This window comes from Quercus robur, chromosome 2, assembly GCF_932294415.1.
Source record: "Quercus robur chromosome 2, dhQueRobu3.1, whole genome shotgun sequence".
NCBI classification, from domain to species: Eukaryota; Viridiplantae; Streptophyta; class Magnoliopsida; order Fagales; family Fagaceae; genus Quercus; species Quercus robur.
The window spans coordinates 38,700,312-38,772,400 of record NC_065535.1 but is presented as its reverse complement, the minus strand read 5'-3'; the positions used below and the strand labels follow the sequence as shown (position 1 = coordinate 38,772,400).

At 35.9% G+C, this 72,089-nt stretch overlaps 1 protein-coding gene and 1 long non-coding RNA gene across 5 annotated transcripts; both read right to left on the bottom strand.

Moving 5' to 3' along the window:
• Positions 1-24,951: 24,951 nt before the first annotated feature.
• LOC126713621 (sterol 3-beta-glucosyltransferase UGT80B1) lies at positions 24,952-47,442 on the bottom strand. 4 transcript variants are annotated; one of them, XM_050413421.1, is made up of 15 exons: positions 47,148-47,441; positions 46,388-46,745; positions 44,053-44,201; positions 43,298-43,540; positions 42,559-42,670; positions 35,874-36,044; positions 34,715-34,778; positions 33,726-33,783; positions 33,447-33,624; positions 30,762-30,892; positions 29,131-29,233; positions 27,758-27,834; positions 26,698-26,745; positions 26,223-26,372; positions 24,952-25,577 (listed from the first exon to the last, which is right to left on the bottom strand). In XM_050413421.1, exons 2-15 carry the CDS (start codon positions 46,644-46,646, stop codon positions 25,377-25,379), a joined length of 1,944 nt encoding a protein of 647 aa, XP_050269378.1. In that variant the 5' UTR covers positions 46,647-46,745; positions 47,148-47,441; the 3' UTR covers positions 24,952-25,376. The 4 variants fall into 4 exon arrangements, with proteins under 4 accessions (XP_050269378.1, XP_050269381.1, XP_050269377.1 ...); XM_050413424.1 differs by lacking the exon at positions 46,388-46,745 and having other exon boundaries at positions 47,148-47,442; XM_050413420.1 differs by lacking the exon at positions 47,148-47,441 and having other exon boundaries at positions 46,388-47,125.
• A 16,165-nt stretch (positions 47,443-63,607) lies between these two features.
• LOC126706472 (uncharacterized) lies at positions 63,608-64,275 on the bottom strand. Its single transcript, XR_007648604.1, has 3 exons — positions 64,132-64,275; positions 63,804-64,031; positions 63,608-63,732 (listed from the first exon to the last, which is right to left on the bottom strand). It is a non-coding gene; the product is annotated as an uncharacterized LOC126706472 (long non-coding RNA).
• Between the last annotated feature and the right edge of the window lie 7,814 nt (positions 64,276-72,089).

Genomic DNA, 72,089 nt, shown 5'->3' with positions numbered 1-72,089 from the left:
CCTCTCACTCTTTATCGGTCTCTAGATTTAGTCTCGAACTACTCAATCTCGGAGAGTGAAGCTATCCTAGGTACGAATTCTTTTCTTAGTGATGGGCCAATTATTAGTTGGGCAAATGAGTGTGATGGTGTGGTGGATTTGGCTTCTACTGGTATGGATTTGGAGTGTGCGCCATTGGTTGTGGCTTCGTTGGCAATGGAAATTCCGACGGGATCTGAGAGTAACTAGATGGAGGTGGTTGAGGGGAACCCAATGGACGGTGGGGGTCCGGAAAAAGTTAATTGTAATCAGTTATCGTTATGGGTAATCAACAAGATTAAAGCTTTCAGGAAATCAGTGGGGACTTCGTTGGAAGGTTTTGAAGAACAAGTTATAGGTTTGTTTTTGGCTTTAGAAGGCTCACAGAAGAAAATGGTGAAGGTGGGGCAAAAAGGCCACTGAGAATTGAAAATTTTGGTGAGTTTTTGGAGTGGTGAAAATGAGTCAGATAAGGGAAGAAGCGTCAGTAGGGATCGGGCTGTTGTATTTCATCAATGAATTTAAAAACTATTTCTTGGAATTTTAGAGGATTGAATGACTAGGAAAAAAAGCTTCGGGTTAGAAACTTGATTAGAAATTGGAAATCAGATATTGTCTGTCTTCAAGAAACTAAATTGGAGCTTATAACTAGATGAATTATTCATAGTCTGTGGGGTGGTCCACATGTGGACTGAGTTTATTTAGGTTCTATGGATGCTTCTAGAGGGGTGCTTATGATGTGGGATAGAAAGGTTGTGGAGATGGAGGAAGCAGTGGGGCATTTCTTGGTTTCTTGTAGGTTTAAAAATGTGGTTAATTAATTTGAATGGGCATTTACTAGAGTGAATGGGCCTAATTTTGACGGGGATAGAAGGTTATTATGGGATGAGCTATCTAGTTGTGTGCAGTTGGTGGAATATTCCTTAGTGCGTTGGAGGAGACTTTAATGTTAGGCGGTTTCCCTCTGAATGTTTGGGCTCTGTCTTTTTTTACCCAGGCTATGTATCAGTTCTCAGATTTTATCTCCAAACATGGTTTGATTGATCTACCATTAAAAGGGGGAAATTTCACTTGGTCAAACTCTTGTGAGGTTGTTTCAAGGTCAAGGTTGGATAGATTTCTCGTGACAACAAATTGGGAGATTAAGTTTCCTTCTGTTTGTTAAAAGTAGTTGTCTAGATTGCTATCAGAGAATTTTTTGATTCTTCTAGAGGGAGGTAATTTTCATAGAGGAAGGAAGCCTTTTCGGTTTGAGAATATGTGGCTAAAGGATGAAGGTTTTGTAGAAAGGATACGCTCTTGGTAGGAGTCCTATCATTATCATGGAACCCTTAGTTCTATTTTAGCAATTAAATTGAAGGCTTTGAAGGTTGATCTCAAGAGATGGAATGTAGAGGAGTTTGGTAATGTAGAAGAAAAGGGGTAGAAGTTATGGAGTGATCTTAGGGTATTGGAGAATGTTGAGGAAAGTCACATTCTTATAGTAGAGGAAAAGCTGGATAAGGAAAGAATAAACCAAGAGTTGGAAAAAATGACGTTGTTGGAAGAAATTTGTTGGAGGCAAAAATCAAGAGTGGTTTGCATTAAAGAAAGAGATAAGAACAAAATATTCTTTCATCATAGGGCCAACTCTCACAAAGGTTTAATTCTATTGATAAGCTTACGGTAGATGGGGTGTTGTCTTCTAAGTAGGGATCCATTGCAAATTGTATTACTCACTATTATAGACAACTTTACTATGAAAATGAGGTTCATCGCCCTATTCTGAATGATGTGGAGTTTGGAAGATTTTCTGAGGAAGATGCTAGCTGGTTGGATAGACCTTTTGAGGAGGATGAGGTTTTTGGGGTGGTTAGTGGTTTTAATGGCGATAAGTCACTAGGTCCAAATGGTTTCTCCATGGCTTTTTTTCAATCTTGCTGGAGCATTTTGAAAAAAGATGTTATGACAGTTCTTCATAATTTCCATGAGCAAGTTGTGTTTGAAAGGAGTCTTAATGTCTCTTTCCTTATCCTCATTCCTAAGAAACCTGATGCTATGGAAGTGAATGATTTTCGCACTATTAGTTTGGTGGGAGAGATGTATAAGATTATTTCTAAGGTTTAGCTAATTGTTTGCGTATGGTGGCACATAGTCTTATTTCAGACTCACAAAACGCCTTTGTTAAAGGTAGGTAGATTTTGGATTCTGTTTTAATTGCTTCTGAATGTATAGACAATAGGTTGAAGTTAGGGGTGCCAGGGGTTATTTACAAGTTGGATATTAAGAAAGCCTATGATCATGTGAATTGAAATTTTCTTATGTACCTACTTAGGCGGTGTGGCTTCTTAGAAAAATGGAGAAGGTGGATTATATGGTGTATATCAACTGTCAAATTTTCTATTCTGCTAAATGGTACCTCAGTTGATTTCTTTGGAAGCACTAGGGTTGTTTGTCAAGTGGATCCACTATCTCCACTCCTTTTTGATATCGTCATTGAGGCTTTGAGTCATATTTTAGATGTAGCTGCAATTCTGGGACAATTTTCGGGCTTCTTAGTAGGTAATGCGGCTGGTACATTGCTTGTAGTGTCCCATCTATTATTTCCAGATGACACACTTATTTTTTGTGATGTTGATTCTCACCATTCAGCTGCTTTGCGTGGGATTCTTGCTAGATTCGAAGTGGTGTCAAGGCTAAAAATTTATTTGTTGAAGTTAGAATTGGTACCAAATGGTATTGTGCCTAATATGGAGGAATTAGTGGAGATTTTGGGTTATAGGTAGTCTTCGCTTCCCTTGAATACTTGGGCCTTCCGTTGGGTGCTACACATAAAGCAGAGACAATTTGGAACCCTGTTTTGGAGAAGATGGAAAGGCATCTAGCTGGATGGAAGAGGATGTATTTATCTAAGGGGGGCATAGAAACTCTTATTAAGAGTACTCTATCTAGCTTACTTACTAATTTCCTTTCTCTCTTTCCTGTTCCAGTAAAGGTGGCTAATCATATGGAGAAACTTCATAGAGACTTTCTTTGGAGTGGTATTAATGCTCCTAAGATTCTTTTGGTGGAATGGCCTAAGGTTTGTATGTCGATGTAGAATGGAGGTTTAAGGATTCAACGGCTAAGACGATTTTATTCTTCTTTGTTAAGCAAATGGTTATGGAGATATGGAACAGAGAGAGATGCCCATTAGAGGAAGGTTATTTAGGCAAAATATGGGAATGGAGGGGGTGGATGGTGCACCAAACTGATGTCAAGGACTTATGGCGTTAGTGTGTGGAAATCCATTAGAAGTGATTGGCCAGACTTTTCTAAATTACTTTGGTTTGATGTGGGTGATGGTACTAGAGTAAAGTTTTGGGAGGATGAATGGTGTAGGGATTTTTCTCTTAAAGTAGCTTTTCTAGAATTGTATAGTACTAGTCGGAATAAGGAGTCTTTAATGTCGAAGGTTATGCAATTCTCTGATGGGTAGCTACATTGTGACATTCGATTTCATCGTCCTCTGCAAGATTGGGAGGAAGAATCGGTCAGTTTGTTTTGGGATGTGATTTATTCCATGAATGTTCGAGGTGTTGGTGTTGACAGACTTTGCTAGAAGCCAGCATTGAGTAGAGGTTTGGAGGTTTAAGGTTTCTATCACTTTTTATCTCCTTCTTTTGTCATTGATTTCCCTTGAATAATGGTGTGGAAATCAAAGGTTCCTCCTAGAGTAGCGTTCTTTTCTTGGACTGCTGCCTTAGGTAAGATCTTAACTACATATAATCTTTGGAAGAGGCATATTGCAATGATAGAGTGGTGCTTTATGTGAAAAAGGTGTGGGGAATTGGTGGATCGCCTTGTCCTATAGCTTATGAGTTGTGGTCCATAGTTTTTTGTTTGTTTGTTATTCACTGGGTTATGCCATATAAAGTTAGCGAGTTGCTAGCTTCTTGGCAGGGCAAGTTTGGTAGGCATCGAAATATAGATTTATGGAGATTTGTGTTGCATTGTTTGTTTTGGTGCTTATGGTAGGAGTGGAATGCTAGATACTTTGAGGATTGTGAACGGTCTATTCTTGACATTAAATCTTTCTTTTTCCATACTCTCCTTGATTGGAGTGTAATTTTGCCTTTTTATACTTGTTTTTCTCTCTTTGATCTTATTGATCGTTGTAATCTGGGTTCTTTATTTGTGCCGATCTAGTACACTTCCAGTGTACTCAGTTTGTTTTTTCTAATTAAATATCTTACATTACTTATAAAAAGAAATTGATAAAAAAAACTTTAACTGAAATGATCTTTAACACTTAGAGCCGTTTCCAAGGTACAATTATAAAGTGGTTTATAATTCTTGATCATTTGGAGAAACATGGTTGATAGAAGACCAAGAAAGCCAATAAATAAGTCAGAAAATAGTCCAAGTCTTCACTTGATTTTGATGGTTTCCAAAGAATTTGACTATTTTCTTATATTTCCCGTATCCAAGATTTTACTGTTAATGTGATGTAGTAGCCTCCATGAGAGAGTTTTAACAATCATTTTCAATGTCATTATAATTTTCTAGGAGAGTCTCTCCTTTTCCTCTTGGACTTGGGGATTCCTAGTAGATTCTAGGGCCCTTAGTGGATTCTAGGGTTATTTGATCACTTAGAAGCTAGCTACAACCAAATACATGCTTCCATCCAACGTTAGGGGTTTAAATTGCCCTGGGTGGGTGGGTGAATTTACAAAGCAAAATGAAAAAAAGGCTCTGAAAAATAAATTAATTTGTCCCTTCTCAGAATATTCAAAAAAACTAATGAAATATTACTTGCCAACAGATTGTTAGTGCACAGTGTTATATGGGTTCCTAAAGGCCATAGAGAAATAGAAAAAGAAATGTTAAGGTCATATTTTCTATGTAATTGGGTAGATCTAAGTTGGGTTTAATGTATCAGGTAGTATGTTGTTCAAACATATCAAGTGGTATCATTACAAACATTGATCTAAGAAACAAGTTAAGAAAAGTTGTTTCATTAAATCTCGATACTAGCTCGACAGATGCTGCTATCAAAGATTAATGGAGAAGCTCAACACAAACTCGATCTATCGAGATCTACGATTTCAGAAATCTCAGATCTAAAATTCGGCCCATGATGACTTGAATGATTAAGGTTTCTCTTCTTACAACCCTAGTCATATATAAGGCTTATTTTTAAAGTTATTATACATGAAAATAGAGACTTAGAACATATACACTTTATGAGAAGCTACTGCATTTGTGCACCTTAGGGTTTTGTAACCAAGTGCTTTCTAGTCTTCATTGTTTATATAGTGAAAAAATTTGCTACCAACAACAATTAATCAAGTTGTTAGAGTTAGTCACGTACTGGGATCCATGTAAAGGAGTTAGTCACAGATTGGAGATTTGTACAACAAAGGAAAGAAGTCTACTACAAGATCAAGTTCAATTGGGTATTGAAGCAAAGGTTCAACTATAGGTTGGTATATTGGGATAGGCCAAGGTAGTGGTAAGATTCCTCATACTTGTAACCACTTGATTATTGATTAGTGGATTCTTGGTAGTAGTGACCTTAAATTCAATTGGTGGGGTTTTTGCCTTGCAAGAGGTTTTCCCCATTTGTCAACAAATCACTGTGTCTATTTAATTTCTGCTGCACTTATTTTATTTGGTGATTTGTTGATGCCCCCATGATTTGAATGTAATTTGACCTAATTAATCAACTTGGGTTATTGAATTAATTAATCGAGATCAATCTTTCTTAACCCAACAAGTGGTATCAGAGCGGGTATACTCTGATTAGGTTTTAATCTTTGTTGTGTGATCCATTGATCCCTATTGTTATGGATCTTGTACAATCATTAATTATACCTCCTCTTTTTTACGGTACTAACTATGCATACTAGAAAGTACGCTTGAGAGCTTTTTTGTAGTCTTTAGATGAAAAGGTACGGCTGGCTATTAAGGTTGGATGGACCAAACCTACTGATCCGCCAATGTCTTGGGATGATGACAAGATCAAATATGCAAATTTCAACAGTTGAGCGTTGAGTGCAAATGACAAGAAGTTCATCAAGAATGCAAATGTCAAGCAAGTGACAAGGATCGCAAACAGTCTGGATTCTCTCAATTTAAGTCTCAAGATAAATTCAAGAGAGAATCTAAAGAAGTTGGACAAAGTAGCAACACTCTAGTAGGTCCAAAGTGTTATGGGTGTCAAAGGTATAGAAAAATGAAGCAAGAATGTCCTACCTATCTCAAGTCAACTGGCAAAAGTAAAACCTTAGCTGCCACCTTGAGTGATACCAAACTAGAAGCCAATTCGAAGGATAGTGATCAAGAAGGAACATTTATGGCCTTCACAAAAACTATTGAATCCCCTAAGGAATTTGAAGAATTGGTTAATGAGGAAGATGAACTGATGGAGTCAAAATTTGAGAAGATGGATGAAAAAGATGACATCCATATTGCCTACTCAAAGCTTTACAAGAATTATGAGAAGTATGAAAAGCTTTATATGCTAGATGCAAGGAAGTTGAGTGAAGTGGAGTTTCAACAAGAGGAACTCTACACTTAAGTTGATGAAGCAAATGAAACCATCGAAGGACTGTGGTTTGAAAACAACTTCCTAGTTGAGAAGACCAAGAAACTGAATGCAAAGTTGTTTCAAGTGAGAGCACAATTGGAAAGAACTTCAAGTGTTAAGCTGGTGAAATGCTAAATTTCCAAAGGGCTGCATCTGATAAAATTGGTCTCGGGTATTATCACTCTCTCTTCTTGTGATACTTCCTTTAGTGCTTTACATAATGTTACTTTTGTTCCTCTTGCTTCTAATGCTAAACCTGAGATAACTGTGCCTAAAATAGACATTGTTAGTGAGGATAAACATGATAAGGGTAAATCCATTCTAGGAGCACTCCCTAAGTTTGTTTAGAAAGAAACTAAGCAGAACAATCATTGCTCTACTAATAAGAAGTCTCAACTAAAAAAGCCTCACTTCTGTCATCATTGTGGAGCACTGGGACACACTCATCCAAATTGCTATAGGTGGCTTACTACTCAACAAAGCAATAGTGTGTCATCTTTTGGAAGCCAAAATCAACTTCAAAACTCATTGGCTCATCTTGGAGTTCTTCTAAAGGCCGTGTTGTTTTTTACAAACTTCAGTGGGTTTAATTCTCCTTCATATTCACCCAAGTAGAGGTATCAGAAAATGAAAGCTTTTTCTTCCTCCAAATCTCTCGTTTGGAAGGAAAAAGACTCATTTAAGTGATTCATTTACTTATCTTGCATCTATTGTGTGTTTTTGTTGTTTTGAGTCAGTCTAGTTTCATTGCCTTTTAATTATGCTTGTTTTGTTCATTTCTTTTAATAAAAAAAAGGGTAAAATCTAAAGAAAAAAAAAATATATATATATATATATATACACACTCAAAAACAGTCCGTGTTTATGTATATTGGTACTTGTGTACCTTTGGATGGCCATTAAAGCAAGGTTTCTTAACTTTGTATCTCATATAACTTAGATGAGCATCTTCATGCATAACTAAGCAATGTGAGCTTTGCATTCTCTAAGCATTATAATCATGTTTTCATGCATTTTAGGTTGTGTGACTGATTATCAAATGTGAGTGTTGTAGTTTAGATTGAGTGGCATATTACCATGCATTGTTCTTTTATTCTCTATCTTTCTTGAGCATCATTTTCTATTGTGTCTTCTGTTTGCTCTTTCCTTTAGCTTCTAGCTAGGCAACCAAGAAATCCATTCCTTCAAAGAACCTGATATCTTGTCATGGTTCTTGATTTTCTTCTTCTCTTCCTTCGAGAGATATGTTCCATAATTCAAAATCCTAAAAGGATTTTGATGATAACTTTTGTGACCAAGCGATTCATTCAGAACGCCAAGTCATCCTGTCTAATTTTTCAGACACTCCTCTACCTGTTGTATTTAGCACTTGGGATTGGGAATCTCTTTGCGAGAAACCCTCTAGATGTCCCAGCATGTTTATGTAAGAGTTCTACTCCAACAAACACCCTATCAATATCTTTGTACCTCAGTTTACTACGGTATTCCGAGGAACACATATCATAGTTACACCGGAGCTCATTTCCGATGTACTACATGTCCCTAGGGTAGATCGTCCAAACTATCCTAGTCATCCTCGTCTCCGTTCTATCTCTTGAGACAGGTTGGCCTCACATTTCTATAAGAAAGCCATGGTGTGGAGTGATCTTCTTAACTTCACCACATATGACTTTGCTAAGGGTCCAAGGATCCTTAATATGGTGATGACCTTTGTTCTCACTCCACAGTCTCACTATAACACTATCACTAAGCCTTGTGCTCATTTTATTTTCTCCCTCTTGGAAGGTTTCTTTATAGACTTTCCTTCACACATGATAATATCTATGATAGATATCTATCGAGACACTACTACATGTGATAAGCTTATCTTCCTTTTAGCTATCACACACATTCTCACACACATGCACGTTCCTATTCCTTCTTCCCCTTTCTTCTCTATCATGGGTGCTATCAGTCAGGAATCTATGCGAATGAGTGCTACTTAGCTGGTGGCCAAGACCAAGCAGCCTCATGAGGAGTCTACCCCATCCAGCAAGAGGAGGCTAACATTCGAGTTGCTGAGGATGCTGCCTATGCCTCTCCACCCTCTTCTACATCTACTCTGTCTTCTTCTTCTGGAATAGAGGCATCTCTCACTGCTATCATGGATCAACTTCAGCTCATGCGTGCTGATTTTGGTAGTCATCTTGACCATCTTTCTGATGAAATGTGTTAAATGAACACCAGGATTGGTTGTATCGCTCACTGACAGTCTCGTCTTGGTGGCTTTGCTCCTTCTCCCTCACCTAATCCTTCTGTGGAGTCCTCTACTAGTGGAGATGATGATAGTGATGATGCATCTGGCTTTGCTCATGATGATGAGATGATTGTTTCTCAGTGATTAACCCTTTGTCACTCGTGACAAAAAGGGGGAATAGTTTTGGTGGTTATGAGAGAGTAGTCATGTTGTTTAAGGGAGAGCTAGACTAGTGATAAAGGGAGAGTTCTTTTGAGATATGTAGTGAGATTTTTGTTGTACAGTTCTTATTTCATGTACCTTTGTCTTGTGACCACTTTACATACATTTTATTCTTTTGATATATTTGATTATGTATGTTTCTCACTTTTATCTCACATGTGTTGTTTCTTTTCTCTCTTTATACACATGTTTCTTACTTTATATAACTTGTCTATATTTCACACTTGATGCCTTGATTGATCTTGTTTAAGTGTTTCAGCTAAGACAGGTTGCAAGTCTTTCATGCCATGATCTCTCTTCTTGCAAAGTTTTTCAATAGTTCATTGTATTAGTTAGACTTATGTACTTTTTGTGTAATAGTTATGGAGATTGTTGTTTTATACTTCTCTCATAATTATGCTTGTGGTTTGTCACAGATTGCCAAAGGGGGAGATTGTTAGGGTCATATTTTCTATGTAATTGGCTAATCTTTTGAGAAAACACACTTTACTCGTAATTGGGTAGATCTAAGTTAGGTTTAATGTATCAAGTAGTATGTTGTTCAAACATATCAAGTGATATCATTAAAGACATAAAGGGTCCAAGAAACAAGTGAAGAAAAGTTGTTTCATTAAATCTTGACACTAGCTCGACAGATGCTGCTATCGAAGATTAATGGAGAAGCTCAACACAAGCTTGATCTATCGAGATATACGATTTCAAAAATTTCAGATTTGAAATTCAACCCATGTTGACTTGAATAATTAGGGTTTCCCTTCTTACAACCCTAGTCATATATAAGACTTATTTTAAAAGTCATCATACATGAAAACAGAAACCTATAACATATACTCTCTATGAGAAGCTATTACGTTTGTGTGCTTTAGGGTTTTGTAACCAAGTGCTTCCTGATCTTCATCATTTATGAAGTGAAGAACTTTGCAGCCAACAAAAATCAATCAAGTTGCTAGAGTTAGTCACGTAATGGGATCCTTGCAAAGGAGTTAGTCACATATTGAATATTTGTGCCACAAAGGAAAGAAGTCTGATACAAGATCAAGTTCAATTGGATATTGAAACGAAGGTTCAATTGTATGTTGGTATATTGGGATAGGCGAGGGTAGTGGTAAGATTTCTCATGCTTGTAACCGCTTGATTATTGATTAGTGGATTCTTAGGAGTAGCAACCTTAAATTCACCTAGTGAGGTTTCTGCCTTGTGAGAGGTTTTTCTCATTTGTCAACAAATCACCGTGTCTATTTAATTTCTATTGCACTTAGTTTATTTGGTGATTTGTTGGTGCCTCCACAATTTGCATGTAATTTTACCTAATTAATTAACTTGGGTAATTGAATAAATTAATTGGGATCAATCTTTCTTAACCCAACAAGAAAGAGCATTCAAAGCAATCTGTTAATAAAGTGACCACAAGAAACAAATTAAATTGCAATGAATTTTTTTTTTTTTTTTTTTTTTTTTTTGAAGACGTGGAACAATTGCAATGAAACAATTTTTTTTTGGATAAATAAATTGCAATGATACATTGATGTAACAGGAATTTCAAAATTGGGGACCTCTTACATCCTGCCAAAAGATGAGGATCGCCGTCCAAAGGATAGAATTCTACCCCTGCCGACCTTACAAAGGTGCTGAAGTTAGCATGAGTAGCCAACCTGACATGATGACCAAACTCCTGCAAATGAACACTGAATCATTTTCAATAACATATTAAATAATTAAAGATAAAGCAGAGAAGAATCTGCCAAGGACCAAGGTCCTGTCTTCCTATAAATTAGGGAGGGAAGCATGATACAGTGACATCAGAGATTTATTATACCTGCCTAAGTGTAATGATATAAGATCTGTTTCAATTTGAATGGATTATAGATGCAAATAAAAAGCTTTTCACCATCCTAGTAGCCCTAAAATTGGAAAATATGAGTTGCAGAATACAGAAGCAACAACTGAGAGATAAATTAGAAAGCACTCATGTACAGAAATGATATATCTATTGTGGATTGATTACCTAGAAAAAAAATACAAGCGAGAAACCCACCCAACTGAATAAGATAGAGACCACTAGCACAAAAAAAGCAAATTTTCCACCCCATTTTTGTAGATTGTCAGTTCAACCATAAAATGAATTGATGCACTAAATTTAAATTCCTGAGGAAACCAACTCCTAAACAATATCCATATCATTATTTAAAACTTTAAACGCCTAGGGGTATGTGATAAGACCCTGGAATTGGTGACATAAACAAGTTATCTTGACAAAACAGTGCAACAAGGTAAACTAGCAATTATTGCAAATACCTAAGTCTCTTTGCTATAGCTAGGAAAGGCTGTACATCTCCTCTTGTGCCGACCACAAGAAGAGCAATATTAAACTTGGGAATTGATTTATTGGATTCAGAAGTGATACCATCAATATTAATAGGTGTCCTTTCTGCAGTGTGAAGCTCCAACAATTCCGAAGCTACAGGTGTACTTTTCGTGATATCAACTTCTACGGTATTATCATTTTGTATCTTTACTAGGTTCACAATAAGTTTTTTCTGAATACCAACACAAGAAGTAATTATGATCGGTAAAAGAAAAACCTTACATGAACCACAAAGACAAGCACTGAGGTCTAGATAAAGGAGGAACAAAGAACCCTATGTGTTATGAGTTCCTCAACAAAGCACTTAACAGATATTGACTGATAAAAATGCCAGGAGGTGTACTACAAAGAGTAACCGAGAAATAGAACCATTCATAATATAAACTATTGTTCACAGATGAGGTGGGGTCAATATCTGGTAGCCTCAATTATTGCAGCTATTACATCACTTGGTAATGATAATGATGGAGGCATGATGCTTTTCTTTGAAGATTAAACAACAGGCACAGGATCGAAGGCCACACAAGAGGGATTATGTCATTCCCCATAAAATAAATTAGAGACAGCATGCAACTGTGCAGACATTAAAATCTCGGTCATGCATGTTTCATGTGTATAAACAATGCCAAACTCATGTATGTCGTAAAGTCATCCCACTGAATTATAAGCTGACTTGGTAAAGTCATCTTATAGTTTAGCGTCTAAGATTCTAAATGGATTATAAAAAAAATCAAATTCTAACTTGTAAAACAACTGATTATTAATCCAAATCAAACTAATGGGATAAAGAAAAAGAACTTGTGATTGGGAATTGGAATACCAAAATACATAAATATGCATAAAACTCAATACAAATTTGTAAAAAAGAGAAACAAATGTGATGTGACAATTAAATAAATAATAACAAAAAGCATCATTTGCAGGAAAAAAAAAAAAAAAAAAAAAAAAAAAAAAAAAAAAAAAAAAAAAAAAGAGAAATAAAATTGGAGAAAGAGAGAGAGTATTGATCTTTTTTGTCATGAACATCTTGGAAGGAATAGGGAAGAGAGGTGGAAATGAAGTAAAGGGAAATTTATAAGAAAATCAAGATGGAGGAAGGGTTGAAGTACGTGAAAGGTTGAAAATTTAAAAAGACAATGATTAAGAAAATATAGTAATGTTAGAATTCATGAAGATGGTGAAAATTTAAAAATATATAAAGGAATCAACTTTTTTTTTTTTTTAAACAATGATTGGAAGAGATGAAAAATTGAACTAAGAAAACAATGGTTGAAGAAGATGAAAGGTTTAATAAACTAAAAAAGAAAGAAAGAAATGATTTTAATGAAGTGGTGCAAAAAGAAATTTGTAAATTTTATTGCAAGACTTCCCTATTATATATACTATAAATAGATATGTATAAACATTGTTTTTGGCTTTTAACTATTCATTGATTTTATTTTCTTAGTTATTAGCATCTAAATTAAAGTAGATGAATATGTAAAAACAAAATTATATGCAAAGTTAAAACTACCCGAGATAAATGTGTAAAGTCAATCTTTTTATACATTTAATAAAGAAATTGAATAAAGTAAAAATTGCAAAAAATATAAAAATAAGAAAAGATATTAATGACGTGATGCAAAAATAAATTTGTAAAATTTATTGCAAAACTTCCATATTATATATACTACAGATAGATATGTATAAACATTTTTTTTAGCTTTTGATTATTCATTGATTTTATTTTTTAGCTATAAACATCTAAATTAAAATAGATGAATATGTAAAGACAAAATTATATGTAATTAAAGTTAAAACTGCCCAAGATAAATGTGTAAAATCAATCTATTTATATATTTAATATTGTCAACAAAAAGTAGGAACAAAAAATAAATTAGAAAATGAATAATCACATGGCTAATGACGTGGCAGATGAAGTGATACAACATGAGTATAATAACAATAAATACTACAAAAATACAATTTTGTATACCCAAAAGGATTAAAAAATAAACAAAACTTAGTAAAGTCTCATAGTTTAGCATCTAAGATTCTAAATGGATTATCAAAAAAATCAAATTTTAACTTGCAAAACAACTAATTATTAATCCAAATCAAATCAAACCAATGGGATAAAGAAAAGAACTTGTGATTGGGAATTGGAATACCAAAATACATAAATATGCATAAAAGTCAATACAAATTTGTCAAAAATGATAGGCCAAAAATGTATTGACCCCTTTGGTAAATTAATCAATTAATTATCCAAGTTAATTACTTAAGTCAATTTAACATGCAATAATGTGGTAGCACAAACAAATCACCAAATAAATAAATACAGCGGAAAATAAGTTTGACACAAGTGATTTGTTTACAAATGGGAAAAACCACCGAGGCAAAACCCCACTGGGTGAATTTAATGTCATCACTCCCGAAAATCCACTATTATCAATCACAAGTAGTTACAAGTAAAAGGAATCTCAATACTCAATACCAACCTACAGTTGAACCCTTACCCCAATACCCACTTGGACTTGTATTGTAGCGGCAATCTCTCCGTTCAATGTATGAATCCCAGTATGTGACTAACCAATGATGCACAAATCCCAGTACATGACTAACACACCAACTTGAGGAAGATGTTGGCTACAAAGTTTTTCAATTCATCCAACAATGAAGATCAGTAAGCTCCTTGGTTACAAAACCCTTGGTGTAAAGACGCAATAGCTTCTATAGAGAATATGATGAACAAGAGCAAATTCTGTATTTGGTCACAATATGCATGTATTATCACTTTGCATCATCTTGCATCCTTGTGACGACTCTTAAAATAATCCTTATATATGTCTAGTGTTGTGAGAAAAGAAATCCTACACAAATACTTAAGGATATGCATATGATCAGATCTGGAAAATCTGATTTCGCAATTCTCAACAGATAAAACTTGTGTCGAGCTGCAACATTAAATCTCGATACAAGTCTTTCTGTCGAGACTGCTGTCGAGCTTTAATGAATAGCACTTCCTTCGCTTGTTTATTGGTCAAATTTGCATAGCTTCAATACTAAACTTAAACACTTGTTTCTTGAAGTACCAAACATATCTTAGATCTACCTAATTACAAGTAAAGTGTGTTTTGTCAAAAGATTAGCTAATTACATAAAATATGTCCCTAAAAACTCCTTCTTTGGCAATCCGTAACAAAATCACAACAAACAAATGAATCATGAGAGAAGTCTTAAATCACTAAACTCATAATCACTTGTTGAAATACAAAATAAATCTAATTCTAACATAAACTCTTGAAAAAATTTGCAAGAAGAGAGTTCATGGCATGGTGGACTTTCACAACCTATCTTTCTAAAACACTTAAACAAAACTTATCAAGGCATCATGTGTGAAATAGAAGTAAAGATTGTGTATATAAAGAAACATTGTGTATAAAGAAAGAAAAGAAACAACACACAGAGATAGGTGAAGAAAAACATACATCATATATGTATATGAAAATAAAGTACAAGGTATGTCAATAAATGGTCACAAGACCAGTATACATAAGGCTAATGTAAAAAGAAAGAAAAGAAAAGTACATGTAAACCTCACTACATCCCTCAAAAGATATACACACTCCCCCTAACAAAAATGTCCTATACTAACTCTTCCCCTAAGTACAAGACTACTCTCAACCCAAAACTACTCCCCCTTTTTGTCATGAATGACAAAGGGTAAGTCACTGAGAGGTTGTCATCTCATCATCATTGGAAGAGCTAGCATCATCATCCTCATCATCACCATCCTCATCTGCCGAAACCTTTGGAGAAGGAGATGGAGAGGCAGCAAAACCACCAAGGCGAGCCTCTCAACGTGCTATACGGCCGACATGAGTGTTCATCTTACACATCTCATCAGTGAGAGAGTCAAGGCAAGCATCCATGCGTTGAAGCTGCCCCATGATGGCCTCTAAGGTCACACCAGCTGCCGAAGAAGGAGCAGAGGTGGAAGGAGCCGAGAAGGAGGGAAGAGTAGCAGAAGAAGCAGGAGCATCCATCTCCGTACATGGCCGTTTCAGTCAAAGTTGGGCCTCGCTCCGCCGAACAGAATCGGCACTGATGGCACCTATAGTGGTGAAATAAGAAGAGTCAGGAATGGGGATGGAGAAGTAGCGAAGGATCCGCGTAATAGCTGAAGGAAAGATAAGCCTATCACAGGTCGCCGTATCCTGATACACATCAAGGACAGATGTGATGAAGTGAGAAGGGAAGTCAATAGAGAGGTCCTCAAGAAGAGACAAAAGAAAACGAGCATGAGGCTCTGTGATAGAGTTATAGTGAGACAATGGAGTAAGAGTAAATGTCATCACCATATAAAGGAACCTCGGACCTTTTGCAAAGCCCGAGCATGGGGTGTTTTGCTTGCCACCCCATATGGAAGGTGTCTCACAAAAGTGAGACAGAAGCTCGTCTCTGGACACAGTCCTAAGACGCTCACAGCTGGGGTAGTCAGGATGCGCTAACCGTGGAACATGATGTACCTCAAATATAAGATTCGGGGTAACTACGATATGTGTACCTCAAAATGTAGTGAAAAACCAAGGTACAAAGGTATCGATATTGTGTATATTGGAGTAAAACTCCTATATAAACATGATGGGACACTTCAAGGGACTCTCAAGTAGAGAATCCCAGCCCCGAGTCTGAATGATGGTAGGGAGAGAAGTGTTGGAAAGTCCGACAGAATAACATGGCACTCCAAATGAATACCATGTTTCTGAAAGTTCTCCAAGAAGTCCTTTCAGGCCTTCTCATCATGGAACCAAACGTGGAGAGAAGGGATAGGATTAGAAGAAGAAGACCCAGAACTGAGAGGATTTCGAACCGTAGTGGATTTACACGCTTTGGATGCCATGGCGCAGTCCATCCGAGAAAGAGAGAACACAATCACAAAATAGAAACAAAGAATAGAAAGGAAAAGAAAAGATACATATGCATGAACATGTGACGTGCAATATTTAAAAAGCATCATGGGTAAAACCCAATCCAAACCTACCAGCACACATTCCAATAATCAAACACACATCTGTAATGCATGAAACATTGTTGAAATGCAATGAGACTGCAATGTATGAGCAGATAACATCAAATCAAAAACACCCGACCCAACAATTTCACAAAAATCTTAAAAAACCCCCAAAATTTTTCAAAAACCCCAAAACCTAGGTCTAAAATGCATGCATGCATGTAAATGAAGGGTTGAAGAACACATACCAAGTGATTGAGGCTTGATCTAGGCCAAAAATCACAAGGGTGGAAGGTTTCGAGTGAAAGAAAAGTGTTTGGGAGGAGAAAAAAGAAATTTTATTGAGAGAGAGAAGTGAAAAATGAGATCTGATTCGCACTCAGACTATATATAGAAATCGCAACTCGATGGTCTGTCAATCACTAAATCTCGACAGAAATGAATCTATCGAGGTGCTATCGAGGATCTGTCGATGGCAAAAACACTTCGATGGATCAAGAATCTGTCGCGAATCTATTGGCCAGACAGAAGGTTCAGAAATTGGCTCAATGGATCGAAGAAGTTGTCGAGAATCTATCGAGGAGAAACCCAGAAATCTCGATGGATTGAGAATCCGTTGTTCCGGGGCCTTTTTCGGTTGCCCAGCCACATGTGGTCCGTTGGAGGGATAACCTTACTAGGCCCGGGTTCTGTTTGGGGAATTACATCCAGAACTCAACATCGAGCCACGTGGTCTAATGGCTACTGGTGTATTTTTAAGCCTACAAAATCATTAAAGCCAAAGTCTAAGAATCACGATAATAGTTGAATAAATATACAATATGCGTTTAATGTGATAGCTTTGATTAGTAGTTGAAATAAAGTAGTATTTATTTAAAGGTAAAGTAATCATGTACTTAATGATGTAAATTTAAAGATATAGAAGCAAAGTCACTTATCTTTGTATGGTTTATAGCTCCAACTATGTAGCATCAGTGAGCTGATAGGATTCCAACAAAATGCTAGCGGTAGATGCTAGTTAAGTTTGCCCCTCTTATCATGCATTTAAATGAGTTTAAGCTTTGGTTAATAGTTGTAATAGTAGTTGGAATAAAGTAATATGTATTTAAAGGTGAAATAATCATATACTCAATGATGTAAATTTAAAGATAAGGAAGCAAAGTTACTTATCTTTGTATGGTTTGTAGCCCCAGTTGTATAGCGTCAGTGAGTTGACAAGATTCCAGCAAAATGACTCCAGCGGTAGAGAGCAGTTTGCCATGATGACTTTAAGATTGAAGGGGAAAAATGGGTGCAACTGGAGGGAAAGAGAGTATGTCTAGTTGTCTATAGAGGCTGGTTAAGCTTGCCCCTCTTATCATGCACTTAAATGAGTTTTCCCCTTAACAGTGCTCTTTTAGCTGTTGTGAAGTCATGAATAGTGTTGCCTTCCATGAGAAGGGCTTTTGTATGGAGTACTTGTGCCTTCTAAGAGAAGGGCTTTATGTAAGATCGATTTGTGCCTTCCATGAGAAGGGCTTTGATATGAGATCATGGTGCCTTCTAAGAGAAGGTCTTCAGCATTAGAAGTTTATGCCTTCCATGAGAAGGGCCTTTAGTATGAGTGTTTGGTATCTCTTGAGAAGTGTGGAGATGGTAAAGATATAGATGTTTTGTGGGATGTAGTATTTGTAATATGTATGATATATGGAAGTTAAAGATAGTAAAAATATGGGATTATAACCGCTAGAGAAGTTGTAGAGATTGCTTTCCAAGAGGAGAGATTTTGTAAGAGAAGAGTATGGAGATGTGTTTAGGTATTTGGAGATAGGAGCAGTAAGATAGACATATTTTCTGGATGTGGAGAGTGAAAGAATGAGTATAAGAGAGTAATGGTGTTGTAGTGTGTTTAGCAAAGCTGTTGGGATGTATGAAGGCTTATAAAGGGCATTTATGAGCTAAGAGCTGAAGAGTTTAGTTCCTAATTTGGAAACTAAAAAAAAAATCAAAAGTTTAGCACTTCATTAAGAGCTTAGGAAGATAATTAAAGGGAGAAAGATTAGGGAAGTTTTTTAGAGAGTTCCCCTCCATTGGTGTCCCCCCTTTGAGGTGTTGATAAGGGTCCCCCTTAGAGCTGAGTTTAAGGGGGTATTTTAGTAAATAATCTCAGTCAAAATCTGTCCCAACTAGCAATGAATCTTCAGAAAATTCATCCTAAGATTTGGCCAAAAATTGTATGTTTAGGTTTAAGGTGTTCTTGTTGTTTCGGGTAAAAGCTGCTGGGGAAAGAGCAGCAGAAAAGAAAAGTATTTTAGCAAGAGAAAGGTAGTTTCTTTAGTTGGTTTTGGTTTTGTTTTTAGCCAAATGTGGAAAAATCAATAATGCTCAAGCTGCTGGGTCAGTTGTTACAACTGTTCTAAAAAAGTTGTCCCAACTATCAGGGAAAAGCTGTAACAGCTATCCTGAAACAGCTGTCACAGCTGTCATAAGACAGCTATTTGCTTTAGGCAGAAGAAGATGAGGTCAGTTGGGTGATTTCAAACTGCTGGAGAGGACATTCAGCATTTATTTCATGGATTTGGCTGAAAATGGTAAAATCTCTTTCAAGGGTATCTTGCTATTTTGGGTATAGCAGCTGGTTGCTAGGATTTCAGCATTAAATGGCTAATGATATCACTTCCAGCCAGGTGTCAAGTGCTGAATACACTGCTGGGGTTCTGTTGGAAATGTTTCCTTCTTGGGTGTTTGTGTTTCTTGGTCCAAGGTTCTATTACAACACATTTTTAGTAAGTAATAGAAGGATTGGTTGAAAGTTAATGAAGTTTTAGAAATTTAGTCAAGGCCTCATTATGTTGTGACATAATCTTGGTGAGCAATAAGAGTATTTAATGCTCTACTTTGGCAGCTGGCAGAGAAATATATAATCTGATTATGGCAAACAGCAGCTGGGTATTAGAGATATCATGAATATTTTATATATAGTTGGAGATTAAAGATAGTCAATCATATTAGGCCATGTGTTTGAGTTGGATTTTAGTTGAAAGAAGTAATAAGATCTATGTAGAATAATATAATGAAGTTTCTAAATTTGTATAGCAACAGCTGGGGATTGAATGAACAATTATTTTCTCAGTAGTTAGATGGTTGGGGATATTGAGTATTTGTCACATGACGAATATTAAATTTTAGGAAAAGAGCAATGGGGAATTTTATCATTTTAAGTGCGAGTTGGAGAACACACACCAAGCAACATGTCTCTTTTATCAACTTTAAACTGCTGGAGCTTTACTAAACATACCTCTTGGCCCTCCAAATCACGACTCCCAAAGTTTCCCCAAAGAGACTTATGAGTTTGGATCATAAGCCGAAGATGAGATGACGTACCTCGGGTTTTGTTGTCATTTTGTGTAAATATGGGCTCTTGTTGAAGAAGTCACTTGCCATGAGTGTAAGAGAGGTAATATGGGCTGTGAGTTTTAATTCATTGTGTGAGCTAGATCCATATGTTGATGTTGATGGTATCATGGGTTATGATCCCAATTGATGAAAAGGAAATGTGGGCCAAGAATCCGCCTCTTGAAGTAAGGATCTCACGGGCCATGTGAGCCAATCCATGTAGTTGAATGAAATATGAGCTTATTTTGGGCTTTAAATAGATTTACCCAAAAAATCAATAATAAGTTGATGTGGCATGGGTTGCCAATGAAGTAGTGCCACATGGGGTGAAAAAAGAGTCCTCAACATCTGTCAAGATCTGTCAAGGAAAGGAGACAGAAGGGCTCGATAGAAGGGAATCTATCGAGGATCTATCAAGAAGCTGTCGAGCTTGAAGAAAAAATGTTTTTAAGAAGGGAAAAATACATAAAGATGAATGCAATAAGCAAGAAACTCAACCAAAGATCCAATCAACATGTTAAGCTCTCAAAACATCTCTCAACAAAATAAGCAAAGCATTCAAGATCCAAAACACACACACTAAATAAGTCTAACCAATTTTATATTCCAAAAACAAGTTAAGACAGTTTAGTGAGCATATATTAATACATGTATTTCTTGTGATGGCCAAATCACATTGTACCTGCACATGTATCAAAAGTAGCAAAGAGTTTGCTTGTTATGTGTGAAAACATAGCAAGATTGCATAAGTGTCTCATATTATGACAATTTGAGATATGAGAAAATCAAATACACTCACACACAATCATAACTGCTCAATAGGGACTATCACCTTTGAGATACATCCTATAACTCCCACATCTCCTAGAAACATGCTTACAATCATATTTAAAAGCATTTTGATTCTTTTTGTTTTTGTTTTTCTTTGCATATTTTTTTCCTTTTGAGCATAGCATGCATGGGCATATAAGAGAGAGAAAAGAAATACCCAATTATGTAAGCTTAAACATCACAATTTTGCTATGCTGAAGCACACAGATGTTATACATGATTGGCGGACTTTAGTGGTGAGATGGTTATTTATGCCTTTCTCTTAGAATTTTCTAGTCCTTCCCGTCAAAAAAAGTGATATGAGTGTTAAGATATAAGAGACAATCTTAATCATACTTATCACAAATATGAGCCACAAAGCTCTCTTTCTTAGTTGTGCATTGAGATGCTCATCTAAGTTACAAGAGATACCAAGTTTAGAAAACTTTGGTTCAATAGCCATCTAAGGTACACAAGTACCAAAATACACAAAACCACATTGTTTTTGTATTTTTATGATTTTTCATTTTTTTTATTGATATGAAAAGCAAAATAATCAAAAAAACTGAAAAACAACCAAACAAAACATAAAGAAACACACAAAGCATAAAACTAGACTGACTCAAAATAAGAAAGCAAAACAAACAAGTAATGCATAACCAAAAGGGGGGGGGGGAGAGAGAGAGAGAGAGAGAAAAAGTAACTAAATCACTTTGAGTCTTTTTCCTTCCACACCTTGGAAGAACATTTCCTTTGCATGAACCTTTGATCCGGAGGTGAGGGGGAAGAATTGAAACCGTTCAAGTTCGAAAGGAACATGAAGGCCTTGAGAAGATCTCTAAGAGGAGCAAAAAAGGATGGAAACTGATTCTGGTTTCCAGATGAGAGCATACTATTACTTTGTTGAGTGGCTAACCACTTGTAGCAATTTGGACGAGTATGCCCTAAAGCTGCACAGTGATGACAGAAATGCGACTTCTTTTGTTAAGACTTTTTGTTGTTTTCCCTTTTAGTCCTAGGGTTTCTAGCCTCTTTCTTTTCAACCTTAGGGGGTGCTCCTAAAATAGATTTGTCTTTATCTAAGTTCTCACTAGCTATTTCAGTTTTAGCTTCATCATTCTTAGAATTAACATTATTACCTTTGGTTCCTTTCCCAATTCTAGCCAAACCCAATTCATAGGTTTGTAAGTTGCCAACCGGCTCCATTAAAGGAATGGAGTCAATGTCCTTCGATTCTTCAATTGTTGTTATCTTGGCATGAAATCTCTCAAAAAGAGACCTTAGCACCTTTCTTACGACCTTGGGTTCGGGAATAGTTTCTCCAAGATTGAGGGCTGAGTTGACCATGTCCTTCAGCTTGGCATAGAACTCATCCAAAGACTCATCCTCCTCCATCTTTATCTCCTCAAAGCTAGTAGTGAGCCTCTGGAGCTTTGAATCCTTGACAGCCTTAGTCCCTTCATAGGTTGTCTGGAGGATGGTCCATGCTTCCTTTACAGTTTCAATCAAGGATATTTTCTTGAACTCCTCATTCGTAACCGCACTGAAAATGGCGTTCAATGCTTTGCTATTGAAGTTTGCTACTTTGATCTTCGCATCATCCCAGTCAGTCGATGCTTCCTTTAGCTTAGTCCAACCAGTTTCCACAGCTTGCCACATCTTCTCATCTAAAGACTGCAAGAAAGTTCTCATGCGTACTTTCCAGTATGCATAGTTAGTGCCATCAAATAAAGGAGGTATAATAAGAGATTGTCCTCTATCCATGACAAACAGGGGTCAATGGATCACACAGCAAAGATTAAACCTAATCAGAGTGTGCTCGCTCTGATACCACTTGATAGGCCAAAAAAAAAAAAATTGAAACAATAAAAGAATCCACCAAAAGAGAAAAAAAAATGGAGAGAGAGAGAGAGAGAGAGTATTGATTTGTTTTGGCATGAACAACTTGGAAGGAATAGGGGACAGAGGTGGAAATGAAGTAAAGAGAAATTTACAAGAAAATCAAGATGGAGGAAGGGTTGAAGTAGATGAAAGGTTGAAAATTTAAAAAGACAATGATTAAGACAATTTAGTAATGGTAGAATTTGAAAAGATGATGAAAATTAAAAAATATATGAAGGAATCAAATGATTTTTTTCAAAAAACAATGATTGGAAGAGATGAAAATTTGAATTAAGAAGACAATGGTTGAAGAAGATGAAAGGTTTAATCAACTAAAAATGAAAAAAAGAAAAAAAAAGTATTTTAATGACCTGGTGCAAAAAGAAATTTGTAAAATTTATTGCAAGACTTCCATATTGTATATACTATAGATAGATATGTATAAATATTATTTTTGGCTTTTAATTATTCATTGATTTTATTTTTTAGTTATAGACATCTAAATTAAAGTAGATGAATATGCAAAAACAAATTTATATGTAAAGTCAAAACTACCCAAGATGAATGTGTAAAGTCAAATTTTTAATACATTTAATATGGAAATTGAATAAAGTACAAATTGCAAAAAAAAAAAAAAAAAAAAAAAAGAGGATGTTAATGACATGGTGCAAAAATAAATTTGTAAATTTATTGCAAAACTTCCATATTATGTATACTATAGATAGATATGTATAAACATTGTTTTTAGCTTTTGATTATTCATTGATTTTATTTTTTAGTTATAAACATCTAAATTAAAGTAGATGAATATGTAAAGACAAAATTATATGTAATTAAAGTTAAAACTGCCCAAGATAAATGTACAAAGTCAATCTATTTATATATTTAATATTGTCAACAAAAAATATGAATAAAAAAATAAATTAGAAAACGAATAATTATATGGCTAATGACATGGCAGATGAGGTGACGCAACATGAATATAACAAAAATAAATACTACAAAAATACAAATTTGTACAACCTAAAGAATTAAAAAAATAAATAAAACTTAATAAAGTCTCATAGTTTAGCATCTAAGATTTTAAATGGATTATCAAAAAAATCAAATTCTAACTTGCAAAACAACTAATTATTAATCCAAATCAAATCAAACCAATGGGATAAAGAAAAGAACTTGTAATTGGGAATTGGAATACCAAAATACATAAATATGCATAAAAGTCAATACAAATTTGTCAAAAAGAGTCGTCATCATCATTGTCATCAATTGTTGATTTTAATTAGAAATTTTCCTTTACAAAAATGATGATTACTAGGGGGGAAAAATTTTGACAAGGTAACCCTAACAATATAGTTAAGTCATTTTTCAAAATTTACACTAAAACAACAATTTTTTAAACAGCTTATCCAAACACTTACAGTGACTTTAAAATTAGAAAACGCACTTTTTTTACATTTTTACCAAATGCTTACTTGTGGTTTTTAAAATTGTGTTTTCAAAACACATGTTTCAAATCGCACTGTTTAAAACAGCTTATCCAAACAGACCCGAAATGTAGCATGTTGGGTGATTACAAATTTCTAAATAAGCTATATGTTATATAATTTATACCCTGTGCACAAAACTATATCGTATCAGTTTTAGATGAAGATTGCACAAAACTTTTGTTATTACTAGTATTTGAACTCTGGTGCAAACTTATTAAATGAGACAAATTCATTAATTCAACGCATGTTTTTATTGATTTTTGAAAACTAGAAACTGAAAACAATCTTTTACTTATTTTCAATTTCTGGAAACAAATTTTTTTTTTTCTGTACATTTTGGATTGTCAAACAAGTTTTTTAGTCTCGAAAATAGAAAATTATTTTTGAAAACGGAAAATAAGAGGAAAAAAAAACAATTACCAAACATATTATTAGATTTTATTGGAACCAAGTCCAACTAGATGATATTTTGAGAACTCTTCTACGCACCTAATATTTTAAGACAATTCCTCAAAGGGAGACCAACATAATATTCTTAAAAAGTCAAATTTACAAATTACGACTACTTTATTTCAATTGAAAATTGTGTGAAGATAATTTTCCACATTTTTTATTATTTAGTAGTATCAGAAAAAATAAGTCAAATGAAAATTAATTTTGGTCAATAAAAAAGTACACTTATTTTAAAGATTGTTTTCCATTAAATTTTTTTAGAAAACAGCTCTAACTCATGGCAAGTTAGATAAAAGTCAGGAGATCATTTTACAACTCATTTAAGGTTGTTACCAAACATGGAAAAATGAGATAGTTTCATAGAAAATACTTTTTTAAAAATGACTCATTTTCTAGAAAATATCCTCTAGTGTTTCTAGGATAAATTTATCATAAAATTCTAATATTTTAGTATGCTACAGGAGTGGTTTAGTTTTTGACCTAATAAGCATTTTTTTTTTTAAATGTTTATTAGTTTAAAAGCAATATTCTAACATATATTCGAGTCATTAATGATGTGACAAAAATGAAATCACTTATTTATCAACGAATGTTTAGAACGTTAAAAATTCCAACTCTTAAAGCTTATATCACATTGCAGAGGTACGCGGCAAATCCCATTCCCCAATCCATCCCCTTTTTTCCAATGATATTAAAAGAATATCATACAAGTCAAATGATAACAGACAAAATGGCCTGCAGCATCCAAACTTACTCGCATAACTATACCCTCACTTATCTATTACAAATCAATAAAGAACACTAAGTCAGACAAGATGTGAGAAAAACCTATGCTAAAATGTAATAGCACTTGTATCTTTCTTTTTTTTTTTTAGTCAAACCTTTAAAGAAGACCTTGAATGAAATGAATGAAATGCAAGGTAATATGAAAAAGAAAGTAAAACATAACTATACAAACACTACAAAATACAGTAAGAACTCTACAAACCACAAGACCGGCAGCACCACTTCCCAATTTGAATAAAAACCCACTGCAGAGGGTTTAATTGTTCTTCTTCCTCCACATCTGCAGTAGGCAAGGGTAGCTCTGCAGGTAAATGCCGGTGAAATGCATCAACGGCAGCCGCAACACCATCTTCATTCTGTATCAACTTTGCTAGTTCCATTGCTTCAGATTTCACCTGGAAGTGTTATCCCATTAAAAACCAAAACATGTCTCACATTAGCAATGTGACTTCCCATTAAAGTATATCTGTCAGACTAGAATCAAGGAACAAACTGATGAGACTCATGCAATAAGATAACAAGGGACACTCATTCAGTTCTTTTGACTATTACTCTTTTTCTTTTCCATTAAAAAGAATAGAACAAACATCTTTAGGGGAAATAAGTAAAGAAAGAAATCTGTGTGCTAAAATGAGCTACAATACAGGTACATAACATTGCATATTCCTCAACTTTAAAATTCCTACCAATGGTGGAATTAGCCAATATGCAAATTTTTAGTTTTTAGATGCGATATCTTTTTGGAGAAATCTGTGTGATAAATAAAGCATTTTTTTATTTTAAAAAAGACAGCTTTTGCACTCTCAACTCAGAACAATCCAGTTAAGCCATAATCCCAACTAAATTGAGATCGGGATCAGCTTCATGGATCGATTTTCAACTAATTGTGTGGGTCACATAACATTTCCGCCATTCTATCCTATCTAAGATCGTACCAATAAATGACTAACTCAAGATGATATAAAAATGGCTGCTGTAATTAATTATAATTATATATGTGATCCTGCAGGAGATGATGCAAATATAGACATCAGAATTACCTCAGGCTGGAGCATGAAATTTATTGCGTTTGAGAGGCTCTCAACACTGAGCTGAGCTATCGGAATTGGTGCAGGTCCCAACCCTTTTTGATGGACTCTATCACCCCAGAAGAACTGATCACCAAAAAATGGAACTATGGTTGTTGGACACTGTAATTCATAAGTTAGGCATTAGACACACATATAAATAAATACACTGTACTTCATAAGTGATTAATTATCATAAAAGAAATAAAGAATGAATTTGATTCCAAATGAAGTTGAATCATGTAGCTCAGAGATAGGCAAGCAATCATATAACTTAATTTCATTTCCTATTACATATTTACATCATATAAATTGACTCATTCCATTAATGTCATTAAAAAAAATCTAATGACAATAATATCTCAAAGATATTGAAACATTCGGATTAATTCCAAACTCAAGACACAATCAGAAACATCAGTAAAACCCTACTTGAAAAGTACATTACCCCAGCTTTTAGCCCTGTAGCTGTTGTTCCTGCACCACCATGATGAACCTGCATATATGTGGCAATTCAACATCCAGTCAAGGTCTCTTTGACATAAATGAACTTTATGATAAAAAAATCTTGTATTTATAGTTCCCTCATTATACCATATCTATAAAAAAAAGTCAGGTGATGCAATTACAGATTTCTTAAAGATTGTTAAGATTACTTATCCCAAATACTTCAGCTGATAAGAAATTGTGAATTTAATCATTAATTGATATTTTGAAATTGCCTATCATGTGTGACTTAACTCCCCCTCAATAAGTTAGACCTAACATATGGAGTAACCTTTTAATTAGGTGATAGAACTGAAATAGAGTTTGAACCTAGAAAGCATGGGTGAGGCTCCAGGGCTGCCACACCCACACCAGACACTCGGCAACGCGCCAATTCGCATTCTTTTTTTCGTTTCCCAATTCTCGCCAATTCGGCTCCTATTCCGGCTGAAACCAGCCGAAATTGGCCGAGAAACTGGCTGAAATACATGTTAAAAAAAATAAAATAAAATAAAAACTTGAGTTGATTTCTTATTTAGTTATTAACTTATTATATATTTGTCAAATTATTTGTAAGTTCAACAACTTAAATTGAAATTAGTGAATTATTTTCAGTTATTATTACTTTTAAATTGGTATATGTTTACCATTATATGAAAATATATTTAATAATTTGTAAATAAATAAATATTTAATAATTTATTAGTAAACGTATTCCGCCACACCCGCACTTGTGCTTCATAGGTTTAAACTCAATACAGCATACTTTGATCATTAAAAATTACCACTTAGCACAAAAAATTAAGCTGATAGAAAAGAGTAAATTTAATCATTTTACGAATATTCTAACATTGATAATCATATAGCAGTTGTCCAGTTGCTCTGCACATAGAATTGTGGTATTATTATTTATCTTAATTGAATCGTGCAAAATTCACTTAATTTCTACATAATCATAGTTCATTAATTACATTTACCCACATCCAAAAGTTTGCTTATGCAAAACATAAAGTGAAACTAACCACTGCAGAACATTGGGGAAACAACCAATCATGAGGGCATTCCTCTAAAAGGAAAACATTATCGGGAACCTCTGTAACTGCAAAAGACAAAGAATTATTAGAGTAATAATGCATGCTTATCACTCAAAATATATGAAACCAAAACTATTTTTTGGAAAGTATCAATAAAGAATATGCATTGACATACAAAGTAACATTGATTTGTTCTTCGATAAAGAAATTAAACATATCAAATAATAACGAGAGATGATTGTCTATGGAGAGGGGGAGAGAGGGAGAGAGAGAGAGAGTATAATTTTCTAACAAAAAAAAAAAATGTGAAGGGGTTTAAATGGAAAATAAAGAAACTATAGGGTAGTGAAAAGGAAACTGTCTTAAAACTAATTTGAAACTTGGCACACAATAGAGACTTGTAATATAAAGATTCATAGGTACAATTTATCATTAAAAATACCTGTCATAGGTAATTATGAAGAAAAGAACAATATAACTAAGATACAATTGAAGACCTTTCGTGGCATGCATACAATCTTTGAGGCCCTCAAAAACTCCACAGGAGCATAAGCTAAAGAGTAACATGCTGAATTATCATGTCATCAATAATACTAGAGGAATTCACTTTTTAGAGCATCCTAAAGATATGAGGTGTATCAAGGCTTCAAGGGATAGATTCTCATCTTTTCCAAGTTTTTTTTTACAGCAGATATCTTGTTCAATTTTGAACTAGTTTTTGTTAGTTATAATATAATCTGAACTAAAACAAAACCAGATCAATTTCGAACTAGTTTTATTTTACACCCAGTTTGACTAGGCTCAGGTTAGAACTGGTTTAGGTTAGCATGCAATTTGTCTAACTCAATTTGAAATTTGTTTTAGTTTTGCAGTTAGCTTGTATAGGCTATATATTCTAATAAACTTGATACGATTTTATTTCATCTTTAGTTGTCATTTGTCAAACACCTCCAAAATTAGGAAAATTAGCTCTTTTCATCTCTTTCAAATAAAATCATTTTCGCTATGAATATAATCCACTTCACTACAATTACTTTATCTGGTAAAGTTTATAGTAGTTGTTAACTTGTTATAAGTTAGGGTGTGACTCCATAGACAGCCTACTTAGTTTTATGTCCTCCCTAGTTCATCCTATAAACCCATATCCAAAAAAGTGCAATTTGACTGTTGAGATAGTAAAAAGTACTTTCCTCACTGAAAAAATTAAATAATAAAAGACAATAAAAAGTACTTCACTCTAGGTTGTAGAATTGTTTGCATTGTCTAACCAAGAATTTGTTCTTACAACCTACCAGTGAGAATTTGGAAGAAATATACAGGCAAGTAAAAGAACTGTTCTCAACCAAATTAAAATTACTTACAATTTCCAAGACCTCCCCAGCCTCGGTCAATGATTCCTCTCTGCCCTGTACCTTTTAATGCCTCCAATAAAATGCCTGTGGTTTTCCTGGGATCTTCAAGAGGCTTAACAAAAGCATTATCAACAACAACAACACAAGCTTTAGTCCCAAAAAAATATTTATCAATATAGTTTCTCCAAAATTTGATAAAGAACAAGCAAATCATACATAGCCAATAATATAACCAATACATAAAATTTAATGTCAATATTAATAGGCATGAATAGTATGATAGGAAAAGAAAAAAACGAAATAAGAAAATTAAAGGAAAGCCATCTGCCACAAATATATTAAAGTCACCCTGATTGATGCAAACTTGAAAAAATACTATCCCAATCCAAACATTGATGGGACATTTTTATGAGCACAAATGATAAGAAGAATCACAATCCACTATTCCATGTAAGGTACGCAGAGATATGATGGAAGAAAATTTAAGATTTCTGTCCATGCAAAGGCAGAAAGATAACTAACAACAACAAACACTAATAATAGTTCTGGCGATAACAGTGTCAAGACAAATTATGATTGGAAACTCATGCAAATCAGATTTGTCCATGTAATTTACTAATGGAATAGTGGGCCTCAACTATTAAATTCCCACGTGTTGGGCCTCACCTCTTAAGAGAAATTTGGGCCCGAACGTAAGGGGGAGTGTTAGAATTGTGCGGTTAAATGATTAAATTTACCATATCCCAAAAGTTTTTATTTTTCATGTTCAAGGATTTCAGTTAAAATGCGCCACATCATAGATCTTGGGTTATTAGGTTGACATGGCTGCTAAGGCCGTAAAATAACTAACAACAATAATTCTGGTGATAAACAGTGTTTAAACAGTGCTATTGAAAATTCATTTCAAATCAAATTTGTCCATCATGTATATATGTAGTAATGAAAATATTTTCCATGTACAATGATATCAGCTAATACGCATCACAAGGGGTAGTTGTAAACTATTTTGAAATAGAATTGTCTCAAGTTACTAACCAAACAATTTGGTCAAAAAATACAAGCATTGTCCTTGCTTAAGTTATCTAAAACAGTTCATATCTAACTTCTTTTGACATATAATTGACCAAGTAATACAATAGATACAAGAGCTGATAGTGACATCAGTTGAAAAGTATACTTGATCCTTCATGTTTATTGCTAAAGTCATTCTATAATGATCAGTTGCCCTTAGTTACTATAGCCAAAAAATTATAAACAAATCTATCGAATCAAGCCCAAGGAAATACAATGTCAAGCCCCATCCAGGACTCATTTACACACTAAAGACTGGCCAATTCATAAAGTAACTGGTGCATTTAATCCCTATGAGTAATATCACAGTATTTCAAATTTAGATATTAATAAGATAAGAACATTAAAAAAAAATCTATAGAAAATCTAGAGAACATATAGAACAAAATACATGCTATAGAGAATCTATAGGACAAACTAGTGATTAGGCTAAGGCAGATCAGGTGACATGAAAGTATGAAACTATTCTATTAAATCATCATATCCAGGTTAAGGACACATCAACAATGTCAAGAAAAAAAAATGAAAATCTAAATAAATTTACCAACAGTTTTGAGAGGAAACCATACCATGCTCCCAAACCCAATATATATAGGTTCAGGTCCGTTTTGAATCCATTGAACAAACTTTTCCTGAGGCTGATACTTTGACCCAAGGTTTAAGAAACAAAAACCAACAACATCAACTAAAGGGCCCCAATCTGCAAAATAGTAAGTGAAGTCAATTCTTCTAATAAAATTGATATTTATGAACATAAATATTCGGGTTGAGCATTCCAAATTGTAAAGTTGAATTTATTCAATTATGTGTTGGCTTTATTCTGTGCCAAATTTACTTGTAATTCAGCATTTAGAAACCCTGTATTTAGGTGGGAATAATATAAGGGTTGTGTGTGAGAGAGTGTGAAGATTTGATCAAGAATATGCAGCAAGAAGGTGACTCGCAACTGACTCGAGAGTGGTTTCTCACCAAAATAAAGCACACGTGTGAAGCATGCAGGAAGATGAAGAGTCAGGCCAGCTGGATCACTACATAACAAAAAGTATAGTCTGACCTAGTCTAGTAACTCGTGACTGGAACTCGCGACTCATCCCAGTCACGAGTGACTCGCCAGTGCACCCTGTTTTGCTGAAAAGTGACTTCACATTCCATCTCATACCCTACTATAAATACCCTTATACCCACGAAATGTAGAGAGCTTCCAGAGAGATTTTTGAGAGAAAAACCCTAAAGAAAAACAAGATTGATTCATTCACAATCTTATATACTTGATTCTCCAAATTTCTCTACTCTCACCCTCTCCCTTGTCATACCCATGAGAGGATCATAAACCAAATCCTTACCTCACCAAATTCAGAATAGTGAGAAGGTTCTTGGTGTTTGGGAAGCAGTTCAAGAGAGAACTAATTCATATTGGTTGATGCAATGGGCTAATTGTGGGATTCGGAAAGTTAGAGAAGACACAGTTCGGCGTAACCTTATTTGGAGCAAGAAGCTTGGAGGGCTTAGTTGCATTAGGTAGATTAGGCCTAGAGGGTCTATTGCTATTCATGTATCCCAACTGATTTTCTAGTAGATCATTTACCGCTTGGAGGGTGATGGAGATGTTTTTCGCCGAGTTCTTTAGTTTCCTCTTCGATAACACGTGCCAGTGTTATCTTGTGTTTGCATCTCTCTTTCCCTTACTTTTAGCTTTTAATTTCTGCTAGTTGTGATTAATTAATGGCTTAGAGTAGTTTGCTAATTTGAGTATTGCTTATATTTCATATTCCACACATATATTGTTTGAATATAAGCTTGTATTGGAAAATTTGTTTTTGGGGGTCTAAACATTCACAAGTGTTTTATACACTAAGTGAGTTTTCATAGATATTATTAAGACCATGAATAGTAAAAAGTTTAGCTCTAAGCACTAGTAATTGATCATGAGCATGTGCAAAAGATTATATCTGTGGTAAATTACCAATACTCACAAAAGTTTAAGTGTGGAATTTTTTTACTTTAAAATAGAGGTAGAGTGTGAAAACATGGTTCAAACTCAAGACCACCTTCTTTGATACAATGATAAACTACCACTAGTCACAAAAGCTTAAACTAATAGAAAATGATGAATTTAATTACTTAACTATTATTCTAACACTTCTCCCTTGTGAAGTAGGAAATTAATCCATTGCATGCTCCTCTTCCTTGGCTCAAGTGGTGAAAAGAGGAAACCATGCAAGGATCTCTTGATTTATCTGCTTGGAAAGAAGGTTGCAGTAGTGGGAGTATTGGCTGTGTGGCCCATCTCAAATCCATAATAAACTATTAGGTCATCAAGTGACTACAGTACAGTGTACAGATAAAGTTTTTGTCATTCTCATAACATGTCAACTAAGTGTCTAACAAAGATACAGCCATTCTATAATCAAACAAAAAGTTCTCTCTTAACTGTTGCAACTGAAAGCAATCTCCAGATCATCAAACTTGACCTGCTGTGATTTGTTCATCTATACTAAAGTTTGGAACACAATTCCAAGTGATGGACCCCTCCAAAACAACAAAATACTGCTTATGGAGGTGTGGAAAAGAGATTGACAAAATGTTTAAATTCATTGATAGTTTTTAAGAGAGAAGTAGCTAGAATATGTTTGGTGCCTAGAAGTTTCATCTTCTTTGGGTGAGGTGGAGGGGAATGGGGAAGAGATTTATTTATAAACTGATCCACATCCTAGTTCAATTAAAAAGAACGAACTGATGACCTCTTTTACTTTTAGTCCTTTTACAACACAAAATACCCATATTGATGTCGGTACATAAAATTATGGGGGGAAGAACTGACTTATGATACAAATTTGATTTTGGGAGTGTGAACAGTACATCTCATATAGCTACTATTACAATATATGAATGTCCAATTTCCAGTATGAAAAATGGTCCATGTTAAGAGATGCAAAAATCTTCAAAACCAACAAGAATAAAACAGACAACAGAACACATCTGGAAAGGAAAAAGTTTTGTCAAACCATCTAAGAGCTAGTATGAACCCAAGGACATAGTAATACTACAAGATCACTAGATGATCACTCTAATATAATTGACTGAGCAGAAGATGATTGACTGAACATTCATCCTTCTATGATATGCAAAATGACTCTTAACAACCATATAACATACTTCAATAGAATGTAATGACCAAATACTGAAACCAAAATAATTATCATCTTATACGCTATGATTACCATACATTCTTGAACAAACAAGAAAATCCCTACCTGTTGGCTTTGGCACTAGATGGGGACTCCACATATAGCCTGTTGGCAAATGAGATATTGACCCATGGTATGTACTGAAGTACGCAATAGGAGCAAGTTTCAACTTCCGTTTCCTGAAGTCGTTAATATATCCCCTCATGCCCCACCATATCAGTAAATCCACAACTATATATGAAAGCTGGATATAGCAAGGACAAATGGAATCAGAATTGTTGATGAAATCAGTCCAACAGTTCCTTCAATGAAATTAAATGATTTAGCACCCAACTAGGAACATACCCAATAACCAGCACTTTGAGGTACACGTGCCAATGGATGAGGGAATTCATAAGTTGGCCTGCCTATTGAAAACAGACGTAAGAGGGTATAACTTAAAATATAAATTTTGATAAAATAAACCAGCATTGAATGAACATAAAGATGCTTTTGAAATTCAAAACTACTCTTTGATTTTTTTTTTTTTTTTTTTTCACTCCTCTCCGACTCAGAACACTGATCCAATATATGCGACAAAGACTCCCCCCTACCCCGCCAAAAAAAAAAAAATGTTGGAACTGCTATTCTTACAGGTTATCATGTCTAATGCTTTCATCATGTCATTGTCCTAATGCCAGCATATATTTTCAATTAAAATAGGGGTGGCTCCCATTGATGAAAAGATGAGGGAGAGTTCTTTCAGATGGTTTGTCCACATGCAAAGGAGAGAGATCAATGCACCAATGAGGAAGAGTGATGTGATTCAAGATAAGGTAATCAAAAGAGATACAGGAAGACTAGAAATAATACTAGTAAAAGTAAAAAAGGGACATGTTAATTATGGAGGGGAAGAAGAGTATTATTTTGGATATAATAGAATGACATGAAAGAATACATGTGAACATCCCCAGTTAGTCTCTGATTAATCTGTTGAGGATCCATAGTTGACCCCAAAGTTTTGGGACAAAGGCTCTGTTGTTGTTATTGATATACCACATATATTTTCCAAGAGTTCTATGAATGCATTTTTTTTTTTTTTTTTTTTAAAGCAGAATCATGAATGCATTACACATAATAAAGAAAACTTGTGTAAGTGAAAGTTGGCTCTGTTCTTGTTATCCTGAGTACAAATTTTATCCATCACATAAAAAAAAAATTGAAAATAGTATAATAAATAATAAAAAGCAGCAGTATATCACTTTTAGAAGAATTAACTGAAAATATTAGATATTAGATACTCAAAACACTATATATTTTACACATAATATAGAGAAAATATAATCAAGACTCACGTCCAAGGCATTGTGAAGAAAATGTGAAGGGGCACACCAAGAGCTTCAGCAACATGTGCATGTCCTACAACCCAGAGCTAGAGTTAAAATTGACATTCACTATTCTGGAAAATATATCCTTTAATATGAGAAAAAATATAAAGTTGAAAGTAAATTCATAAAGCTATAATGAATTACTGGCTAGCAGCAGTTCATCTATAATTTCAGAATCACATAAAGCTTGATTTACTAAAAGAATCTGTTAAAGCTTCAACAATTGGCAATATAAGTCATTAAATTTGAATACCTTCAAATAAGATGTTTTATTATACCATTCTTGTCCCATTAAATTTGTTCCTTTTAGCTAACTCTACAACTGAAGATAAAAGCCATCACAGTTCAATTTCTTTATGGTTACCAGATCTTTTATCCCACTGCATTATTTCTTCTTATTTTTCAGCTTTATATCCTTGTCGTTTTTTTTTTTTATATAAGTAATTGTAATTTATTAAAATTGGAAAAGCATATACACGAAGTATATAGAGATTTGAAAAATAGAAAGAAACAAAAGAAAGAAAAGATTTGCAATATAAGAGCAAAGAATCTATAAACTCCATCAGAGAAAGTGCTGAGATAGTAGGAGAGTGTGTCGTCCATTTGAAGAGAGTTTTCAAGAAAGAAACTTGAGACTTGGTATAGACATCTCGTTCCCCTCAAATATCCGTTGATTTCTTTCTCTCCAAATGCACCATAGAATACAGGCTGGCTCTGCTCCCCACACAGTTCCATACCTATGAGGCCTCATCATTCCCCTCCAAGACTCCAGTATAGACTTGACTGAATTCAGCATGACCCAAGTAATCCCAATGGCGCAAAAGAAAAAAAACCCATAGATCATAGGCAATTAAACAGTGCAACAGCAGCTGACTTACTATTTCACCAGAAGATATACACATGCAACACCAATCTGCCATTACTATACCCCATTTACGGAGGTACTTAATAGAAGACATAGGACTAGCAAATAAGCTTACAGGTACAGTTATTATGCCTCTGTAAATAAATACTACATTCAGCTTTCTCTACAATCAGCAGATAGGTTAAAATGGTGAAATCAAGTGACAAAATATATATATATATATTTATATATTTTTTTTTTTCTTTTTTTGTATAAACTCACCATAAGCAGGAGGATTTGCAATAATTGACTGAGCTCTAAAAGGAAGACCAGTTTCCAAATCTGGTTCCGTGCATGCTGGAAGGAGAGATTCAATAATCGCCTTCAGTTGCTTCCTTTGTATGGATATTTCTCCTGGTCCAGATGGTATGAAACCTTTATTTCTGGCCATATCTAAAGTCAAAATTTGCTCATATTTAGTAATGAAAAACAAATTTTGTATTAAATGGGGGAAAAAAAGAATAAACTTGACAGTACCATACATTTGGAAAAGTAAAAAATAGGGCAATTTTTTTAAGGTTCATGGGATTTCCAAGAGAAGATACCATCTTTGGTCAAGTCTTTAAAGAAATACCAATAGCTTTGGGCCAAATGGCAGCTACAACCCTGTTAAGTATGGGGTAGTGGTCAAGGTCTGGGGTTGATGTAGGATACTTGGCAATTGATTATTGGGAGAAGTAAGATAGGAAGAAGACCAAGAAACCAATAAATAAGCCAGCAAACATTCCCAAGTTCTTTTCTTCAATTTGAGGTTTTTCAGATAAGAATTTGATTATTATCTAGGAAATTGCACTATATTAATTTTCTCATATTTCCAGTCTAAGATTTCTAGCATGCAAAATAGGAAAAAGACCAAGAAAGCCAATAAATAAGCCAGTAATCCAAGTTCATTCTTGAATTTGATTGTTTTGAAGATAAGGAATTTGATTATCATCTAGGAACTTGCAGTTTATTAAATTTCTTGTATTTCTTGCATGGTTTAAAAAACCAGAACAGTCAAAGAACCAAAAATGGGTTTAGTTCCCGGTTTTTACTGGTTGAACCATCGGTTTTCCTGGTTTTTATCAGACCGGTTCCAGGTCCTGTTTTTGAAACTATGATCTCATGTCTAAGATTTCTAGTATTAATATGAATATACTAGCCTGAATGACATAGCGTGTTTCAATCATTTTCAATATACCATTCTGGCAAAACAGATCATGGAGACAGCATAAGTAGCACCAATTCCAGCAATTCTGAACTTTGTCAAATTTGAAAGCACCGTTCTCTCAACATACCTCCTATATCTTTGGGGCTATGATCAGAAATTGGCTTTGGAAACAAACTTTGATTGACATCCATAAATAATCCCCATGTAGATGAGACCAATGCATGATATATAAAGGACATTGATGGTTGTTCAGCATTATGTGACCATGTAAATGAGCCCCCCCCCCCCCCCCCCCCCCTTGAGAGGTATGTGTACAAGATTTTATTTTGTTATAAACCTTGAGAATTCTAGCATTGCAAAACTGAATCTATCACAATCTAGCCTCTCACTTGGAAATCTAACTTTATTGAAATTCCCTACTAAACAGCAGGCCACTTCCCACTTCTGATTCACCTCTCTCAGCTCTTCTAATCAATTTCTCAATAACTATCATCATTTGGACCATACACCACACTGCAACCCACAAAAAACCTTCCTCAATAATTTTCAGCAGGTAAGGCATAGAAATTCTACTTACTGTTTCATCAATTTTCTCTACAGTCCTTCTATACCACATCAACAGGACTCCTGTTATATTTATTGCTTCAAGCACCACCCAATCTACGAGCAAGTCTCCCCATAAGCTTCATTTTTTTTTTTTTATAAGTAATCAAAGATTTATTGCATAAAAAATGACATCATGTTCACAATGGTGAACATTCTGAACTTAAAACAAATACAAATACCTCAAGAAGAGATACAAACAGAAAGAAGAAAATCAAAAATGGAAATACATTGTGTAAAACCCCAAATTCTACCCCACTGAAATAAGGTCCCAACTAGTATAGGCTTCAAAAGATCTATTGATCTCACAATATCTTCAAAAGTACGATTATTACACTCCCGCCAAATCATCAAACAATGCTAAGCTTCGTACAATGCTAAGTCTCATTTTGTCAATTTTATGAAACATGCAACTTCACGGGGGATATGTCAATAGACCCTACCGCTGAAATTTTTTTTTTTTTTGATAAGTAAAGAAAGTTTGATTCAAAGACATAAGAATGAGTCACCCAAGTATAAGGGAAGTATACAAGAAGGGACCAAAATAATCATATACATAAATTACAAGCATCCATCAAATCATAGACCGAAAAAATAGAATGACTTTCTATGATAGACATCCAATCCGACTAATATGCATTGAGGCATTCATATGCTACTTCATGCATAACTTCTCCCAAGCTTCTTCACAATTTGCTTCATCGTCATACAATTTGTTGGGGGAGAGCACCTCGGAGAGACTCTAATTAAGTAGTATAACAAATATGGACACCACTTAGCCCAAACGCTTAAGCTTATGGGGTTAGACCCAACTATATTATATTAACCACACACGCTTCTCATTGTTATTCCAAGTAGGACTTCACTCACACATGTATACCCAACAATCTCCTCCTCATGTGTGAGTCTTTGCCTCTCGTGGGCCTTAAGACCTCTTTATAGGCCACCAACAAGTCCTACTAGCTCTCCCTTGCCTAGGGATTTTTTCCATCACCCACACGTCATCCATGGGCCTCTCGTACACCATCCATGGAATCACGTGTCAATCCCACACACTTCTCCATGGGAACTTGGCCTGCACTTCCATGTCCATGGGAACCTTACGCCACATAGTGATTTGGCACCATTAGGCAATACTCATTTGTTGGGCCTTTATCCAAGATCAATTGTGTGGGCCTTTCAAGCTTGCTCTATCCCTACTCTAACTGTAAAAAGGAACCCTAAACACCTCGTCACCTTTGCCACATCCCACCTAGGCTCTAATACCATTTGTTGAGGAGATAGCACCTTAGGGACTCTAATTGAGTAGTTAATATAACATATAAAGACACCACTTAACCCAAAAGCTTAAACTTATGAGCTTAGACCCAGTTATGTTATATTAACCACTCACTCTTCTCATTATTATTTCACGTGGGACTTCACTTACACGTTTATCCCAACACAATTCTTTCAAGTATTCAACCCCCAACAACTTCTATCCTCATAGTTACTAACAAAATTGTTCTACAATTTAGAGCCTACTTGGCATTGCCGTAGAAAGCAGATTTTTAGTTATAAAAATTTTGTGATAAAAAAAAAAAAAAACTATAACTGAAAAGCTCTTTAATGCTTAGAGCCATTTCCAAGGTACAATTATAAAGTGATTTATTTTTGACAAGTAATAAGTTAATTGATATCAAAAAGGAGAACACCCTAGTACACAGGGAGTGTACAAGGGGTCAAACAATCAAGAAAAAAAAATTATAAGAATCTAGGAAATCAAGAAAAGATAAAAATGATTGGTTCTGCAAAGCAACCAACCAATCCATTAAAGTTCTAAAGAAAAATAGCTTCAAGTCTAATATGGATCTCTCTTCATCTTCAAAACACCTACTATTTCTCTCCCTCCAAAGATACCACAATAAGCAATGGGGAACCATCAACCATATATAACCATTTCGATAACGACCAAATCTGCCTTGCCAACATGCTAGAAGCCCCACTACAGATTGCGGCATAACCCAGCTCACTCCAAATGAACCGAACACCATAGCCCACAGATCCATTGCAACTGGACAATGAAGAAAGAGATGATCAACCAATTCACCATTAAACTTGCACATGTAGCACCAATCTAATATCCAAACCTTCCTTTTTCGTAAATTGTCAATCGTTAAGCACTTCCCTAAAGCAGCAATCCTAACAAAGAAAGCTACTCGAAAAGGAATTTTCTGTTTCCAAATACTTTTCCAAGGAAAGCGATAGTCATTAAAGCCCACTAAGACACTATAATAATCCTTAACCATGAAGCCCTTCTCGTTATCAAGTTTCCAACACATCTTATCCTCACCAAACCCTTTCACCGAAGCACCATATATGGTCTATGAAGCACGGGTGCATATTCGGATTCGAGTGTGGGTGCGGATATGGATACGGGTGCGGGACTCGGCATTTTTTGAAAAAGTAGGGTGCAAATATGGCGGGGTGCAACGATTAAAAAATTATTAAAAATATTTTTATTTATATTTTCTATATATTGCTAAGCATACTTTTTCATATAATTGTAAATATATACCAATTTAAGAGTAATAGTAGATAATAACTAAAACATGATATTTATAAATTACATTACAACCCACAAGTTTATTTTTATTATTTTTTTTAACAGATATTTCAGCCAATTTCGGCGGGAATCAGCTTGTATCAACGCGAATCGAAATTTAAAAAAAAAAAAAAAGAAAAAAGAAAAAAAAAAGGCCAAATCGGCATGTCGGAGGAGCATCACCATGTCGTCGCGAGTCTGGTGAGGGTGCGGTGGCCCTAGAGCTGCACCTATGCTTTCTAGTATATGGTATCCATGAAACTGGCCAATACCTCTAATTCCCAAGCATGCACACCCCTAAAGAAACTTACATCCCAAAACAAGACTCCATTATCAAACTTCATAAGCTCAGCCACACTAACCTCCTTGTCTCGGCAAAATCTAAACAATTCAGGATAGCTGACTGCAAGAGATGTCTCACCACACCAACGGTCTTGCCAAAATTTCATCCTAGACCCATCCCCAATATCATATAGAATGTGGCAAGCAAAAGAAGGCCATCCCTGACTAATATTTTTCCACAAGCCAACACCATATGGACCATTAACAGGCCTAGTACACCAACCGCCCCATTCACAACCATGTTTCACCTCTATCACTTGCCTCCAAAGGGCATCCCTCTCCATCCCAAATCTCCATAGCCACTTCCCAAGCAAAGCTTCATTAAAAAGTCTTACCTTCCTTATCCCCAAGCCACCCGAAACAATGGGAGTGCAAATAGTAGCTCATTTAACCAAATGGAATTTTGGTTTGTCTCCAATGCCACCCCATAAGAAATTCCTCTGAAGTTTTTCAATTCAGTTAGCCACAGCTGCAGGAATAAAAAATAAATGGGTAAATTAGATAGAGTGATTTTAATTAAAGTGACTCTACCTCCCTTGGATAAGTACAAACATTTTCATCCTGCTAATCTCCATTCTATCTTCTCTAGAAATGGATTCCATATTGTCTTATCCTTGAATTTAGCTCCCAAAGGAAAACCCAAATACTTCATTGGAAGAGTACCTTATTTACAGCCAAGGACATTCAATAATAAGTCCAAATTATGCACCATACCAACAGGAACCAACTTTGACTTGCCCAAATTTATCTTTAGACCAAAGACTGCCTCAAACCAAATGAGGATCATACGGAGAAACAAAACCTGATCCAGATTAGCATCACAAAAAATTAAAATGTCATCCACAAAGAGAAGATAAGACACCGCCAAAGATCTTCCCTCTAAACGACCCACACCAAATCCTGACATGTGACCATCATGGACAGCTTTATCCAATATTCTCCCAATGGCTTCCATAACCAAGACAAATAGCCAAGGGGACAATGGGTCACCTTGTCTCAACCCCCTCAAACTCTCAAAAAACCCACAAAGAGAGCCATTTATCAGAATAAAGAAGTGAACTGTAGATATACAAAAGAAAAATCCACCGCCACCATTTAGCAGAGAACCCACCCCGTTCTAGTAACTGCATAATCCTCAATTTACATGATCAAAGGCCTTCTCAAAGTCTAACTTGCAAAGTAGCCTTGGAACTAGTTTTCAATCTACTGTCAAGGCAATATTAGCAATAAGTACAGGGTCAAGAATCTGTCTGTCCCTCACAAAAGCATTCTGTGAAGCTAAAATTATATCTTCCATAACTATGCGAAGTCTAGTGGCTAAGACCTTAGCAATGATTTTATAAACCCCCCAACAAGACTAATAGGGCAAAAATCCTTGACTTCAATTGCTACATTTTTTTTTGAGGGATGAGAGTGATGAATGTTGCATAACTCTTGATCATTTGGAGAAACATGGTTGATAGAAGACCAAGAAAGCCAATAAATAAGTCAGAAAACAATCCAAGTCTTCACTTGATTTTGATGGTTTCCAAAGAATTTGACTATTTTTTTATATTTCCTGTATCTAAGCTTTTAGTATTAATGTGATGTAGTAGCCTCCATGAGAGAGTTTTAACAATCATTTTCAATGTCAATATAATTTTCTAAGAGAGTCTCCCCTTTTCCTCTTGGACTTGGGGATTCCTAGTAGATTCCAGGGCCCCTAGTGGATTCTAGGGTTATTTAATCATTTAGAAGCTGGCTACAACCAGATACATGCTTCCATCCAGCATCAGGGGTTCAAATTGCCTTGGGTGGGTGGGTGAATTTACGAAGCAAAATGAAAAAAGGACTAAAGAATAAATTAATTTGGCCCTTCTCACAATATTCAGAAAAAATAATGAAATATTGCTTGCTAGCAAGTTGTTAGTGCACTGTGTTATGGGTTCCTAAAGGCCATAGAGAAATAGTAAAAGAAAGAGCATACAAAGCAATCTGTTAACAGAGTGACCACAAGAAACAAATTAAATTGCAATGATTTTTTTTTTTTTTTTTTTTTGAAGACGTGGAATCTCACCCTGGCAAGGCCCATTGGACACACCCCTGGGGAGTAAACCATGGATACACAACCCCACTTGTTAGAACTGTGTATCATGTAAAAATTGCAAAGGAAACTTTTTTTTTTTTTGGATAAATAAATTGCAATGATACATTGACGTAACAGGAATATTAAAATGGGGACCTCTTACATCCTGCCAAAACACGAGGATCACCGCCCAAAGGATAGAATTCTACCCCTGCCGACTTTACAAAGGTGCTGAAGTTAGCATGAGTAGCCAACCTGACATGATGACCAAACTCCTGCAAACGAACACTGAATCATTTTCAAGAACATATCAAATAATTAAAGATAAAGCAGAGAAGAAACTGCCAAGGACCAAGGTCCTGTCTTCCTATAAATTAGGGAGGGAAGCATGATATTGTGACATCAGAGATTTATTATGCCTGCCTAAGTATAATGATATAAGATCAGTTTCAATTTGAATGGATTATAGATGCAAATAAAAAGCTTTTCACCATCCTGGTAGCCCTAAAATTGAAAAATATCAGTTGCAGAATACAGAAGCAACAACTGAGAGTTAAATTAGGAAGCACTCATGTACAGAAATGATATATCTATCTGTGGATTGATTACCTCGAAAAAAAAAATACAACCGAGAAACCCACCCAACTGAATAAGATAGAGACCATTAACACAAAAAAGCAAATTTTCCACCCCATTTTTGTAGATTGTCAGTTCAACCATAAAATGAATTGATGCACTAAATTTAAATTCCAGAAGAAACCAACTCCTAAACAAAATTCATGTCATTATATTAAAACTTTAAACACCTAGGGGTATGTGATAAGACCCTGGAATTGGTGACATAAACAAGTTATCTTGACAAAACAGTGAAACACGGTAAACTAGCAAATTATTGCAAATACCTGAAGTCTCTTTGCTATAGCTAGGAAAGGCTGTACATCTCCTCTTGTGCCGACCACAAGAAAGGCAATATTCAACTTGGGAATTGATTTATTGGATTCAGAAGTGATACCATCAATATTGATATGTGTCCTTTCTGCAGTGTGAAGCTCCAAAAATTCCGAAGCTACAGGTGTGCTTTTGGTGATATCAACTTCTACCGTACCATCATTTTGTATCTTTACTAGGTTCACAATAAGTTTTTTCTGAATACCAACACAAGAAGTAATCATGATCAGCAAAAGAAAAACCATACATGAACCACAAAGACAAGCACTAAGGTCTAGAAAAAGGAGGAACAAAGAACCCTATGTGTTATGAGTTCCTCAACAAAGCACTTAACAGATATTGGCTCATCAAAATGCCAGGAGGTGTACTACAAAGAGTTACAGAGAAATAGAACCATTCATAATATAAACTATTGTTCACAGATGAGGTGGGGTCAATATCTGGTAGCCTCAATTATTGCAGCTATTACATCACTTGGTAATGATAATGATGGAGGCACAGGATCGAAGGCCACACAACAGGGATTATGTCATTCCCCATTAAATAAATTAGAGACAGCATGCAACTGTGCAGACATAAAAATCTCGGTCATGCATGTTTCATGGGTATAAACAATGCCAAACTCATGTATTTGGTAAAGTCATCCCTCTGAATATATAAGCTGACACAAGGATCAGGAACTTGCAATGCATTTGATTCTATTGTCTACCTTTTCACGCTCTGAGAGCCTATCCAACTTTATGTCATGCCTTGGAGCTTCCTTCTTTTCAATCATGGATCTAGTGAATGAAATCCCATGGTCATCAAATAGTAGACTTCTGTTAATGCCAACAGGTGCAGTGATGCAATGGTCCAGACCTTCAAGAATAGATGCTTTGACATCAATGAACGCATGGAATAAGATTTACAAGTAACAAAATGAAATCATCTGTCCATGTGGTCCAAGCATATTGGTATGGACTAATGATGCTCGTAGCGGCTAGCATGGTGCCTTGTGTTTACCTCTCAAAATTAAACCAATAAATCAATAAATAAAATTGAAACATTCCCAAGCCCATCCAGCTTAAAATTCAAGATGAAATATTTATTATAACTGATTATAGATCTGAACTTGTTAATTTCAAAACACATGAACACTGTATAAATAGCTATTATCTTTTTATTGGTATGTTATAGATACATCCAGTAGATCTTGAACCCATGATTTCAACCCTCCACCTGTTTTTACAAGAGGAAGAGATTCTATATATGTGTGTGTGTGTCTGTGTGTGACTGTTTAGTAATTAAGGCTTTCTTTGGTAGAGTATATTATCAAATTTTCAAAATATAATTAGTCATTGTAGTATCTGTTTAATCATAAACCGTGATATATATGTTTGTATGTAGTAAATAAGGCTTTCTTTGGTAGAGTATATCATCAAATTTTCAAAATATAATTAGTCATTGTAGTATCTGTTCAATCATAAACAGTGAAAAAATATCTTTCATGTCAATTTTTTTGATAAGTCATAAAGTTTTATTAAGAAATAAACTTACTTCATGTTCATGATGATGAACACGAAGTAACCAAGAGATTACAAATAATCAATCACAAAAACTTAGAGAGTTATGAAACTCAAAAATGGCAGTATAATGAGTGAATCCCCAAACCCACACCCACTCAAACAAGGTGCATAGGAAAGAGGATTTCAATTGCTCTAAAGATTTCTTGGTGTCTTCAAACATGTGAGAATTCTGCTCCTTCCACACTAACCGCATCAAACAAGTTGGCACCATATTCCAAACTTATGTAATTTTATTAACAAGAAGTTGTTAACTTTGTATAAAAGAATCTCATTTGAAAGCAAACAAACTTCAACTAATAAGGAAAAATTAACAATGAATACATATTGCAAATGGTCAGAGAATGATGACAATGGTGATGCCCATTGCCTCATCACATAATTTATAGGTATACCTAGTAATATGTCAAAAGCAAAAAAGAAATAATTTCATTTACCAATTTGCCAGCGAAGAAATGTGATGCATGTGAACTTTAGTTTCAATATGATGATTGCTTTGGTAGAACAGACAGAGAGTCACCTTCACAATTAGCTTGATTTAAGGCATAAACCCCCAAAACAAAGGCACAAACCAAAATAGTGGAAAATGAGATATAAAGCCTCCAAATTATTAGTTAAATACTTATTTTTTTGGTCTCAATGTAGAGCTGTTTTTAGACAGATCAAACATTTCACAGTGACTAATACTCCATGCCCCTCCATACATAGATAATTATTTGCTATCCTTTAATCAATGATGGCATATTAGAATGCATTTGGACATAAGAAACCAATTGTTTGGCGAGCTTATTTTCAGGAACTTTGTTTATGCCACAGGTTGGCCAAAATTTCAACAACAATTTCCTGCAAATTGGGCTCAGTGCTTAAACTGTTCCACAATTTAGATAGTATAATATGAAAATGCAGAGTAAAATCAAGTGTATAGATAAAGCAATAAAAACTGAGGGTGCAGCATGAACCAGTCATGCCTTCTATCACCTGTCATTCTACTCCACCTCTTCAATATGAATGTCTATCCGACTGATAGTGATACAACACCTGGGAGTAACTTAATTAAGTAGTTACTTCACGCAAAACTACAGGACGAATGGGAATTCAATGTAAATACTATATTGTTTAGTGATTGAATGTTAGATCCACCGCAATTAAATGAAGCTTGGGAAAAATACAGAACTCCTATGATTTTTGTGTCATAAAATTAAACAAACTGTGATGATTTTGATACCCAATATCTCAGCCAAATAACCTACAGTGAGGAAAATTGTGTACTGTGCTACCTAGAATACATTCAAGAGAATAGATTCCAATGAAAATAACAACCTTCTCAACTATCTTCATAGCCAAACTTAATTCTTAGTTCCTAAATGCATAACTAATAAAAGAAGAAACTTTAAAAAATAAAAAAAATCAAGTCAATAAAGAAACTCTAACTGTTGTTAAGTAACCAAAAGGAACCAAAACTAAAGGTTACCAAGCACGAACCTCTTCGAGGTGAAGAACAAACATTCATTTCTTTTGACGAAGAGATCTCTAAAACTGACCGCCGCATTGAATTCTTCTGATCCTTTGGCTCTTCCAAATAACCTGCATTTAACTGTTCATCTGGAGTCTCCTTTTCCACCACAGATTCATCAACACCACCACCACCAATCTGTTGAAAACCCATATCCATCTCTTGGCTGCTAAGACCTTCTTCAACTATTTCTTTTGACAAATGATCCACACCGCCATTACTCCCCATTTCAGAAAGTGCACGAACTTCAACAACTAAAACCCTCTAAACCACAAGTCCAATGCAATAACCTTCAATATTGCCCTCCAATATCCCAATTCATCAAAGCTGGAGGAGAAGGATGTACAGTGACACAATCAACAAGTAAAACCCACCAACCCCAAAACTTTAAAACCATTTAGTAATAGTTCTCAATACCAAATTCCCACTAAGAGCTCAGAAATGAACAATGAAATAATAAACAAGCAATTAAAAGCCTTGAACACAATTTCCCCAGTATCCAATTTAATATATTTTGCCGGAGGAAAGGCAATATGAACAGGGCTTCAAAGTCCAAAAGAAAGCTATGATGCTATAAGCCTATAAATAAATATACTTAACAGTTAAGAGACGCAAAAACCAACTAGTCAATCAAAGGCGTTGAACGTTTGGTGAACTAAGAAAGTTTTTTTAAAGTGTTCAGAACCCGCTTTAACCTCGACCCAATTCAAGAATCAATGCAAAGTTTACCTTGAGCAAGCCAATTTGGGTTGAAACTGAAGGCAAAGAAAGAACACGCACAGCAAAACATTCAGCTTTAGCAGAGCAGGTACCTTAAAAACTCTAGTGGTTCAGCTTCTAGATTCTAGATATTTCAACGATAATATAAGTGCAAAAACATACATATATTATTATATATCTACACAGTGGGATACTTTGAGGGCTTAAAAGATTGAGACTCAGAGAGGCTTTGGAATTTGGAACGACTGAGAAAGTTCACACTGGTACTGTGTGTCGGGGTTGAACTTGAAGAAAATATGATTTTGGGAAAATTAAGGAATAGAGAATAGTATTGTAAAAACTAAAAATAGTGAATTTAATAAATATTTTGATTTTTTTTTTCAATAAAAATAATACAATTTGATTTTTTATATATATAAAAGATAAAAATTTTACTATAAACTTGAACCTTAATTTTTGTCCTGTTTGTACTTATAAAATAATTATTACGTCAAGAGTTTATGGTGAGTTTTTTTTTTGGAGAAAAATTAATTTAAGTTTTTTTTAAAGAAAAAATAATTATAGTATACAGCTAACTTGCAAATCGTATTATTTCCCTAGATTTCTAAAAATGTTATGCATACAAAAGTGTCAATTAAGTATAAAGTCTTGACAATAAGATTTGGATTTTTTTTTTTTTTTTTTTTAAGAATGATAAGGTTTGGACTTGGAAGTATTTACTTTTGCTATTTTTTTTTTTTTTGTTTGAGAAGCGTCTGAGTTCTAGTTGAACTTTTTTTTTTCTTTTTTGAGAAGAAGTTCTAATTGAACTTTAATGGTAAAAGTAAATATATTATTATATATTACTATATCTTACGGAGAAAATGTGAAATAAAACGTAAAAAATTAAGGGGACTGATAATTTAATAACTAAAATCATACAATTCAGGGGAAAAAAAATAAAGCAATACATTTTCCAAGGGGAAATGACGAAACATGAAAGAATGGAATCTTGCACAGCGGCGGCTTGGCTGGTTTCCTTGGGGTCCTATAGTTTCGAGTGTTTCGACGGGTCAAACCTATTAAAAATTTGGGGAAACAATTTTGAAAAGGACAATGTTTACATGCACTTAAAAATTAAAGGTATATGTTTGAAAATATGTGTGGAAATTCGTATAAGTGAAAAAATGTGTAGAAATACGTGTAATGTTTTTTAAAAATCGAAAACATGTGTTTGAATAGATGTACCAAACGAGACCTTAGTCTTTAAAAAAATCTCATTCATTCTACCCAAAAAATAAAATAAAAAAGCAAAATTATACCGTTAGTCTTCAAAATTTATTTCGCATACACAATTAATCCCTTAAGTTTCAAATAAGCGCTATTATTCCCTTAAGTTTTCAAAATTGAGTGTTATTAATCCTTCTATAAGGCTAACAAAATAGTATTGTGACATTTTTTAATTGACATGTTATTTATTTTTATTATCAAATTTAATTAACCTGTCATAAGCCCATAAAAGCAAATATTTGACCCAGTTAAGTGGGTTAATACCCGAATCAAACCAAAATTATCAATCTAAAACTAACGTAAGAGAGAGAGTGACAACCCAAGACTGTCATCCTCCTCCATGCAATAGTAGAGCCATCATCCTCCACAACCACTTTGAATTATGGTTGTGCTTGCACAACCACTACTTTCCACCTCCCCTCTCTTCTTTGGCCAACCCATCTAGTTTGTGCTGTCACTAGGTAGTTGTGACATGATAGGAAGTGCTCTTTTGGTGATATGAGTGTTGATGAGGAAATTTCTAAAGCACTATGATTTTAAAATTGGCTGTGTGATACATGATCTTTTTGTGCACCAACTCAATTTGTTGTTGCAATTGTTTAAAAGTAGAATGTAGAGGTATTTTTGAACCATAAAAATGAAAATCTCAAACATGAGAAGCCCCGTAAATAGTAGTAGTATAGATAAAACACACACCCACAAAAATCCATTGCAACCAACCGCAACTACCCACTACCCACCTAGCCACCACAACCATGATAACCGCCACAACCCATAGATACAAACTCACCATCCCAAATAAAAATAATAAAAATAATTCATAGCAAACTCACCAAACAACCACTACAGCTCTCTCATTAAAATAAAATAAAATATAAAACACCATAAACAAGTACCATAACCGAAACCCACCAAATCAACCAAAACCCAACCACAACCAAAAAACACCATCAATAGAGCTTGGATGAGAGTGAGTGAGATATCCGACCTAACCAACTGTAGAGAGTGAAAAATTTCGACCACTCACAAATTTCCATGTCATCCATCATGTCCACATAGTATGTTTAAAAGGGCTAATTCCATAGTGCCATGGGCTACTTAGTGGGTTCAACTGTTGTTATTCATAGACTAATGAAAATATTCCAAGTGTCAATGAATAAAAATTACAAAGGAAACTCAAGAGCCAATCACACGTCAACATGTGTTGATATTTAATTTAAAAATACATAAGCAATCCAATTAAATACTATCATATGTTATTTTAAATTAAAACACTTTGACTAATCAAATAATACCATGTGGGATGAATACAATATTTCATAGGTCGATTTCTCTGGTGCAACAGGAAAACGCTTCCTAGAGCTTAGTAGAATTTGTGTCCCTTCTTCTAGAAGGAGTTGTGTGTCCCTTGGAATAACAAGTTATTCCTAGGCTAGTGGGTTTTGTCTCTTTGTGGGGTTTGGGAAACAGAAATCATTTAGAGTAGGAAGATTTTTGTACTCATCCATGGAAGAGTTGACACAAAATTGGAACCGCCTAACTCTGTCAGACAGAGAGGGGCCGAGGTGCAATCTTACAAATGAGGATAGCTATAGTTCTCATTCTATAGTAGCAAAGTTTTTTACCAAACGAGCTTTGAATGTTGATGTCATTGCAAAAACTTTCAATCCGTTGTGGAGATCTCGGAATGGGTTTAAGATCCAAAACCTTGGTGACCACATAATGCTCTTTACTTTTGATAACAAATCTGATGTGGATCGGGTCCTTGCAAGTGAACCATGGAGTTTCGACAAACACTTGGTTGTCATGCAAAGGTACGAGCATGAAACATCCATTGAAGAACTTTCTTTTAACCGAGCTAGTTTTTGGGTCCAATTACATGGTATTCCATTACGCTACATGACGGCAGAAGCGGCAGTGAAGATTAGTTCCGTCATTGGAGAAGTGGCCCAACCAATTGATCCAAAGGAATTAGACGGGGGAAAATTTCTACGCCTCAAGATCTCCATTGACCTCTCTCTCCCATTGTGCCGAGGGCGCCTTATTTCGTTGGACAATGGAAAACAAACTTGGGTAAGCTTCAAATACGAACGACTCCCAAACTTGTGTTATTGGTGTGGGCGTCTTACACACGATGACAAGGACTGTGAGAATTGGATTAATAGTGAGGGCACTCTCCGCCCTGAGGAACGTCAATTTGGCCCAACTCTACGTGCCCCTGCTTTTGTGCCGTCAAGGAATACTAGTGTGACTGTACTAGGGTTCTATGCAGCAAGGAAGAAGACTGAAGCAACCAATCAACACAATGTGCAAAACTCCCCTGCCAAGCACGGCAGCGATCAGATGCCTCACGGTGGACGGAGTGATTCAGGCAAGGACGATCCAATAACTCAGGGAAGTCATGAAACGGCTTGCAACGGAAAAAAAGATATAATTAATGAACATGGTGAAACGTTACCTGAAGTGCCGCCAGGGTTTAAAAGTGCTGTCAATTGGGTATTAAACTCTGAAGCGGCTACTAATAAGGGTTTAAATGCAGGAGCCGTTTGTGATAACCACCATGAAGACCTGGAGTCAGACGTAAATTACTTTGATGTTGAGGCGCCAAAAGGTGATAATGAAAAGGATGAGCTGGAAAAGAACCCTAGCACACCATGTGACTCACTTATCTCAAACAGCACCAGGTTTAGTGAACCACGTGACACACAAGAGGCAAGTAGGGTTGAAGCCTCTCACACTCAATATCGCAAACTCCCTTCGTGGACCCGTAGAACTCGTCCAGTTTCTTCAAGCCACGGCCAAAATTCCAAACACATCTCAGGCAGCAAAAGAGAAGCAACACCATTATACAAAGAGGATGAACCAGTTATCAAGTGTCAACAGTACTTTCAGGATGAAACAGAGGAACTAATCGAAGTGGTGGAGGCTAGTAGCCAGCCCCGCCAACCACGATGAACTGCCTCAGTTGGAACTGCCGTGGATTGGGCCAACCACGTGCAGTTCTGGAACTCACGGAGATGGTCAAAAAGTATTCTCCGGCCATCATTTTTCTCATGGAAACCAGATCAAAGGAAGGCTTCTTAAAAAAACTATGTTCGAAATTACAGACAGACAATGTTTTTATTGTTCCATGAACAAACACAGGAGGAGGTTTGGCTCTCTACTGGAAGAATAGCATTGATCTCAATGTAATGAGTTCCTCACCAACTTATATTGACGCAGTGGTTAACCCAGGAGTGGATGACGCCTGGCGGTTCACGGGTTTCTATGGAAATCCGGTAACAGCCAACCGGGAACACTCTTGGGCGCTACTCAAACACTTATGTCTCAAGATGGACTTACCATGGATGTGCGTAGGAGATTTCAATGAAATTGTTAAAGCGGAAGAAAAAATGGGAGGTGCCCTTAGGCGGGAAAGACAAATGAGGGAATTCCGGGAAGCGTTGATTTTTGTGGCTTTCATGACTTGGTCTTTGTGGGTTCACCATTCACTTGGTGCAATAACCGTCCTGATGAAGGGGTGACATGGATTCGGCTAGATAGGGGGTGGCTACACCATCGTGGTCCCAATTATTCCCAACAGTCCGAGTTCATCACATAACTGGTTCCTTATTAGATCATTGCCCATTATGGCTGAGTTCAGATGATGAGAACAAGCGTTTCTACAAGCGGAATAGACCATTTCGTTTTGAAGCGGCCTGGTTGAAGGATGAGGGGTGTGAAGGGGTAATCAAGCAGGCATGGCAGAAACATAGTCCAGGAGAGCATATGGAAAAGGTAATACACAAAATTGAGGCATGTCGTACAAGTCTTCAGTGTTGGAGCAGATTGTCCTTCGGCAACATAAGACAATTGCTGGAAAAAAAGAAGAAGCAGTTGGTTCAAGCAGAAGCTTTGTCAATGAGAGGGGGCAGCCATGATCAAGTTCGGATTCTAAAAGGGGAAGTATACGATCTCATGGTTAAGGAAGATGTCAAGTGGCACCAAAGGGCACGGGTTGAGTGGTTGCAAAGTGGAGACATGAATACCTCCTATTTCCACAGCAGAGCAACTCAACAAAATAAAAGAAATTTTATTTCAAAGTTGGTCTTGGAGGATAACTCAGTTGTTGAAGATGAAAAAATGATTGGAGAAGCCATGGTGAACTATTTCAGAAAAATTTTCACTTCAACGTCCCCATCTGATTTTGAGCCGATTCTCCAAGGTATTGAGCCAAAGATAACCCCTGGTATGAATGCAGACTTGACCCGAGATTTCACAGCTGTAGAGGTGGAGCAAGCCTTGAAACAAATGAAACCACTGACAGCACCTGGACCCGATGGTATGTCTCCTATTTTTTATAAATCTTGTTGGAATTTTATAAGCCAAGATGTAATTGCTGCTACCCTTTCTGTTCTTAATTCGGGTACAATGCCAGAAAACTTAAACCACACTTACATAGCCCTCATTCCAAAGACCAAATCACCAGAACAAGCAAAAGATTTTAGACCAATAAGCCTTTGTAATGTCCTATACAAAATCATCTCCAAGACCATAGCAAACCGCCTAAAAAAACTCCTACCCAAACTGGTTTCTGAGTCACAAAGTGCCTTCATGTCCAATAGATTGATATCTGACAATATCCTTGTTGCCTTTGAAACACTCCACCACATTAAAAATAAGCGGAAAGGAAAATCGGGTTTTATGGCTCTTAAGCTTGATATGAGCAAAGCATATGACCGAGTAGAATGGATCTTTTTAGAAAAACTTATGGAGAAATTGGGTTTTGGTAGCAGGTGGATTTCTCTTATAAGCTCATGTATGCGTACAGTGTCATTTTCGGTATTGATTAATGGTGAACCCCATGGTCACTTTACCCCTAATAGAGGACTCCGCCAAGGGGACCCCCTCTCCCCTTACTTGTTTCTCTTATGTGCAGAAGGTTTACACTCTCTTATCTAGCAAGCTGAATGTTCCGGTTCACTTTGGGGTGTGTCTCTTTGTAGGGCAGGTCCAAGGTGTCTCATCTCTTTTTTGCTGATGATAGCTTGCTATTTTGTAGAGCTAATCAGCAAGATAGCAACACCATCCTGGAGATACTACATCAATATGAGAAAGCATCGGGCCAACAAATAAATAGAGAAAAAACCCAACTATTTTTTAGCACCAATACAGATCACGCCATGCAAGAGCACATCAAATCCAAGATAGGAGTATTGGCCACCCATCATATTGAGTCATACCTTGGCTTACCAACTTTTGTTGGAAGAGGAAAAAAAAAAGCTTCAGTTACATACGAGAACGGATTTGGCATAAGATTCAAGGATGGAAGGAAAAATTGTTGTCACAAGGGGGTCGGGAAGTCTTGATAAAGGCGGTCCTCCAAGCCATGCCAACCTACACCATGGGTTGTTTTTTGCTGCCCAAGTCTTTGTGCAAGGATATCGAGTCTCTAATCCGTAAATTTTGGTGGGGGTACAAGGGGGAAACAAGGAAAATTCATTGGCTTGGATGGGACAAACTTTGCCTTCCAAAATGCCAAGGAGGATTGGGATTCAAAGACGTGGAGAATTTTAATCTAGCATTGTTGGGAAAACAGGTATGGAGGCTCCTTCACAACACTGATTCACTTTTTTACAAAGTGTTTAAACCAAGATTCTTCCCTAACTGCTCAATAATGGATGAGGAAGTGAAGCTGAATGGGTCCTATGCTTGGCAAAGTATCATGAAGGCTAGGCGGGTTGTGAGTTTGGGTGCTCGTTGGAGAATTGGCAATGGAAGAAAGGTTATCATTCGGAAGGATAAATGGCTCCCAAATCAACATTCAAGCTGCATCATATCTCCACAAAAAAAACTTCCCAAATAACACTCGGGTTTGTGCTCTCATTGATGAAAACAACTCATGTTGGCTAGAAGATCGGGTTAGAGATGAGTTCCTCCCTCATGAAGCAAACACCATCCTTAGTCTACCTCTAAGCCATCTTTGTGTTGAAGATAAACTGATTTGGGCTGCCACAAAAAATGGCATTTACTCAACAAAATCTGCTTATCAGCTTCTTAATGACACAGTTAAGTCAGCTGCAACGGGTCCTTCAAATAGGAATGCTCACAAAAATTTCTGGCAGAAGGTATGGTCATTGAATGTTCCAAGCAAGATTCAGCACTTCATTTGGAGGGCTTGCAACAATTCCCTGCTGACCAAACTGAATTTAAGCAGGTGAATCCCAATTCCAAATGCAATTTGTGAGAGGTGTGGCAGTGAGATTGAAGATACAGTGCATGCACTATGGGGATGCCAAATGCTAAAGGAATTATGGTGGGAAGTGGAGCCGTGTAGAAGCTTCTTGTCCGAAAGTTTTGTCAATTTCATGGACCTATTCGAGGGAGTGATGCTGCGAAACAGTCACAACCTTGCTGAAATAGTGGCTTTCATTGCGTGGAGCATCTGGTTTAACCGCAATGCCTCGAGAGTGGGCAGCCCAACGTTGCCAATAACTCAGATTCATCGGGATGCTTTGGAGCGACTACAAGAATTCCAGGCGGCCACCGATCATCCTCTGCACATTCCGACCGAAGCAAACCCGGCTCATTGGCTTCCATCGCTGCCTCAGCAGTTCAAAGCAAACTGTGATGGCGCTCTATTTTAAGACATTAACCGTGCTAGCCTGGGAGTGGTTATTCGAAACCATGAAGGCTTGGTGATGGCGGCTCTGGCTGAACAGGTCCCTCTGCCTCCATCAGTGGAGGATGTGGAAGTAATGGCGTGGAGAAGAGCAGTCAAATTGGCTGGCGAGCTTGGACTGCAAGATGTAGTGTTTGAGGGTGATTGCGAGGTGGTGTTCAAGCACCTTACTACTGCCGACTCAAGCTGTGCCTCTTTTGGTCATATTACTGATGAGGTTCGCACTCTAGCTTCACAGATGCGAGCTGCCTCCTTTTCCCATATAAATCGCAGTGGTAATGCTGTAGCTGACAAGCTTGCCCACTTAGCTAAGTTCTCGTCTGACCCTCAGATTTGGATTGAAGACATCCATTGTAATGCAAAAAATCTTGTAATAATTGACAGAAGTTTTCTGTCCATCTAATATAAAGCACCAACTGGTTTCTCAAAAAAATAAAAAAAAAATAATAATAATACCATGTGTCCATTGAAGAACAAGGCATAAAGTCCCTTCATTTAAATCATGACACGTCACCAATGAGAGCCAATCATATATCTTTTTCAAATCTACTATAAAATAGAGACTCCCCTCAGTCTTGGGCGCCGCACTGGGGGGGTGGGGGGGACATTTAGAAATCTCGAAGCTCTGCCAGAGTTAAGCTTCAAAGCCTCTAAGGACTTCAACCTTTGAATATGAAGAACATTCGAAACAAAATCTTTCAAGTTATCCTTCTAAATCTCAAAATTCATTGGAATCAAGCTCAAAAACCTCCACAAACACCAAGAGACTACAAATTAGTGGAGCTTTATGGATCCAAGCCTCAAAATCCCCAAAAAAATTTCACTACAAATCTTCGAAGACAAAGTTCATTCGAAGAATATTCATCCAAATCATTCTTCCAACTCCCAAATTTCTATTGGAATCAAGCTTCAAAGCTTCCAGAAATTTCAAAGACTTTGATCCAATGAAACTTTATCAGATTCAGGCTCTAAAACCCCGAACAACTTTCACCATAAATCTTCAAAATAAAATAAATATTTGAAGAACCCACGAAGAGCACAAAGAATGCGATGAACAAGAAATCTCTAACAAGCACACAACCAGAGATTCACCGCAATTTCATTCCAAAGACCTTTCAATCCACTTTCTAATCCAAGTGGACAAAATCTTGTGTTCAAATCAAGACTACATTGACACAATTGGATTTTTTTTTTTTTTAAGAATTTTATTTTCTTATTTTTAGGGAGCTCGTATTTAATCAAAATAGAGTCATTGTATGACAGCAATATTTACTATTTTTTTAAGGACAAGTTTTGATTGAAACCTTTATTAATTTTAGCAAAAATGTGCATCTAAATTAGAATGAGGTGTAGCCATTTCACGCATGTTGATCAATACAACAACAATAATAACAAAACTTTAGTCCCAAAATTTTTGGATGTGCTATGAATCCTTAAGATTAATTAGTTAGGGTTTGCATATGTATTATTTTCCTCCATTCTATTATATCTAAATTCATGTTATTTATTGCTTCCTTAATTGACATGTCTTTTTTTATTACTTCTTGTAGACACCTTATTTTGTACCCCTTACGACTCGAGCCCCTGTTCCCCTATGACAACATCACTCAAAGGCCTAGGGCTGGTTTAGGGCCTAATCTTTTAAGTCTTTAGCTTGAAGGATGTTTTGGAGAAAGAAAAACCTATAAGAACCCTAAGTATGCACACACATGTTGTAAGCAAGCGTATACATACTTCGAGTATGCACATGCATGTAGGGTTTCAAAATACCTGTATGGAAAGTTTTTGATGTAAAATTCATGTATAGTAAGTCCCACATTGACTAGGAGCTACCCTGCACTCCTCTATAATCACTATAAAAAGGCCCCAAAGGCTCTTTTCCCAAAATACACCGAATTCACTATAAAAATATTGAATCAAAGAGGGAGTTTTTATTCTAAAACATCTTCAAGTTAAAGTTTACTTGGTTAGGACCTATTCTAGTCTTAACCTTCGAGTTTTAAGCTCACTAACCTTCTGATTTCATCTTGATTAGATTGATTGAGGGAAACGGTCAAATTAAATCTCAAGGAGTTTGTGTTTGAGGTAATGGTCTAAACTTGTCTCTCTCATTTTTGTTTGTTTATTGTTTTTATATCTCTACTTTAGGTTAGGTTTTATAGCTTTCGTATTAGGAACATGCTAGGTTGTGTTTAATTGTTGTTTTGATTGATATCTTAAAACTAAGTTTCTAGGTAGGTATGCGTGCGCATGCTTCATACATGTGTACGCATGCTTCATACATGTGTACGCATACTCGTGCCCAGAAACCCAAATTTAGGGTTTTTGTTATTTTGTTGTTTTGCTTAGTTTTAATCACATGTTTAGAGTTTGTTTAGTTTATATTTTACATGCTTAGGTTTAAGGTCAATAGAATAACACATTTTATTTATTTAATTTGTAAGATTAATAATTAGGGTTGATATGCTTTGATGAAAAATATGAACATGCATTGATGCATAGGTGCTAAGATGACAATACAGTAAGGTAAGTGATGTAAGTCATGCATAATTATATGAACATGCATTTGATTTTGATAATGAACTTGATATGGTGGACATGCTTGGTCGATGTGTGTTGCCTTTGGATGAATCCGATCTTACTACTTTGCTTGATGCTATTGCCATATGATGTTTATTGCCCTTGGTTATATAAAGCATTGAATGCTAGATGAATGATAGGATGTATGTGGATGCCATGCCTAAATATATGTTGAGGTATTTGTGGATGTATGTTTACATTACCGCCTTGTGATATTATGCCATGAATGTGATATGAATGAGATGTCATGTTGGATGTTAGATGCATGTTAGGGTAGGCTTGGGGTTTGTGTGTGTGTGTGTGTGTGTGGATAAGATAACCTATTAGAGGATCCTTTGATGGAATCAGGATGTGGAACATAATAAGTGGAGGCTGACCCATAGGTTGGATGGGGTTGAGTGCCTAAGTTCTTCACATCCCCATACCTAAACTCCAGACATGCAATCTGGTAAGATTAGTCCTTCACATAAAGGCGCTATACAAATGGTTCCTAGACCTAATCTAAGTGGCAACTCCATTATCCATCCTTCCACCCAGTCCACTAGGCCAATGCGTACTTTCCACGAGAAACTATTGTAGGTGCTTGTGCCCACACTTCTACCAAAGTGATTTTTGGTTTGCTCTACATTTTTTGTTCCCTCAACTTGGATCATATCACTATTTCTCTACTTGATGCACTTCTCCACTTCATTTACCTTGCTCATATCCTATAATTCAAACACTCTTCAATTTCTCCATCTTTATGAATTATTGATCTAAGAAATAGAAAACTGTCGTTCTTTAGTATCTCTTGATCATTAAGTATTACTGCCCTTTCATTTTTGTTTCTACTTTTACTTAACTTACATTCCATGTATTCTATTTAGTCCTACTTAATCGAAAGTGTTTAAATTCTATAACATCTTGTCAAATTTCTGACTTGGCATTAACTCTGCTTCTAGTTTCATTTGCTAGAACTATATCATCTACAAAAGGCATCCATCAAAGGACTTTCTATTAGAACGATGTAATCAGCTCATCCATTATCAGTGCAAAGAGATATGGACTTAATGTTGATCCTTGTTATGTATGCAATAGATTCATCCATAGGAACCCTTTTTTAACCCCATTTTTTTTTAAAGCAACCTGTAGGAAGTTTGTTATGTCCTTTACTCAAAGGTTAGGTGCAGGCATTAAAATTCTGTTGGATTATTTTGATAAAAATATTAAAATTTATTTTTTAAGTGAGTTGATTATACTAATTTTTATCCATTAATGGCTATAACAGTTACTTTGTTATTATTGAAATTCAAATCTAATCTTAATATTTTCAAATATGTATATTTTTAATTTCTTATAATGACAAAATTTATTTTTAATTCAACCTTCTATGATGAGTTGGCTAATATAAATACTACTGACTAAATGAATTTTAGTGGCCTAATGTATATAGCAATATTTCCTTGTCAAATACATTTCCTTATAAATCATTTCTGTTTTAAAAGTTCTAGCAATTTTAATATGGAAATTACTGGTATATATAAATGTTTGTTATTTGATTTAAGGAGTAGTAAAAATTGTTTACTACGTGTTAATACTTATGAAAAATGTATTGAATTCTTTTGAATTCACTAATGTATTGAATTCTTTTGAATTCACTAATGCTGCCTGACAGCTAAGTTAATTGGAATGTTCCTCTTAACTAATCTATATATACACTACTAGTCGCTAACTCATGCGATGCATGGGAAAGTTCTTAAAGGATAGGGTTAACCTGCACAGTGGAGTCATACCATGGCTACCAGAGTTTGTTCCTAAGGTTGGACTCAAAATTGTCAAAAATGGTTGTGAGTACGGGTCATTTTAATCACAAATACAAACATAAAAACTATTTAAAAATCAAATAGATGAACCACTATACAATGAAAAGTCAAATTCTCAAACTTTGATAAAATTGCTGCTGCTCTTGGCTTAGTAACTAGTAATTTTAAATTACATTAACACTTATATTAAAATAAGTAGGTTGTTGAATTAAATAAATTCTACTCAATTCAAGACACACCAGCAATTTTTATAGTGAGGCTAAACTGTCTGCTATACAAAAGCTAATTGGAAATTATGCTTCAAACAAAACATATGTATGCACATTTATGTTACCAATATCAACATGTAATACAAAGTTTAAAGAAAATCAAACCAACCCATCAACAAAAAAGTAAATAATCGCTATGTTTTTTCTAGAACAATTAAGTAAACAGCCATTTCACTATTTCAGTAAGGATGGAAAGCTTTCTATTAGATTATCCTAAATACTTCTGATACAATTTTACAATCATTTGGAATACACTTATTTAAAAAGAAGAGAGAGATAGAGAGGTTCATTTGGACAATGAACACCTCTCTAACTTGCTGTGATCAAATCAAGCCTGCTTCATTTAGTAAAAGCTGAAATTTCCGATTAGCATAGATGTTTCCACAATCCCACCCCATGACAATTTATAATCCAACCTAGATTGATTCTGATGTGGGGTTGATTCTGATGCCAAAACCCATATCCCCAAGCCATATAAGCAGCTTGCCCTTCCCTCTTTTACTATTTCAATCCTGTAGTAAAATTTGATATATTGAAAGGAACCAAAATTGAAGGAGAACCTATATTAGGGTTTTGAGTATTGATAAAAACCAATTCTAAATCAAAACAAAATTTGAACCAATTTCTTAAATCAAAATCAAACAAAATAGCCAAACCTAAATCCTATTAAACACCCAAAATTAATATAAAAGATTTTACATGTAGCCGTTCCAGCAGTCTAATGTTAGGTTGGTTCCTACGTATGGGTCTTGCAGTGTTTGTTGGGCTGAGTTGGTGTTTGCGTTTGAAGGAGAGACAGAGACTAAGAAATAGGTTTTTGTATTGGGTTTTGTTTAGGAGTTAAAGAGAGTAAATTTTATTGGGTTTGTTTTGGGGAGAAATAGTTATTGGGTTAGAAATAGTTATGGTGTTTAGGGTTTTAGTTTTTTTTTTATTAATAGTTTTTTTATTTTTTTTAGCCTTGAACTTTGAAGGGTGATCATGAGAGAGAGAGAATTGGTCCTTCTCCAGTATTGGTTTGGCTGCAAGGTTGTGTAGGAATAGAAGAGGGAGGGAGACAACTGCGGCGGCAAGTAGGATAGGAGGTGTGGGAAGACAACCACTGTTGAATGCAGTTCAAGTGGAAGCCATGGTTACACCTTCCCAACACACAAATCCCCTCTCCCTCCACGAACTCCGACAAGCAAATCACACACTCTGCTTCTGTTACAGCTAGCTTCATCCCTGTCGAAAACACCAGGCTTGGACCTGCAATTAACGTATTAGCTACCTCCTTCTCTAGCGTGCTCTTTCGCTCATCATGTTGTACTTCTTGTTGGTTTTGGGGTAGTGGTTGTTGGTGATTATTGCCACCACCACCACCATGTAGGAAGTAGCGAATGGCGGAGTTGAGAACCAAAGCACATATGAGTGCGCAGAGGAGGACGATGAGGACTGTGGCCGTGTTTGCTTCAAAATCCCGAGAATTAGAGTACAGTTGCCAAAAATAATGCTGATGTATTAATAGTTTTATTTTATTTTAGGGTTTTATTTTTTTAAATAATGCTGATGTGGAAAAATGTGGGAACTTCAAAAGTTTCTTTTATATATATATATATATATATATAGATAGATAGATAAAATCGAAGCCTTTTACCAATATATGACTTTTTATTAAATTCCCTTTTACCAATATTTTACTTTTTATTAATTTCCTTAGAGGTTGTCATGTAGGATTTGAAGCTCTCACAATTTTTCACGTCAGCCATATTAAAATAATTATATAAAAAAAAAAACAAATTTTCCACCCAAAACAAAACTCAATACTTATCTTATATATGTGGGTTCCAGTTAGCTCAATTGTTAAAGTCTTCGATGATTGAATAAGAAATTTGGGTTCAAGTCCTGCCTATAGCAAAAATCAATTGATGTATTGGTCTGATGATAAAAAGCATCATTCAAAACGAACGCTATAGGTTAAAACTCTCTAAAAAAAAATCTTATATCTTTAACCCAAAACAAAAACCCGATACTTATCTTATATCTTAAAAATAAAAATAAAAATAAAACCCAATAAACACAAACACAAACACAAACTCAGCCCTAAGGGCCTGTTTGGTTAGGGTGTTTGAACAACAGTTTTCAGTGTTTAAATATTGAAAACAGTGGGCCCAAAAAAAAAATGGATAATTACACATAACCCACCTGTGGTTTGGGCGAAAATCACTTTGCCTACCCGTGGTTTGAAAAGTATCACTTAACCCACCTGAGGTGTGTTTCCGTCACTCTCCGTAACCCACCTTGGTCTCTGCCGTTACAAAAACACCTTTTAACCCCAAAACAGAACATAACGCGAATCAAAACCCCCAAAACTCAAACACTTTTCGAGAGAGAGACCCAGGGTGCGATCAGCTTGTTCTTCGTGGTTTGGAGCGTGTGGAGAGGGAGAAAACACTTGTTTTGCATCATCGAACCTAAGCAAGGTATGTGTGACTACTGTTCATCTGCATTTGGGTCTGCTCCTGATTTAGGGTTTCAGATTTTGTTCAAGTGTGAACTTACTGTGTGAAAGTCTAAATTTGTACTTCCCAGGAATCGTGTTATGTTGAGATGTCTTCATTAAGTGGTAATTTCTCAGGTTCATGTGGACATATGTGCAATGAGCAGACTTGTGTTTTGAGAACAAGTTTGAGTTTGCACAATTTTGGGAGGAGGTTCTTGGGTTGTAGCCGTTATAAGGTTGGTCCTAAGTGTCCTTTCTTTGTTTGGATTGATAACCCAACCTGTCCTCGTGGGAATGAAACTACACCTTTGGCTCTAGAGAAGATGTCTAGGCTTCAGACTGCTCTCCAACTTGCAAATGAGAGGGAAATGACAGCTCTGGAAACGGCAGAAGAAGCTAGGCAAATGGCAGAAAAGGCTCTTGAAGAGGAAGCCAAAGCCAAGGAGAGGGAGAAAAAGACTCGAGCTGTCTGTGCAAAAGCTAAGGAAAAAGCCATTCTTGCTGAAGAGAAGCAAAGAATGTGGAAGTTTGCATGCATTTTGTCATGGATCTTTTTTGTTATTGTTATGTTGTTGTGTTTTGGCTCAATTGAGTTCTCTAGAGTGAAGAGACCTAGATTGTTGCCCCTAAAGTAGTTAATTGGTTAGTAGAGATAGTTATGGCAATGGTGTTAATGAATTTGCATTGTAATAGTACTAGCCTACTGATATAATGTTTTGATGTGTCAATGAATGAAGAATCGGTCAATTATTGAGTATTTTGTGCATATCATAACAACCATTCAATGGAAGAAGTAATGGTCAATTATTAATTTGGCTGTGCATACCATAACAATAAAAACTTCCATACACTATATTAGAAAAATATACTTGGACACAATTTGTAGTAGCAATAAATAAACTTCCATATAATTTGGCTGTGCATACCATAACAACCATTCCACAATAAAAACTTCCATACACTCTATTAGAAAAATATACTTGGACACAATTTGTAGTAGCAATAAATAAACTTCCATATAATTTGGTTGTGCATACCATAACAACCATTCCACAATAAAAACAATATACTTGGACACAATTTGTAGTAGCAATAAATAAACTTCCATATAATCTAGTTTGGACAAATATTGTTCCATACAAACTGTAATATCACAACTTCCATATAACAACTTGGAGTGTATTGTACCTTAATTACAAAAAAGCACATTTCAAGGCCAGCAGTGATTATTTTTTACATTAATTAGTAATTACAAAAAAGCACATTCCAAGGCCAGCAGTGATTGTTTTTTACACTAATTGATAATTACAAAAGGCCAACAGTGGTCTTCACAAAAAAAAAAAAAACCAAAAAGGCCCACATGTTCCCACTAGCTTTACTCCCAATGCTGGCATGCATACCCACTAGCTTCATTCATTTCTTTCCTTTACTCTTTCCTCTTTCCACCCACTGGATTCATTTTTGGTGGCCTTTGTGCAGCAAGCTGTCCTCTAGTCCTCACACCACCAGTGCTCCCACTTGCATGTGAAGGCTACAAAATAAAAAATAGATCCACTTGTTAAAAAACATCCCAAGCTACACAACCATCCAGGACTAAGTTACCTGTGAAGAACTTGGTAAGGTATCCCAGGTCTCCCTAGGTGTGTGAAACTCTGGTTGTGAGGAAGAGAACCATCTTGCTCTCTTGTGAGATGGCCTAGGTTGATTTCCTTACTGTGAGGATGAAAGCTGAGTGGCAGACATCATGTTGTAGGTCTAGGTAGGCTGCTGGGATGGTGGCTGAGGTGCAGGCTGAGGTGCAGATCTAGGTGCAGGCACCCCTTCCCTTGCCTGCAACAAAACCCAGTTTCAATACAATGTCTATTATAAGTTTAAAAACAATTTTTTTTTTTTTTTTTTTTTTTTTGCCATTTAAATCCTAATTACTTACAGCTTTTTCTCTTTGAAGTCTCTGTCTCCTCTGCCATGGTGTCTCCCCAGTGATGCCAGCCTTGCACCCTCTTGAGTTATGCCCTTCCTTTTTGCATTTCCCACATCTTACAGGTCTGTTCTGTCTACTTGCTTTGTAAGGGTTCTTAAGCTCATCAGAAGCCCTCTTTCTTTGCTTGGGTGGTCTGCCTGGTGGTTTGTATATGTGAGGTGCTAGGGGAGCAGGCTGTCCAGTCTCAGCCCATTCTGACTGGCCAGGCATGGGAGGAAGTACCTCCTTGTATATCTCCATGTAAGTTTCTTTGAAGTAGCATGGGTGGGTATAGTCTTCTGGTGTCTCAATGTTTGTATAAATGGCTGTTATGGCATGTTTGCAGGGAATGCCATTTAAATCCCAAGACCTACAGCTACATGTCTTCTTCACCAAATTAACTACATGTCTCTCATACTGACTGCCTACCTCATAAAGGAAACTACCAGCTGGGGTAGCACTAAATGCCTTACTTTCAACCTTCAATTTCTCCAACCTATCTTGTATGCTTGGACACAACTTTCTAGCATACTTCTGTATCCCTTCCCTTTTTGTGTAAAGCCTAGTCATAAGTCTAACCCTAATCCACTCCAACATTGCCAAGATAAGCTTATCCCTAGACTTCAATATCATTGCATTAAAAGACTCACTCAAATTATTTACCAAACAATCTGTTAAGGCCTTAGGAGTGAAGTGTGACCTTGTCCACTGTGCAGGTGCAATGTTTGCAAGATACTCATATGCATTTTCATCCAAATCCATTATGTACTGCATGCATCTCTCAAACTCCCTTACTGTTGTGGCAGCAGCACACCTCCACAATGCATCCTTCAGCTCCAATCCCTTGTGATCAACTTTGAAATTGTTGTAGATGTGTTTCACACAGTATTTATGCTCCACGGTAGGGAATAGTGTCTCTATTGCAGGTATAAGCCCCTGTAAATAAGCAAACAAACAAACAAAACAAGTTAGTTCAGCAAACAAAGTCAACTATTCAAGTGCAACTAAACAAAACAAAACTTGCATACCTTTTGCCTATCAGAAATGAAGACCAACTGAAGCTCCTCTGGCCTCCCTATATCATCAGCAAAAATTTCCAAAAACCATATCCAAGACTCCTTGGTTTCTTGTTCCACAACAGCCATGACTACTAGAAAAATGTTGTCATTTGCATCCTTGGCAGTGGTAGATAAGATTTGCCCACCAAATCTGTGCTTTATGTGACAACCATCTAAACCTATAAATGGCCTGTATCCACCTAAAAATCCTACTTTCTGAGCATTGAACCTAACATACATCCTCTTAAATTTTGGCTGGGAAGTCTCCTCAGCCATTTCTGTCTGCAGTATAACCCTACTCCCCTTGTCTACAATGGTTATCATTTGTGCATAGTCCCTAAAGACATCATATTGCAGTTGCTCATCTCCATTTATCAAATCCTTTGCCTTTCTCTTTGACCTATACACTTGGTTTACATTTAGGTCAACAGATAAATTTTGCATCACATGGTTGTGTACACCACTCACCTCCCAATTTGGATTTTTGTTAAAATCCTCAATGAACCTCTTAGCAACATAAGCTGATGTTGCTTGGCTGTTTTTAAAAGACTTGGGACAAGTACAGTCATCAGTCAAGGTCTTAATTTGAAATGTTAGCTCTCCACTTATTTGAGATGCATAACATCTCCACCCACACCCATTCTTGCAGTGAACTGATATCTTGGTCTTCTCATTAAGCTTGAATTTGATGTCAATAGGTTTTTTGATTGCATACTCCCTCAAAGCAGCTCTGAACACCTTTGCATTAGGGAACTTCATCTCCTTCTTCAGTACAACATTTCTCATGTCACTCTTAGCATTAAACTCTACTTGCTCAGGTACCTGCTCATCATCAGACCCATCCATGCTTACCAGGTCATCCCCAAGGGCTGGCTTAGCCCACTCAGGGTCTGTGTGGGGTGCATTGCTTGATTCTGGGGCTGTGTGGGGTGCATTGCTTGATTCTGGGGCTGTATTGGGAGCAGAACCTTGTGGAGCTGAGTTTTGAGCAGCAAATACATCATCACCAAAGCCATCCCCCTCTAGGCCTTCATTTAGCCAATCATCATCATCATCATCATCTCCTTCAACATTCTGTTCTTCATCTCTTGCATCAATGTCAACATCCTCAACATCTTCTTCATCATCACTCTCATCATTATTCTCATCATCATTCTCATCATCTTCATCATCATCACTATCCAATTCTATTTCAACTCTTGCTGCATCACCACTTACATCACCACCTGCATGACCACCTACACCATCTACCACTCCCCCTGCATCAGGATACTCAACTGCTAATGGCTCCACATCTATGTCAGTATAGATTATGATTTTTTCAGCATACCATGCCTTATGAAGGTTAGTCATGTTTACGACATCTGTATCTGTTTCTATGTCTCTTAAATCATGCTGTAGATCACCATCAGGAATTAAATACTTATATTTACTGTGTTCCTTAGGAGCACCAACTAGATGGCATAAATCCCGAATTTCAAAGTAACTCAACTTGTCAGGGTCAATCTCTGTCAGTAAACGTACAGACCCACCCACATATTGTATGGTTGGCTCCTCCACAAAACATCCCCCAACATGAATTTCAAGGTCAAATGTGAAGTCAACCATCTGCAATTAAAATAAGTATTTTGTTTACACACACTGACATGCAGAAAGTGACAAGAAGCCAAAAGAGACAACAAGCCAACAGATTGACAACAACACACAGACAAAGGACCACATAAAGCACATGCAAAACCAGATTCCCAACAAATTCATAGGGACCACACTACCCACACTTCACAAACAAGTGCAATCATTGACAAATAAACTTGATTCCTTCAGGTATATGCATTATAGAAACAACCATAGCAAAATGCATATCCTAAGCGATTCTACACATAAATAGCAAAATGCTAATTTAACATACAAAAAAAATTTTATTGTGCAGATGAACAGCAAAACATAATTACGTGGGTGGGTCACCATAAAAAAATGACATCAAGAACCCAAATGCAGATGAAAAACAATCACACATACCTTGCCTAGGTTCGATGATGCAAAACAAGTGTTTTCTCCCTCTCCACACGCTCCAAACCACAAAGAACAAGCCTGATTGCACCTTGGGTCTCTCTCTCGAAAAGTGTTTGAGTTTTGGGGGTTTTGATTCGCGTTATGTTCTGTTTTGGGGTTAAAAGGTGTTTTTGTAACGGCAGAGACCGAGGTGGGTTACGGAGAGTGACGGAAACACACCTCAGGTGGGTTAAGTGATACTTTTCAAACCACGGGTAGGCAAAGTGATTTTCGCCCAAACCACAGGTGGGTTATGTGTAATTATCCAAAAAAAAAAAAAAAAAAAAAAACAACGCGTTTGGTAAAAGTATTTTTTCACTAGAGCGTTTGAGTTATGTTGCTCATTTTAGGGTGTTTAAACACTGTATTTAGAAAACTCCTCGTACCAATTTTTAATTTTCAAACAATATTGCTCAATGGCACTTTTGTAAATATGTTGAAAACCATGGGGCCCACTTAATTAGACAAAACAGAAACTGACTTCGCTCTCCTCAAATAAGAAAATATTAAATGGTATTATGCTTGTCAGTTTTTTAAAAATAAAACACACACATACCAAACACAAAATTATGTTTTTTCACATGCTGAAACATGTTATTTGAAACATGGTACCGAACACATTTTTTGCTTTATGAATACTATAAACATGTGTTTCAACAACACTTTTTAAACCACATTTTTTACATCATTTTAAATGATGATACTAGAAATCTCCAACCAAATTAAATTCTTTGAAAAACACAACTGCAAGACCCATACGCAGGAAACCCTAAACGCAAATCAGATGAGAAGCGAAGAGAAGAGATGGACGGCGGTGGCAATTTACAACTCACATACAGTAGAGGGAAGGCTTTAAGGATTTTAGGGGTTGCAGAGTTGGCATGATTAAGCCCTCATCACTGGTATCTCTCTGTTTTTTAATATTATATCTTTATGTTTTCTCTTTTTATATTTCCTAGATTGAATTTGTTAGTTTATTGTTGGATTTTTTTTTTTTTAATTTTTTTTTTTGGGTGAAGGCATTGATCTGAGCATTTAAATTTTGGATATAAATTCAAAATTTGTAATTCGTAAGGAATTTTTATATTCTAATTCTCTACTAATTTGAAGGAATTTCCTCTTCTCTTTTCTTTAAATTTAAGGTCTTTTTTTGTTTTTGTTTTTGTTGAATACAAGAGTAGCAATGGTTGGGTTGGGTTGGGTTGTTGTTTTTCTCTAATTCTTATCTACAAACCTTCAATTTTGGAGAAACAAGTCTTTGAAGTTAGGGTTTGAATCTGATGCCAATGAATTGCTGTTGTTTTTCCTTACCTGTGTCAAACCCAATCTAAGCATGATTTGGTTGCACTAATTATTGCAAGGTAAGTAAAGTCCACCATGACCAGCTGTCACATATCAAATACAGGATTTTTGATTCAATTTAAACCCATTTACTCGTATTTAAGTTTTTTTTCCCAGTGGGTTCTAGTTAGCTCAACTGGTAAAGTTTCTGATGGTTGGTGTCTTGGTCTGATGATAAAGAGCTATCATCAGGAGCGGAAGCCATAAGTTGAAACTCTCTAAAAAAAAAAAGTTTTTTTTTTTTTCCAATTTAATTGGATTGGGAAATTTAGCTGTTTGTATATTAAATTTGGATGTCCCACTCTTGATCCAAGATTAAGCCGTCTCAACTCAGGGCATTAATGAGTTGTTACTTATGCAGTGAGCCACATCTAGTGCAGTTTCTACTCATTATAACGTCTATCAATATTGTGCTTTTAATTTGGAATAATGTTTCCTTACGTTTCTTCAACAAACTTATATATCTCAAGCATGCCTTTTGGACTACTATATTGGCCAATCATGTAGTATTATGTCTTTGATGTGATTCAATATGTTATACTACATTTTTTTTCTTAGAAGAAGGTTTTACATTTTCACCTAGGGGCACAAGGAATTGGGTTGAATCTAACACTCCATGTGGACACCAATAGTTAAATAATGTAGATTAAGTGTCTTGGATAGGGATAGAGAAAGTGTTCTTAATCTAGAATTATTCAAAACTCATGGATTAGGAATACATTGTGAGATGGAAGACATAATTGTTGATGATGCAAAATGTCAGCAGTTGAGCTCCTCATCTACGTTGATGGACGAAGGTAGTTAAGTACATCTCCGATATGAAACTTGCAATAAGAGTCAAACTAGGAAAAGAATTCACTGGTGTGGTGTTTGCCAAAAACCCTCCGATGATTAAGTAAAAAAAAAAAAGGCTTAAAAAAGGGATTTCACATAGGAGTAGTTTTTGGATCAAGTTTTTGTGCTTACCTTTTTGTTCCTCCTTTCCTTTCTTTTATAGTTGCTATTTCCCTTAAGCCCTCGTTTGAGAGGAGGGAATGGAATGGGATGGAAATGAATGAAAAAAATAATTTTAGAATATTTTTTCCTTCCCTTGTTTGGGAGTTTTAATGAAGGAAATGGAAAATCTATTCCTTTGTTTGGGAGTTTAAGTAGGACAGAATAGAATGGGTAAAAGGGAACACCCATTCCTATTTGTTCCCTTAAAACCTCAAATTTTCATTCCTCCCGAAATTAGGAGGAATGGGAGGGAATGAAATTAGATTTAATGAATTTTTTTACTAAAACTCCCAAAATACCCCTATATATTCTGTTAGGTTCTAAAGTTTAGGATGTTATGTATTTAGAAATCTAATGTGTATTGTTGGCAAATCATGATCAAAACAATGTGTTTAGAAGTGTTTAAAGCTAGCTCAAAGTTGTGTGTCAATGTAAAGTTGGAATCGAGTTAAAGCAGGAAGCATTGTGCCTTTTGGCCTGGCTCGAGCGATCGAAAGACAGGCTCGATCGATCGAAGCTCGGGCAGAATGCTTTTCTGCAGATTCGTCCAACTCAGCCCTAGTTGTTTTAAAACGTTTTTAGGGTTTCTTATTTGTCCTAAGTATAAAAGGCAAACTCTAGCCACGTTTTAGTGTTGCTCATATTTGTAGTTTGTGTAAATCTTTTGTGAGATCTAGAGGAGCTTTCCTTTACACAAACTTAGGGTTTTCAAGGAGAAGATTTATCTACGCCTTGATGATCAATTCAGTTGCTGCCATTAAAGCTTAAAGAAAACACAAGCGGGTGTGCTTGTAGCTGGTGGTGAATCCAAGAAAGAAGGAGTCCGTGGATTCGGAGCTTGCACGTGGTCGTGTCAGTAAGTTCTACTGGTTGGTAGCAATAAGAAGTCAAGCGTGGGGGCTTGTAAGTCTTATTGTATGAACTTCGATTCTTTCAAGATAGTGGATTCAAGTTTACCTTAAGGATAGCTAGGTCAAATCCTCTCCAGGTTTTTACCGGTTTGGTTTCTTGGGTGATCATATCTTGTGTTATTTATTTTCCCGCTGCTTTGCATGATTTGATCTTTTATATTGTGATAACCTAGACTTGTTTAATTGGACTAAGTAACAACTTGGCTAATTACCTAGGTTTAATCAATTGTTTAAGGGGTCTAAAAACTGTCATATTCAACCATTTATTTTAAAATAGGGGCCTAATAGTAATTTTGTTATAAAATGAATCCATTCAATTCCCTCTATGTTACTCCCAAACAAAATTACTTACATTCCATTCATTTTCATTCCTTTATTTTAAAACATCAAATCATGGTTACTTAATTCCATTCCATTCCATTCTTTTTCATTCCTTTCTCTTGCTTAAATACATTCTATTCCATTCCATTTCATTTCTTTCCATTCCCTTATGATCATTCCATTACATTCCCTTATGAACTCCCAAATGAAGCCTAAAGGGAAATAAATCTCTGCATTTAAGTCCAACAGATAGTACGTTACAAACCGGTGCTTTTATGTACACAGCTCATTTGTTATCATTGCTCTGTCCGTTACTCCTTGACATAAATGCTTGTAATGAATGCATAACGCTTATTGGGATTGTCATTATGTTAATGGCAATCAAATTATTTTTCGACTCATCAGTTGCCCCCCTGTTCGTGTCTTCATCTATGAGACAAGATAAGAACATAGTTGTCCGTCGCTTCGTGTTCCGTGTTTGACGCATTTATTGTGAGTTGATGTTTCGCCTGCCACAGGACATATGCACTGTTAGGATGGCCTCGTTGTGTAATTCCGTGTTTTTCCCTCCTTTTCTTTTCTTTTCATTTTAGTTTTGTTTTCTCTTTTTTCTTCTTGACATTTCGTTTGTTTGGAGCTCTTCTTCCTCCCTGAGCTTTCTTCCCTTCTTTTTCATTTTCTAGTAAGTCTTTTATGCTCTCTACTCTGTATTTGTACTTTTACGGTAGACTATTCTTTGGTTAGGTTGGATTGCCCCTCAGTTTCTTTTTTCTTTGCTCGTTTGTGTAGTCTACTCGAAGCTATAGGTAGAAAGTGTCTTGGGATCAAGCTTTTTGTAGGGAAAGACTGTCCTTATAGGTCTGTTTTGCTTTTTCTCTTCCCCTTAGTTCATCACTCAATAGGAATTTCCCAATCCTTAACAATGTCTGTTGAGGAGGTTAGGACTAGCAAGCTTGAAACGGGTCTATCCTCGTATAAGGATCGAGGAGCCTATAAGGTTTCATCCCCGTCTACTCCTTGCAAGGCTTGGAGCATTTCTTGTTCCCTAAAGGAGAAAGATGAGAAAAGGATTAGGAATAGGTTCCAATTTCCTTCTTTGGTCAAGGTTAGGATCCCTGATGACGATGATAGGGCCTTTCATTCCTACGCTAATGAAGTATGCTTTTATGAGGTTGACTTCGTCAATGGTCTTCGTTTCCCCATCCATCCATTCTTCAGGGAGCTTTTCTTTTGTTTGCTACTTGCTCCT

Excerpts from the sequence above, each read along its gene's own strand:
- LOC126713621 (XM_050413421.1), bottom strand. The coding sequence starts at position 46,646 with ATGGGGAGTAATGGCGGTGTGGATCATTTGTCAAAAGAAATAGTTGAA. Across the intron at positions 43,541-44,052 it reads GGCTCTCAGAGCGTGAAAAG|AAAAAACTTATTGTGAACCT; the intron begins GTAGACAATAGA and ends GTTGGTATTCAG. Across the intron at positions 26,373-26,697 it reads CTACAGGGCTAAAAGCTGGG|TGTCCAACAACCATAGTTCC; the intron begins GTAATGTACTTT and ends TATGAATTACAG.